Source organism: Erpetoichthys calabaricus, chromosome 4 (assembly GCF_900747795.2).
Source record: "Erpetoichthys calabaricus chromosome 4, fErpCal1.3, whole genome shotgun sequence".
NCBI classification, from domain to species: Eukaryota; Metazoa; Chordata; class Cladistia; order Polypteriformes; family Polypteridae; genus Erpetoichthys; species Erpetoichthys calabaricus.
In genome coordinates this window covers 191,162,440-191,234,528 of record NC_041397.2, presented here as the reverse complement: position 1 = coordinate 191,234,528, position 72,089 = coordinate 191,162,440, and the positions used below count along the sequence as shown (strand labels likewise).

Below are 72,089 nucleotides of genomic sequence, written 5' to 3'. Positions count from 1 at the left end.
GTGCAATCGCTGTACAAAGTTTTACAAATAAAGATTATTTATCCATCATTGTACTGAACCTGGTTAATCCAGTTTAAGGGCTGGGTTGGACTTGTGCAGGGAACTTTACTTAGGAAGCCAGGTCATCAGAGGACTCACTCACTTATACTGGGCCAAACGGTTGATTTACAAGAGGCACCTTTAAAAAATCCATGCTGTACATGTAAAGAATATGCAAACTAAATAAGAAAGAGTTACCAGGCCAGAATTTAATTGTAAGAAGGAGATAGGGCATGTTGTGATGTGAGATTTTACATATAACTTGATAAATATTTTGTATGTCTATATTTGTAATTTAGGCAAAGCAATGTAATTTAGTGTTTCCCCCCCCCCCCCTTAAGAATGGGTCTGTTTGAATTTTACGACAGGATTTGGGGGATGTGTCGTAAACCAGTTTGCCGAGTGTTTCTTTGCTAAAGTCATTTCTACCCCCCCCCCCCAACAAACAACTCTAGGGGTGGCCTACAGGGGGAATGATGAGAGTTGCATAGCTTTGATGTCTCATGGTGGTGATGCCAGCCTATACTGGTAAAGGCTGATGGCAGTCAAGAGTTGCACCATGGGTAGAAAAGGGGCCACAAAGGTTGGTTTGTGAACAGTTTATGCAGTGGCACATGTGCTCTCACTTGGGCAGAAGTGGTTGTACTGGCACCTGTGGCATGTTACCTTTCAAATTGTAATATTAATTGTACAGCTGCATATGCTTAAACAGATAGTTTGTGACAAGGGTCTAATTAGCAGTTAGACACAAAAGCAGGTCAGTTTTAGGAATTCACACAACAGACTAAATTTCAGTGGGCTAGTTTAGTGGAAGGTGTGGACTTGTCTCATTTTGAACCACCAGATCTGATGACATATGAAGACTGCAGAAAGCTAAAGGAACAGTTGAAGCAAGCCGGAGCAGATACAGGTCATCAGAAGCGCATTCAAGTTCTTCAGATTGTCTTTGAAATAAAGAAGATATGTAATGGACAAATGGTCACGGACAACTTTTAACACTGGGAGAGCAAATACTGCAAATCAAAGCACAAGTTATGAAATGGACTCTTTAAACAATTAAGACTGTTTATAAAGACATTGTACAAAACATTCATCGGGGTGGAGTGTTGTGATGTGAGATTTTACATATAACTTGATAAATATTTTGTATGTCTTTATTTGTAATTTAGTGTTTACCCCTCCCCCTGAGGAATGGGTCTGTTTGAATTTTACGACAGGATTTGGGGAATGTGTCTTAAACCAGTTTGCCGAGTGTTTCTTTGCTAAAGTCATTTCTACCCCCAACCCCGCAAGTAGGCTAAGGTGTCCTTTAACATATGGTTTGGGGGCAGGTGTTAAGATGTTCTATTCCCCCATTGGTCTGAGGTATGGCTGTTTGGAATTGGCTTGTCTCAAAGGCCTTTAAGTACCATGATGTCCTATTGGCTCTAGGGGTTGGACAGAGCATCTATAAATGTATGTGTTTAACCTCACAATCTCTCTCTTACTAACCAACATCTGAAAGAAGCATCTCTCTTGCTAACCTGTGATGATGAAGACAACACAATGAAGAGCACAGCTCAGCGGCCATTTTGAACAGACATGTGGCTGAAAGCTGAGCACCAATGATGCCTTAACTAGAGACATTTAAGTAAGTACAAGTCTGTGTGCCGCCTGAACTACAGTACATATCACCATTTAATCAGGTTGTATGGTTGCCAATATTCAAATGTACTTTGCATTTTGTTATTATTTATGAATATTATCAATAATACATTATTTTATGTGTAACTTAACTTCTGCTTGTCTTTTTACTACATCTATTTGCCTGAGGTTATAGATATAGAAGGGAAGGTGGGGATAAGTTATATACAATAATACCTTATAAACAGTGGTAAGTCTGTGAGATTAGGCATTCTAAGGCTACATATTAATAATACAATAGGGGAAAGTAGAGCAATATATCTATAACTCTACCAAGACAAAACAGGGCAGTACAAATGAAGTTGCCACCCTTGTGCTTTAAGGGCGACTTCAAAAAATATGACATACTTTTAACCTTATATGCAAAGTGTATAGTAATATCACTTTCAAATTATTAGGACAAAGAACAATGCTTTTCTATCTGATGATTCTCCTTCATCAAAATCCCAATAAATTTGCATGCCCTGTCCTTCCTGCCAGACTGTTACTTGAACTGAGGTTGCTTTCTAGTGACTAGTCATTCACCTTGCAAATGGAACTTAACCTCATACATTGTCAAAAGACAATTAACTTAAGCATAGGAAAGGATGCCATCTGCTGGTTAATTTATGTCAATGTCAATGAATTTATAGAGCACATTTAAATCGAATGTCAGCAATGCTATAGCCAAAGTACTTTACATTAAAACATACAATGACCATAAATAAAATAAATAAAAATAAGGTATAATAAAACAAAATACAGCCAGCAGTGAGTTAAAGAAAAAGAAAGAAGATGACTGAGAGTAGGGCAACCATCAGCATCAGTGAAAGCTAGAGAATAGAAATGAGTCTTCAGTCTAGTTTTAAATAGTTCAATTGAAGGTGACTTCTTAATGAAATGAGGTAAAATTCGACAGATGAGGTGCAGCAGCTGCAAAAGCCCTGTCCCCCTTAGTTTTACACTTAGTGCAAGGGACCATAAGAGACAACTGACCAGTAGATAGATCTAAGTTCTCTGGATGGATGGTGTAAAACACACAATTCAGATAAATAGGTAGGAGCAAATCCATGTAATGATTTAAAAACTAGCAACAATATTTTAAAGTCAATTTTGAAACTAACGGGCAGCCAGTGTAAAGAAGCTAATATTGGAGAAACAGAATCAAACTTTCTTGCCCCGACCAAAGGATGGGCAGCAGCATTCTGCACCAACTGCAGCCTGCATATCAGGGATTTGCTGATCCCAGAATACAATGAGTTGCCATAATCAAGCCGAGAAAAGATAAAAGCATGAGTAGGTTTCTCAAGATCCCTAAGAGATAAAAATTTAGAAAACTAATGTAGCAGATCTGTGTCATTTTTACAAAAACTGTTATTTATCCTTTCCTAACTCATGATGAGCGCATAATGTATATGTATGTATATGGAACACCTCACTTTATATTCATCCAACAGCAATTATTGTTTTTTTAAAGACTAGGGGGCTTCGCCCCTTGTTCTCTTCGCTCACCAAACCCTATTTTTGTTGTTGTGGACACACTTTTAAGATTTTTTTTTCTTTGAATTGTTGCTATTTCATTAGTTTCAGTAAAAACAATATTTGGAATCTTTCAAGTCCAAATATGCTGAGTCTTTTAAATGAGGTCAGTGAGACATGTGTTTAATGACTTTGTCAGGTTAGAGATAATGAAAACTGGAATTCAAAAGACTCAAAAAAAAAACGTAGGCGCGAAACACATGCAGAGCAAGATACAGAATATGAAAGCAGAAAAAAACGACAGTGTCAAAAAAAAAAGTAAACATCGCATTAGCGCAAAAAAAGAGAAATTATTACTCGGAGAAATAACTAAAAGGTGAATAGAGATTGAATATATGGACACAGGTGATATGTCAGAAGTATTTAAATATTGTAAGGTTTTGAAGTTTAAGTCAGAGAATTTCAAAAATGTATTTTACCTCACATGCATTTATTGTTTACTTTGCAAAAAAAAAATTATTAACTGATGATGATATAGATCGCTTTGTCTGTGCTGAAATTCCAAACAGAGAAACCTATCCTGAATTATCTCTAACCTGCTCTGCATGTGTTTGGCCCTTTTGTTTTGTAACCTCTTTATGACGTTTTACTTTGCTTTCTACTCTGTCTTTTATTTCTGACCTCGCTTTGTCCTGCTTTTTTTCAATGACACCCGGTCCGTGATGATTATTTTCCCTTTTTCAAATATTAATTTCCATTTGTTTGCGCTACTGCGATCTTTACTTTCTTTTTTTTATACTTTCTAATTTTCCTACTTTCATATTCTGTAACTTTCTCCAGATTTGAATCGCGCATACTTTTTTTTTTTTGTAGCCTTTCGAATTGCACTTCTTTCATAATCTGCTCTGCATGTGTATAGCTCCAACGTTTGTGAACGTCTTTATGAAGTTCTACTTTGTCTTTTGCTCTGTCTTTTAATTCTGAGCCCGATTTGACGTGCTTTATTTCAATTCCACTTGTTATGGGCTGTTAATTACTTGCCTTATTTTCTGAATTTGCACCTAGATTATTTTTTCTTTTTTCTTTCCAACGCTTTTGAGTCTCTTTTCTCCACGCTGCTTTCTTCTTCGCTTATTCGTCGTCGTTTCATTTATAACGTATTGTCCTTATATGCTTTATATGTACTGAGACCCTGGATCTGTATGTGCTCAAATCCTTCACAAGACTGAATGTTTTGCTGCCCTGTTGTCTTATTTGATAGATTGTAAGCAGGGCGTGTCTTGCAAGAATCTCATATTCTACGTCATCGCGAGACGGTCTCTTGGGACAATGTCTTATGTTTATGGTCCCCGCGAGACGCACCGTGGCAAGTCTCTTTGGTCTCGCGTGTCTTTTAAATGTCTTTCGAGAAGATCACGTATCGTAGCCTTGCTTTTGCTTTCAAGGCAAGGTTTTTTTTTATAATAGATGATTTTTCAACAAGTTTACCCTCAATTTATGTTTTACATATGATCCACCTATCAATCTTTTGTAACTGCTGGAAACCAAAGTTGGGCGTAACGTAGACTGGAATGTAAAATCTGGAGATTTCTATCAGAATGACTGTGTACTCATTATTTGTAGTTTCTGTATCATGCATTTTTTCCAGAATGTCATTATTGGACTTCAGAATGATCCTAAAGAGAATATGACTGATGGACCTAAAATGGTTGGTATTTGGCTTTAAGGCTTTAAGATCATACTCTGAGAAAGCAGGAATAATACATCTGAACCCAACAGGTCTGCACTCCGGGACTCCAATTCCCAGCTTGCCTTGTTGGTAACCTGCAAGATACTAAAGCCCAGTGACGCTGCCTCCTAGTGTATTGGGTAAAAAATACTTGTGTGCTGTTGTTTCTTCAGGTCCTTCCACTGTATTGGCCTCCCATCTGGGTAAGGATCCCTGTTCCATCTTAGCTGGAATGCCAGCCCAAGCGTGCCATCCATTACAATGTATATACGACTTGTCAGACACATGTGAATAGGGGACAGGCAAAGGGCTTGATAGGGCATGAAAGAACAGAAGTTAGGGGATTGGAACAGAGTATTAACGCCTTTTATCCCTTCCTCAACAGAAAGACGTAAGACTAAAATGGTCCTACCTTACGTAGCGCCCACGTCCATTCCAGTTACCACAGATTACTTCAGTTCCAGCTCCCATGGATTAACTTGCTTCCGGTCTCCTATTGATGACTTCATTTCTGTCCCTCCGATTATGATGTCATCTCCAGCTCCTTCAATCAACATTACATCCTTCCATCCATTATTCAACCCGCTATATCCTAACTACAGGGTCACGGGGTCAATCCCAGAGGTAATCCCAGCCAACACAGGGCACAAGGCAGGAAACAAACCCCGGGCAGGGCGCCAGCCCACTGCAGGACACGCACACACACACACCTACACACCAAGTACATACTAGGGACAATTTAGAATCGTCAATGCACCTAACCTGCATGTCTTTGGATTGTGGGAGGAAACCGGAGTACCCGGAGGAAACTTACGGAGACACGGGGAGAACATGCAAACTCCACGCAGGGAGTTTGCAAGTCAGCAGCGCTACCCACTGTACCACCGTGCCCCATCAACATTACATCCACCTTTGATTTAATTTCATCCTTGTCATTTGAATTTTCTGCCATGTATCCATAAAAACACCAAGAAACTACTTTGTTTTGTCATATGTTTAATTTTCATTACTTTGACTATGATTTAAGAGCATTGAATCCACCAAACATTACACGGGGCATTCCCCCAACTCCTGACCTTCTCTTTGTGTTCTTATTTTGTCACAGACTATATATTGTAGTCTACCAAGGGAACACACATGTCCACCAAAGAAATATTGGAGCACCAGCTGGGTCTTCCCTTTTAATAACTAGTAAGTCCCACTAAAAATAAACAGATGACATAAATAACAGAAAGTAAAGGTAAAATTGTCTGATAGAGCTTGTAACTGAATCAAGGCTCTGCAGATCGATCACAATGTCAGGTTGGAGCTCTGTCCGGCATTCAGCTCTTCCTAGAATGAGACAACCCTCTACACTGGGAGTATCTCTCTCTTTTGTAGTTACTGGACCGGAAGGGCCAGAGTCATTTGCCCTCATTGGGTGGTTTATATACAGTGTATATATATATATATTGTGAAAAGATCAGACTCAACACATTTAAAAAGGTTTGGGGCAGCCACCTTACATTACCGTACATTATCCCTGGCTGCAATGGGTTTGTTTTGTAGATTGATGTATCTCTGTTGGAGTCCAGACATGAACTGAATACCGGTTGTAAAAATGGCAGCCTTAAATGCCAAGACCGGAAGTGACCTTCTTCTGAAGCCATAACCATAAATAACTTCTCCTGGGCATCAGAACCGGAAGTGACATCTTTGGGGATGGGTCAGACAGGTTTTCCTGTGACTGGTCTGTAGAGACAACTAGAGAAGGTTTAGTGCACCCCGCCACCCCCTGGCCTGGCATGGAATTACCTTTGCTTGGTCCATACAACGTCCTGCTACTCGAACGTGCCTGACAATATATAAGATTGTCAGTCAGTCATTGTCCAACCAGCTATATCCTAAGACAATGTCACGGGGGTCTGCTGGAGCCAATTCCAGCCAGCACAGGTCGCAAGGCAGGAACAAACCTCAGGCAGGGCGCCAGCCCACCGCAGTATATAAGATTGTTTAAAGTATTTTTTGTGTATTAATGGTACATTTTTACACTGCTTTTAAATGGTTTTCAAGGCGAGGAATCACAGATTAAGACCAGTTTATTGAATCATCACTTACTTATTGTTTTGTGAATTATTTTCCGCTGTTGTCACTGCCATTCGTTTCTCATGTCATTAAGACAACAACCTGTCTTGTCAAGGACATTCCCTCAAAGGTTGTGACCTCCCAATTACGATATGACGAGTTAAAAGGTTGTCTTTTTGAGCATTTCCTCATTTGAGTTTGCAGATACAAAACCCCTTCTGTTGAACAAATTTATTCTCACAATGAATTACTCAATTATCTTTTTTACTTCCTATTTCGTGACTCTCATATCTAATTCGATGCTTAATTTCTCAGTCTCTCGGTTTCAGCCCTGTTTGCCTTCTGAGTACATACAGAGTAAAAGAATATCATTGAAATCAATATGTAGTCTGACCACCCTTTGCCTTAAAAACAGCTGCCCTTGTACAAATGAAGTTTCTGAAGGTACAATACTTACGTGGTCGGTTGTTCCAAGTCTCTTGTAGAACTTGCCACAGTCCTACTGTAGACTTTGGGTGTTTTACTTGCTTCCATTTCTGAAAGTAATCTTAAACTGTACCAATGACGTTGAGATTAGGGCTGTGTCGGGGCTGTACCATCTATTACAGCTTGCAGGATTCCCTGTTTATATTTTTGCTACAGATACATGTTTTATGAGTTTGGGATCATTGTTCTACTTCAAAAGACCAATCAGTTGCCTCATTAATGGGGTTGCCTGATGGATAACAATCTGCCTTTAGTGGGCCATTAATTTTGGTCAAATCTCCAACTCCATTTTTGGAATTGTGGCCCTAACCCTGATCCATCGTTGCTCACTGTTGCCTGCAGACATTCATCAATGTACCATTCTGCAGCCCCAAGTAACAGACAAACTGTCATCTGGTAGAGCCAAAAAATTCAAATTTTAACTCATCATTCTGGAATATCTGCTGCCATTTTTCTTCACCCCAGTCCTTGTACTTTCATGTGTTGGCGAGTCATTTGGCTTAATTTCCACCTCAGACAAACTGCTTTTTGGTCACAACTTTTCCATGAAAGTCACTTCTGATAAGACTTTTCCAGACTGTAGACGTACTAGAATCCCAGTGGTTTCTGCCTGTATGGAGCGGATGGCAATGCTGGATGTCTTCTGATTTGTAAGTGAAATAAACTTCTTGTTTACTGCACTCTGTTTTCATGGCAGACCACTTGGTTTCTTGTTGTTAACCTTGCCTGTTTGATGATACAGGATGACCACCATTGCTTCATTAGTCCAGGCATAAGATACCTAGGCTTGTTTCTTCCCTTTGGAGACTGTAGTTGCCATTGTTCAAAACGAGGACAAGAGCTGTGCCAATGAAAGACAAAGAAGCCATTATTGGGCTGAAAAACATAAACAAAACTATCAGTGATACTGGTAAAACTTTAGGATTACCTAAATCAACTGTCTGGAATATCATTTTGTGCAAAGAACGCACAAGTGTGCTCAGTAATCACAAAGGGACTGGTAGGCCAAGGAAGACCTCTATTAATGATGTGAAAAGAATCCTCAGTATGGTAAAGAAAACTCCCAAACACCTGTCCGACAGATCAGTAACAGTCTTCAGGAAGCAGATGTGTATGTGTACAAGACTACTCTATGCAGAAGAATTTATGAGTAAAAATATAGGGGCCACACTGCAAGATGCAAACAACTAGTTAGCCACAAAAACAGGATGGCCGGAGTACAGTTTGAGAAAAAATAATTAAAAGAGCCTGCAGGATTCTGGAAGAAGGTCTTCTCTACAGACAACAAAAAGATGAACCTCTATCAGAGTGATGGCAAGAGCAAAGTGTGGAGATGAAAAGGAACTGCCCAAGATCCAAAGCATACCACCTCATCTGTTAAAACGTGGTGGTTGGGGTGTTCTGGCTTGGGCATGTGTGGCTGCCAACGGAAACATCTTATCTGTTCAAGTTCCAGTAAATACCTCCAAACTCATTGGATGGCACTTCATCCTACAACAAGATAATAATCCCAAACATACTGTTAAGGCAACACAGGATTTTTTCAAAGCTAAAAAATGGAAAATTCTTGAATGGCTAAGCCAGTCACCAAATATTAATCCAATTGAGCATGCCTTACATATGCTGAAAAGAAAACCTAAGGAACTGAAGATGGCTGCATCAGAGGCTTCGCAGAGCATCTCCAGAGAAGAAACTTAGCACCTAGTGATGTTTATGAATTGCAGACTTAAAACAGTCATTGCATGCAGTGAATATGCAACAAAGTACTAAATATGACTGCTTTAATATACCTGCTATTGCTATGTCCCAAACATTATGGTGCTCTGAAATGGGAAGACCATATATAAAAAGTGCTGCCATTTCTACTTGGTGTGACCAAAATGTATACAAATACTCTTAAGAGTCTTGAATGTACGCTTTAGTCACGTCTGAATTGATTTATTTTTTAAACTAAGGAGCAGAGGGGTAAATCAAGGAAAAATTAGGTGTTTGTTCCAAACTTTGAGGTCAATTTACTGCATTGATATTGCATTATATATCTTATTTAGAAATGTCTACATGTGGAGGTGTGTGCGTCTGTCTGTCTGGCCCCGGAAGTGTGACACTACAACATGAAGCAAAAAAAAAAGAAAAAGAAAAAAAAAAAAAAAAAAAAAAAGAGAGAGAGAGAACTTCGCTTAGCCACTAATGCACAACCGATGCGATTGATTGATTGAAGTGCCAGAATCCATTGTTTCTAGGACCCTAGGCTTTTTATAGCAACACACACACCCTGGTGGATGACCTGGGTCCTTAAATTGCCGGGACACCCTCGTAAAGGAAGGTCTTGTGGAGAGAACATGCAAAGGGCATTATCTTACTGCAGCACTAAATGGCAGACCCCCTTGGTTGCAGCAGTGCCTTGGATTCCCACAGGGCGTCATGAGCGTTGAAGTTTGGCATAGCACCTGTTGGGTGGTTAACAACCACTATTTTTTTCCAGGGCCTCTTACATGTCAGGACACCCCTCTGAGGGAAGGACTAAGGGAGACAGTATTTGCGAGGCACTACTTCCCCAGGGACGGTAGAGGGCAGCCCTCCTGGGTGGCTGTGGCACCAGGTATTCCCACAGGGCACACGGACAGTTGGAGTTTGGTGCAGCCCTGCTGGGATCTGTGGGGACCGCCAGAGGGAGCTGCAGAGCCTTACCTTGAACTTCCATTACATCTGGGAGCGATTCCAGGTAACACCTGGAGCACTCCCAGAAGCAACATAAAAGGGGCCGTCTCCCTCCATCCGGAGGGCCTGAATTGGGAGGAAGTGGATGAAGCTCTGGAAGGAGGAGTGGCGGCGGAAGAACCGGCTGTAGAATGAGAAGGGACTGTGTTGTGCTCTGTGCTTTACCTTGTGTGTTGTGGAGTCTACAACTGTAAAAAAATCATATGCTGTGTGGCAATTAGTGTCCTGCCCGTCTGTGTCGGGGTTTGGGCAGCTGTATGCGACGCTGGGTTTCACAATGTGTACCAGCTATCATCTTGGTTATCTGTTTTGCTTCCTCGACCTCCAACCCCCAGTTGCAGTGCTGATAATGGAGTCACCTCTCACCCCTGCTTTTCAATCATGGCACTTAATATATTAAGAGAGAACTTCAAACCTGCTGTTTGATTGCAGTGCTGATTTCCAAACTATAGATATTTTTACCTTTGCTTTATCCCATTTATTTGCTAAAGAAAAAGGCTTCAATTTCAAATTGCACCATATCATAAATAAGACAGCACCCCTAGTGAGTATAAAAGAAGTAGATATACTCGTATTTTTGAATAGCATAGAATGGAAGACTGAAACAAACAGGTGGACTATAATTTTTTGAAAATGGCAACAAATTCAGTCATACGTACATCCATACATTGCCACAGCAGCTTAATCCATATCAAGGTCATAGTGGGCCTGAGCCTATCTTGGCAGCAGTGAAAGAGAGACAAACAATGAAGTGCTTGATTCAAATGCAAGATTGATCTGTAAGGCAGCAGTGCTAACCTCCGTGCCAATGTGTCCCACAATAAATTCTTGTCTTTGCTTTACAATTCACAGATAGGAGTATATTAAACAAAACAGACACTAGTCATTCATTTATTGTGTATATGGACAATAGAAATAACGTCCATCTGTTTTTTGTATTTAAAATTACATGCATATTACTTCATACTCACATATTTGAGTATGGTTTTGTTTTTTGTGCGTATGAAGGATTTTTAAAATATCATTAAAGAAAGAGTATAGGTAAGGAGGAAATGTCAAGATTTATATTAGGTTAAATCATATAATAAAGTCAATTATGAAGAAAGTCATTGCTATGGAAATAGCTGAAACAGTATGGATTAAAACAAAAGTACAACATTATCCACTCTCAGAGTCTCCATGCTTTAAATAAGTACTGTAAGCACAGTGAAGAACACATTTCCAGTGGGCTCAACTACAACCTGACAAGCAGTCACATCATGCATCTGAAATAACCCAGTTTCTTAGCAAATATCACTGCAACTGAAAATTAACCATCACTGGAATGGCAGAATAAGAAATAGTCATGAAAAAGAAGCAAACAACACAAGGAGAAATGACTGCCCTACATCGAAGTGAAGGAAAAAGTAAAAAATTGAAGATGAAGATGGAAATGGCTTGAGAAATAATTTCAAAAATAAACATCAGATATAAAAACAAAAAAACAGGCAGCTGTTATTTATTTAATAATTTCTGTATTTATTTTTTATAAAACCAATTACAAAACAATGTATTTTTACAAAAATAAGACAAAAGTCTTCACTGTTTCAACATCACTCTCAACAGATCTTTTAACATAAATGTTTAACTTCAGTGTGAATTTCAGTTTTTCAGTTTTAAATATGAATTTTTGTGCCAATTAAAAATTAGCATTTATAGGTGTAGGCTCATACAGTATACAGTACCCTTTTCATATCAAAACAACACAAGCAAAGATTACATATTATACAAAAAAAGCAACCTCTAGAAGATGTTCATTGTTCACAACCATTTGAAATGTTACTTTAATGAAGTGTGCTTGATTAATGTAGATAGGCAGAGGTTATATATGTTTGTACTGATCAGTCAAAAATAACAGCTGCCTAATCAAAGCTTGCTGTAATTGATAATGCATCACAACATTATTTAAGGATTTTGAATAATATGACAGTGATAAATATTTTAAACAGTGCAGATGTACAGGCAATCACTTGTAATGTTATTAATGTGAGGCAGTTAAGAGGTTCTTTTAAAAGCATTATGTCTCTCAAATCAGGAGGCAGAGGTAATTTTTTGTTAACTGAAGTTTCATATATGCAACTTGTTAAAAAAGAGAAAAAAAAACAGTAAATGATCTATCTTGTTTGAGCACTTAAACAGCTATAACGTGCTTTATTTTTTTGAAGTTGGTAAAAGACAAATTTTACAAACTTTTCCAGTTTAAAAAGCCATGCAGAAAATTTTAAAAATATATTTCAATAAAAACTAATGCAAAATTAAATGTAATGTAACATTTTTCTCAATAGTTACTAACAATTTGAAAGAACTATTGGATAATATTAGTATTTGTGAAACAAAAATGAAAAATTAAAGACTTCAAACAAAATCTAAAGGTGAAATTTGACATCCTTTCACAGAAAAAGTGCAAAATTGCGTTTCTTGCATGGCAAAAATGTATTGAGGTTTTAGATTTGTAATTTCTAAAACTGTATTATTAGAAACATTAGCACTTAATCTGCAAGATGGGAAATTTAATGATTAAATGAAGAGAAAAAAAAAGTTTTTTTTTTTTTTTTTTTTTTTTTTTTTTTTTTTTTGAGTACTTCAACAAGATCAGAAATTCCTAATAAACTGTGCCCTTGGGTTTATTTGGAGGCAACATAGGTGGTTGAGAACGGTCATGTTCTTCATCGGGTTGATCATCATAGGCTGTTTCACCATGTTCTGTTCTGAGCTTCTCTTCAGCATTTTCATCTGGGTATCTACAAAGGCAAAAAACATTATTAAAGACAACAATACAAAAATTACAGATAACACACAGAAATCACTCTCTTATGCTGGAAACAGAGAACATGGTGCCTTAGTACCAATGTCAGTCAAAACAGTTACAAAGTCACAAACTAAAGTCAGTATAAATTTATGATATTCTCTAAGTCCACTGGCACTTGAAATGCATCAGACAGACAAAAGTAGTAACATTTTACCTTTATGGCCAGTACTGTAATTTGAAACTCTGTATTTTATGTACAACTTTTTTTGAAACATTAGAATTGCTCCATTAAAATACTTGCATTGCACAGCACTGGGAGAATGTGTGTAAAAGGATATAAGCACAATTGCTGTAGAATTCCATTACTTACATCCTAGTTACAAAGCCCTGCACATTTTACAGAAAAAAATCACTTCAAAGTAAATAATAAACATGAATTTAATTGATACTTGTTACTTGTATAGAATATTTCAAGAAAGGATAATATTAAAAAAAGGTTATGAAACAATGTTTGTTCATACTCCATTTCATATTCTTCACCCTGGCCTTTGTCACGGCAACAGCAGCAGTAAGCTACAATTCCAATGATAATGATTGCACCCACTGCTAAGGCAATCATTCCTGCAGTAAATGCAATGTTCATGGAAGCTGGAAGACAAAATTTGTACAGAAACCGTTAAACATTTTTGTAAATAATGCTGACTATGATATAAAAAATAGATTTATTCTTTTATTTCTTAAACTGATATGGGACATCTTTATGTTTCAAGTCGTGCTATTTAATTTCTTATGGAAAAATAAAGGCTACATTTTAATGTTAATTTATCTTTTTACATTGGACAACCTAATATGAACAACAAATGGGCATTAGAGTTATTGCCATGAATCACACAAGGCATTACGTTGAAAATAAATAAAGGACAGAGGGATTTAAATCATTCATTTATAATACAGAATTAACAATGGAAGATGGGCATAAATCTGCCTTGAATAACTCCAAAAGAGGGTGTGAATGCTGAATGAAGAAGAAAAATAAAAATGTAAATAATTTATGTACCAGTTTTTTTTAATGGCAATAAAACCTTAAATTCTAGACTAAGTCCATTCACAGCCAAGTTTACATTTTTTGGATTAATCATAATGTTTCAGTGTTAAAGCCATTTTAAAATGTGAATTACTGTACTCATCCTCTCACCTTTAAAAAAATCTATTTGCACTAACAAATTAAATAGGATGACCAGAACTATTAAGTCTTGATTTCATCACTCACTTATAACTTTTCAAGCTAGTATATTATATTTCTTTACTTTAACTCCTGCTTTCTCCTTTAGAACCTGTGGAATGCTAATGCAGAAGGTGCAGGAGTAGAACTGTAGAATTTATTCATTCTATGGGACAGGTGCTTTAAATTGCCAATCCAAATATGCAGAGCCTATGGAAATCTGAGTGTATTTTTTATACTAACGGCACTACACTCTTTCACCTATTAAAGCAAGTACCACAAGATCAGCTAGCAGCAATGAGAAATCTGAATTCACAATAACTATTTTCAAAAAGTAAAGACATTTATTTACATACAACATTTCAAATCATTATCAAACCATAGCATACAGTACCTGCACCTATAGAATATGATAAATTTATTTTTAAAAAAAATTGTGCGAGACAGATGGAGAAACAGACAAAAGGACAACAGAAAACTTTTTGACTACAAAGACTACAGCTACTTTTGATAGATTCGGAGACTGAAAAGAAAAGCATGGCATACAACAGCAGCAAAAACCAAAACAATAATTTTATTATATAACTTAATATGCTGTTATTACACTGTAAACATATTGTATTAGACTTCCTTAGTACGGACTGCATTTGGTGCCGATGACAATACTAATTTTGTTTAAAAGCCTTGCAATAGTGTGCCCTGTGAAGTTTGTGATATACCATACAAACTGATTGATATTAGAAATCTACAAACTTCCACTCACATGGTAAAAGTTAATGAAATATTCTTGTCTTTTCTCAGTAGCAAAATTATACCAGTTATTATAACATGACCTTAAACTGGTTGAAATTTTTTTATCATTCTTTAATATCTGCAACTTACTTGGTACATTAATAATCTTAAAATATCTTGTAACTCCTACAAGAAATTAAATTAATTTGACAGGATGCAAGAGGAAGAAATATTTTGGTAAAGTTTTTACATTAATAATACTTTCACCAAAATATGTGTCGCTTTAAATATGTGTAACAAAACATTACTCAGTAAAAAACTAGAACAGGACAAGTAAGGAAAGGTTTGGGAAAATTGAGAATGTTACTCACGTGGGTATATCGCAACTGTCATATTACACATAGCAGATCGAATTTTATTTGCTGATGTGCACACAAAAAATCCAGATGTATCCATGGAAACATTCACAAGGGTCAATGTTCCTTTATCTGCAAATGAACAAGTCTTACATTTTAATTATTCTTTATTAATAACAAAATGTAAAATGTATCCAGCATAAAACAAACTAACAACATTCTTTTAAGTAGAAAAAGGAAGATAAAAAGCTTAGAGAATTATTAGCCATCTCCCCAACATCATCATAGGTAAAACTGTAATATTGTTAGATGTCTTGTATATCATACTTCTGTTTAAACCTCACATTAACAGCTCTGTCTTGCATATGAAAGTTGTTTTTTTTTGTTTTTTTTGAAAACTGAGTAGATGTATAGATACAATGTTGATGTACCAGCAGCTGCTTAGGATTATGCCGTAAGATACTTTTTACTTGTGCCCAAACACATATTTGTTCTGCTTGTTATTTATATGCATTTCCTCTTCTTAGAAATATGTAGCACCTCCCATTTAACAATTTATCTGTCAACATCAAGTCACCCCCATCTGTCCTTGAATTTGCTCAAGGGATTTATTTGACAAGATTCATATTGCTTTATTTTTTTGGGCTAACATATTACTAAAATGATAAAATACAAATGGAGCAATACAACCTTAAGTAAAAACAAGAAGCTGTTTTATTTAGTATTATTTCAAAGTCAGGGTTCTGTGTTGCAGGGCCTAACGTTTTATACTGTACTTCTTACAATAAAATACAAAACATATTTTTATAATTAATTGATGCATACATAACTTAATTATACAACTTGATTATTGTCTGGACTCGGCACTGCCTTGTTTCCATCAGTGATAACCACATTGAACATGAGTGGAAATGCAAATGTTTTTTCTATTCACATATGTTCTAGTGTGCAAAATCTGCAATTTTTTGTCAGTATTTCCATTATATTGTGCTCAAGCCAAATGATGAATTTTAATACAGGACACTTGCATGGGCAGTTTTAACATCAAAGCATCTTGTTTTCCTGAATTGTACTAGTAATCAAAGCACAGTAACATCTGTTGCACCTAGGACTAAATTGGTTTACAGCTTGGGAAAGGAAAACATGTCAACGCTTCAAGCTGTATCTGATTACTTTATAACCTGTGAACGGATGGGTAACTGGAAGAAAAAAATTGGCAAATTGATTTTACAATTTGGGAAAGGAAGACATGCCACATGGAATCTTAAGATAAATATGCCTTGTCTGACAGGCAACGTCAAAAGAAGGAAGAAGAAGAATCAGCGAAGAGATCGTCACACTCTTCTGATACTGTGATATCAAAAGGAGAAGACAGAGCAAAGTCAGGAGAGAGCACCAGCAATGTGTGACACTTTTCATCTGATCATCAGCTAAAGCATTCCATGAATACCAACTGCTAAATCAACGCTGCCCTAGGACATTCATCTTTGACATCTTTATATTTTTCGCAGGCTTTTTCTAAAGACTATAACTAATCCAGACTTTGCTTTTATGCTTTTCTCTACTGGTATTATTGTTCTTTAATAAATACCATGGCTTTTAACTTTCTTTACTTTGTCTTCATATCTAGATTGATTGAAGTAATAAGGTCAATTTTTTTTTTTTTTAAAGTACCTCGAGAAATGAGGAAGTGCCATATGATCCAAGCTGCAAAATTATCGAGCAGAGGACGAAGCACTCTCTGTGCAATAGTGCATTAAAGTAAGACATTCATCGGTAGATAAATGGCCTACAGTCAAGGATTTTGAGCTTTGTATGTTCAAATATATTCTTGGAGACCAAAAGTTATTTAGGTCTGAGATATATCTAAAACATTGTACGTTGTTTGTGCTTATGATAAGTAATTCTCTTGGATTACTAGGGAAAGCGGACTGTGCATGTGCTATTCATACTGTACTTGTCTGGTTCAAAGTGCTAGGGAATAATGCGCATGTGTATACATCTTTCATACGGTACTTTTCTGGTTAGGGTTTGTGTGTATGTGTATATCTATGTATGTGTGTGTTAATCTTATGGTGCAACAGTAGACCAACCTGGTAATAGACTTGAGTGCACTTATCCCTGAAGAAAATTGGTAAAGGGTAAGGAGAGGGAAATATCACGATAATACAACATAAAAGAATCAAGTCAGAGGAAACGACAAAAGAATCATGGAGGGTGGTGTCAGCAGTCAGGAAAGCCACAGAAGAGCAGCCAGTTCAGAGATCTGTGCAGCTTTAAAAAATGAGCAGAGCATAGTTGCAATAAGAGTTGACCAACATCTCCATATTGAGACAATCACATCTTTAATAGGCATCATGCTAAACACTAAAGTTCTTAATGCAGTATGGATGTCATCTTCTTTTCACGTTTTCTTATCAGGACATTACGAACTACAGATTTCTATTCTAACTTTCTGCAAAGCACTTCCTTGTTTTGCTGTACCTTCTTCCTAAACCAAGTACTAGGTTGCTAGAATATGTAACATAAAGTGTGCAATGACTGTCAGTTTTCTTAAAGACCATATTTAACATTTGTTTCATATATAGATTGTATCCAAGTATAATTTATCAAGATTACACTTACAACTACCATTAAAATTCTTCTCCAGTGTCTGTTACCTATAAATCCTCACTGTTCAAGCCGTGAGGGAGCTGTGACCCACTGAACTACTATCCAGAACTTTCTACTGGAGGTACAGCTGTACCTCCTCTTCTAGGCAGGCACTGGGATGTAGTGGTTAAAGCTTTGAAATTCAAATCCTGAGGTTGTGGGTACAAATCCTGCTACTGACACTGTGTGACCATGAGCAAGTCCCTTGACCTGCCTGTGCTTCAATTGGAAAACCAAACAAAATGTAACCAACTGTATCATAAATGTTGTAAGTTACCTTCGATAAAGGCATCAGCCAAATAAGTAAATGTAATGCAATATCCTCTACTTTTGGTCTTCTGCCTGGTGTCTGGCTCTAGATCACATCACCACCATCATCATTGTTCGCTGTCCACTTTTATACTCACCGTGGAATCCACAGAGTGTAATGAAAATCTTGCCTCTCTTTTCTCCAAAGACAAAACTCATCTAGACTGCACGCTGTTTCAACCTGCCTACCTTTCCAAAAGAAAAACTCCCACTCCAAACCTACTCTTCATGTTTACCTCACTTGGTTAACATGACACAACCTATTTTCCCGACTTCCCTGATTTATATGACAAGCAGCTCTCCATTGTACTCTCCGCCTTGCCAGATCCAACTATTGCACAAGCTTCCTCTATGCAGCCAGTGAAGAGGCTATATTATTTTGGATATTGATGGGGCAGACTGCTTTAAAAAGGTAAGTTTGACACCTCTGCTGTAGCTTGATCTTTGGTGATTTAAGTATTTTACAGCTATTTAATACTTATTTTCATTCATCTTGCAGCTACCGTGAAAGTTTACTGCACCCCGTTTGAGAATCTCGAATTTAAACAATGGGTCTGCAGAGTCAGTCCTGGAGGGCTGTGTGGGCTAATTGGAAGTCAATTACTGCTGTATAAATACATATACACACACACACACACACACACACACACACACACACACACATATATATATATATATATATATATATATATATATATATATACATATATATATATATTATATATATATATATATATATATACATACACACACACACACACAGTAATCCCTCGCTACATCGCGCTTTGACTTTCGCGGCTTCACTCTATCGCGGATTTTGTATGTAAGCATATCTAAATATATAACGCGGATTTTTCGCTGCTTCGCGGGTTTCTGCGGACAATGGGTCTTTTTACTTCTGGTACATGCTTCTTCAGTTGGTCTGCCCAGTTGATTTCATACGAGGGACGCTATTGGCGGATGACTGAAAAGCTACCTAATCAGAGCACACAGTTAAAGTTCCTGTGTGCTGATTGGCTCAGCGACGGAGTGCTGCATTAACCAGGAAGTCTCATCTCACTCATTCAGCATTAACATGCTCCTGCTACTGCTTCAGGGGCCGTGTCCAAGCGCCAACAGAAGATGCAAATGATTGCAGAAAAGGTAAAAGTTTTGGATATGTTGAAGGAAGGGAACAGCTACACCGCTGCAGGACACCATTACGGCATGAGTCCACGATTCATTTTATTTAAAAAGGAGGAAAAGCATATGAGATCTACAGCCGCAGTGTACTTTAACCAGGGCGCAAAACGAGTTGCAAGTGGACGTGATAAGGCAGTAGACTGGATGGAATCTGCTTTAGGGATTTGGATTGAAGACTGCCAGAAGAAGAACAACGGCGATGCTACACAATCGCCTGAAGAGGCTCCTTTAGAAGAGCTGTAACGCTCTCCTTTGTTGTGCAGTAAAATTAAACTCATCGTTATCGGACAAGTCGTCATGTCATTGTTGGTGAGTAACCATAATTAATTATCTACGTTCAGTACTTATTACATGTACATAGTTTAGTGTCACTGTACACACATTTTACTGTATACAATTTTTCTTGCATTGTACGTATTTATTGCTGGTGGCCTGTCTGTCGTAATGGCTGTAGCATATGTGATATCGGAGACGCTCGATATCTTTAAAATAATATTTAGGTTTTACTGTATATAAACTGTGTTTACATACATAATTTCAACAAATCTTACCTAATATCTAAGAGAATACAAAGGGTTTATGCTGTATAATTGTGCGGGAAATGTTTATAATAGTGTGGGAGAGTTTATAAGGGCTTAAAATATATAAAAAGAACCATATGAACATATGGTTTCTACTTCACAGATTTTCACCTTTCGCGGGGGGTTCTGGAACGCAACCCCCGCGATGGAGGAGGGATTACTGTATAAAATATACACACACACACACACAGGTCCATAAATATTTGGACAGAGACAACATTTTTCTAATTTTGGTTCTGTACATTAACACAATGAATTTTAAATTAAACAACTCAGATGCAGTTGAAGAGCAGACTTTCAGCTTTAATTCAGTGGGGTGAACAAAATAGGGATGCACCGATACCACTTTTTTGGAAAACGAGTACGAGTACGAGTACTTGCATTTCAGTACTCGCCGATACCGAGTACTTAATAAAAACATGATTTAAATTTACAGGTAACAGCTTTAGTCATATAACTTAACAAAAAAAAAAAAAGAAACTCTCGTCTATCCACTGGGAGGTTAGGCTAATTAGCGACACGGGGCTAACACTGCTTGTCCAAATATCCGTGGTGAAACTAAACGCAGAGGAGGCTTGCAGTAGGCTGTGGATATGTTTTTTCACGGAGTCGTGTAGTTTAGGCAGCTCCGTGTCAGTCATGTAGCGGCGGCTTGGGACATCATATCTGGGCTCCAGAACATGGAGGAGACGCAGGAATCCCACATTTTCTACCTCCGAGAGTGGCTGGTCACTCAATGCAATGTACTCGATAATTGCCTGTGTTATTTTCACAGCACGTGGATTGTCTCTGGACATTTTCTCTCGTCTTGCAAGAGTTTGCTGCAGCGTGGGTTGTGTTGGTTTAGAAGCGTGGGTAAACTCTTTGTACTCGTTGTTGTGTTGGGATTTTGGGTGCTTGATTAAATTACTTGTGTTAAATGCGCTACCTTTTGAGCCTCCTCTGGACAATTTCGCTGAGCACAATTTGCAGTCCGCCTTTGTTTTGTCGTCTTCATTCACTTTGAAATAGTTCCACACGGCTGACATCTCTCGCCTCGCCTTCTACCAGCTCTGAGCTGCAGCCGGGGCCTGGGGGCGGGCACTCGGCGCCTGTGATTAACCCCTTACACGCCGCTCAAACATAGACATTTCTCAGACCGTGGTATCGGTCCCCGGTATCGGGGGACTTTTAACGAGTACGAGTACTTTAGAAAATGTGGTATCGAGGCCGATACCAGATACCCGTTTCGGTATCGGTGCATCCCTAGAACAAAACGATTGCACAAAAATGTGAGGCAACTAAAGCATTTTTTGAACACAATCCCTTCATTTCAGGGGCTCAAAAGTAATTGGACAAATTAAATAACTGGAAATAAAATGTTCATTTCTAATACTTGGTTGAAAACCCTTTGCTGGCAATGACAGCCTGAAGTCTTGAACTCATGGACATCACCAGATGCTGGGTTTCCTCCTTTTTAATGCTCTGCCAGGCCTTTACTGCAGCGGCTTTCAGTTTCAGATTCCCCAGGACACCATCCATCATTTCATTAGGAGCACGTGGTCAGGCATGCATACAAGCCGGTGGGGGCCATACAAACTACTGAGAACGATTTGGAGTTGCTGCAATGAAATTTCAGCAAAATGGACCACCCTTCCAAATCATTTTTTCACTTTGATTTTCGGGGTGTCTTTGAATTCAGCCTTCTGTAGGTTGATCATTTTCATTTCCACCAAATGATGTGGATTCGTTCCTAACACTTTATCCAGTCCACATCAGCATAGATATCCAGCAGGATTTTTTCCCCATTGAGATCTGATGTGTTTTCAAAGTGTGCCTTTCTGTCCTAAGTTTAGTCTTCAACAAGTGAAATGCATGCTCAGTTGGGTTAAGATCAGGTGACTGACTTGGCCATTCAAGAATTTTCCACTTCTTTGCTTTAATAAACTCCTGGGTTGCTTTGGCTGTATGTTTTGGGTCATTGTCCATCTGTATCATGAAACGCTGCCCAATCAATTTGACTGCATTTAGCTGGATTTGAGAAGACAGTATGTCTCTGAACACCTCAGAATTCATTCAGCTGCTTCTGTCCTGTGTCTCATCATCAATAAACACTAGTGTCCCAGTGCCACTGGCAGCCATGCACGCCCAAGCCATCACACTGCCTCCACCGTGTTTTACAGATGATGTGGTATGCTTTGGATAATGAGCTGTTCCACACCTTCTCCATACTTTTTTCTTGCCATCTTTCTGGTAGAGTTTGATCTTGGTTTCATCTGTCCAAAGAATGTTTTTCCAGAACTGTGCTGGCTTTTTTAGATGTTCTTTAGCAAAGTCCAATCTAGCCTTTCTATTCTTGAGGCTTATGAGTGGCTTGCACCTTGCAGTGCACCCCCTGTTTTTACTTTCATGCAGTCTTCTCTTTATGGTAGACTTGGATATCGATATGCCTACCCCCTGGAGAGTGTTGTTCACTTGGATGGCTGTTGTGAAGGGGTTTCTCTTCACCATGGAAATGATTCTGCGATCATCCACCACTGTTGTCTTCCGTGGACGTCCAGGTCTTTTTGTGTTGCTGAGTTCACCAGTGCTTGCTTTTTTTCTCAGGATGTACCAAACTGTAGATTTTGCCACTCGTAATATTATAGCAATTTCTCGGATGGGTTTTTTCTGTTTTTGCAGCTTAAGGATGGCTTCTTTCACCTGCATTGAGAGCTCCTTTGACCACATGTTGTCTGTTCACAGCAAAATCTTCCACATGCAAGCACCACACCTCAAATCAACTCCAGACCTTTTATCTGCTTAAGTGATAATGACATAACGACAGACTTGCCCACTCCTGCCCATGAAATAGCCTTTGAGTTAATTGTCCAATTACTTTTGAGCCCCTGAAATGAAGGGATTGTGTTAAAAAAATGCTTTAGTTGCCTCACATTTTTATGCAATTGTTTTGTTCACCCCACTGAATTAAAGCTGAAAGTCTGCACTTCAACTGCATCTGAGTTGTTTCATTTAAAATTCATTGTGGTAATGTACAGAACCAAAATTAGAAAAAAGTTGTCTCTGTCCAAATATTTATGGACCTAACTGTATGTGTGTGTGTATATATATATATATATATATATATATACACACACATACATACATACATACATAAACACACACACACACGTTTTAATCATTTTAAATCATTAATAGTATTACAGGTTTTTGCTGTTAAAATATACATTTACTGTATTTATACAGGTGTTTTTTTCTTCAGTGTATCAACTAGACGTGTGATAATTAAAATGGTAATCTGTATTTTATGTAGTATTTGTTTCTTACCAAAACGTATGCTGTATAACACACAGCAACAAATAATAAACACAGTACAAATCTTTAAAAAAGCCTACTGTTTACTTAGCAGCAATTTCAAATTGATCTTTTTCTTTTTTTCCCCCCAATTAAAAGTGTAAGCTGCTGCATTTTAAACAAGCTTGCTGTCCAGACTCAGGTGGTGTCTGTTCTAAAGGACAAAATAAAGTTCTGAATTCCTTAAAGTAGCTTTTCTTGCCGTTTGCCTAGTTCCACAGGACAACTTCACCGACCACTTTCTTTAACGTAAAGGCTAATATACCAGTCACCTCTCCTTCACTGATAAACAAGCTTACACTCACTCACACTGCAGGAACTTTGCTGCAATAGACAAAAAAAGAAAAAAAAAAAAAAAAGATCCTTGTTGGCTCAACTGCCATAATACCATGCATACAGCAGTACAAGTAAATTACCATAAAGCTTAATAAAGTAGGGGCTTTCTGATTAACTTTTTTACCAATCACAGATTAAGCCTTTTTTCAATTAGAGCATCTCTACTTCTATAAAAATAAATCTGTTTGAACTGAGGAAAATACTACAATCAAAAAGTGTCCTGCTAATGAAACAATATGAATAGACCCCCTCAAAAGCCATTCATTCTTGCTTCAGGCCACAGAAATGGATCCACATCACACCTTATACAGTAGTTTGTCTTTCAAGGCACAAAAATCTTTTAGCATGTTGCACCCACCCCATGACATGCTTCAGGTATTATGTCTTCACACCCAGCTCTCATTACCTCTAGCAGTGACATTTGGTTATGGGGCTGCTGCTAATACACCTTCTACCTCCATGCAGAAAAACACTTCTTAATTAGGTTAAGTAAGGGTAAATATGGTGGCAGAAACAATCTGAACATCCTTGGATGAGCATCAAATCAAGCTTTTATTCTTTTTATGCTTTTATTCTTTATGGTTTTAGATGCCTGGTGCAACTATTCCTCACTCAAATCCAGGAATGAGAGGACTGAATAACCCATAATGACCAACAATTGTGGCACTCATTTCTGGACCTACTCTAGGGTTCCTCTGATTGATCCTCCCCTTTCTCTTCCCTATCTCGCACGCCCTCCATGTGTTCTTGGACCCGTTGCACTCAACATACCTTGTCAAACCATGAAGCACTACACACTGCAGTAACTCACAAAGAGGCAGCTTATACTGTATGTATGAGAGTAAATTAGTCAGAGGACATGTACCTGTGAGAGAGTTTGGCAGCATGTGTTTTCACTGAGGAAATAACATTTACGTTTCTTTGTCTATGTTTCTTCTCAACGGCTTTGTCCGGTGTTGAATGGATTATGCAAAAGCTGCAGGTATGAATTGTTTTATATGATGTAATTTACAGCAATGAGCTGCTATTTCAGTGTGAACAAGTTGGCTTTTGAATTGACTGATGAATGTTCTAATCATTATGACGAGTTTCTCACAGTCAAATGAAAAATGCACTACACAAGGAAGAACATGTTTAGAGTTATCCGATATGTGCCTCAGCACTTACAATTTGTATAAAAAAGGTGAAATAGTATGCAGTATTTTTCAATATAATCCCACTGAACGCTAATACACTTGATACAATGTTCACAAAATGTCTCTGTAGCGCACGACCAAAATATGTTTCATGCCTTATGCAACCACTGTTCCATAGCACACTTGCCACCTTTGTCATTGGCATAGCACATCCCACGAAGGTTGCTCTTCAGAAAGGCAAACACATCTGGAAAACATGCTGGGTATGGCATCTCCATGATTTCGCTTTAGCTGAGCAGCCTTTGTAACTAATGTCGTGTGAGAAGGGGTGCTATCATGAAGCAGGGGGGGAATTAGTTGACAGCTTTCTTTAATGCTATCTCCACACTGACTTTGCAAAAACAAATTAAGACAATATTTTCAGGTTATGTGGTCTTTTTGGGCATGTAAACAGTCTAGAATACATCCTCAAGATGCCTTTTATGTTACATTTTTTGGGTTGATGAATTGCCATACTCCCATTGTTATGGTCATTGTTTGTCTTCAAGACATAGTGATCAATCCATATTTTATCTCCAGTTAAGCCATCAAATTACTTTCAGTTCAGATTTATGCTACATATAAAGGAAACTAGTCCTAGGTCATGTTGAAAAGGTGAGAATTAATCTCCAAAGCTGGAGATTTCTAGCTTAAGAAATTCAGTAAGAGCACAATATTTTACTTTACTGTTTTCATCATCCATGTTAACTTGGATTTCAAACAAAAGGTGTGCTATAAAGCATAAATGGAAGAAACTTGTAATTCACATATTTTAGTAAACAGAACAAAAAACCTGGCCACTTACAAAATTAGCACTGTACAATACATTTTTTGGTTTCAGGCTTAAAATTATTTGATCACTCCTTGTAATTTTACCACAGCCTTTAGACACGTTCCTTTTCTTACTTCACAGCAACTTGCAAGGGTGTGAGATAGACTTTAAAAAATAGCTATGTGAGAGATGCCAGGGAGACATTGGTAAGGCAAAAGTGTAGGTGTTAAACAAGAAATAGCCTTGTAGCCAAAATGACACAGGATAAGCATAAAAAGAACGTGGGGGGAAAAAAAACTTACATGTCTATACCTTTGTACAGCCTCCTTCAGTACTAGCAAGCTATGGCTGTGACTTGTGGATATGTGTAAACACCCTAACTGAAAAACTTCAAGTAGATGAACTACGAGTATGTGTCTCTCACAATAATGATTAGTTGGTTCCTAACTGTTAAGATGTTCAAGACCACTTTTATCTGATGCAGCTTCTAAATTTGTTCAATGAATCACTGGCAGGCATGCATGCATGGATGGATGGATGGATGGATGGATGGACGGACGGACGGACAGACAGACAGACAGACAGACAGACAGACAGACAGACAGACAGACAGACAGACAGACAGACAGACAGATACTTTATTAATCCCAATGGGAAATTCACAAGTAGTACTGGAATCTAGTAGGAGATGTTGTAATAACAACATTAGATGATTCTTACTTTGTTAGAGAAGCTGTTCCTTTATATATCTAGTACTGGGCACACATTACAGGATAACTGACCCAATTTTGGGCCAGAATTAACCCTTTCAACAAACAGGGGTCTGGATTTTAGGAAGGTCTTAAACAATTATCCTCTCAGATCATCCTGTACAATTTACTCACAAGCCAGTTAAAATCACCTTTATTTCAAATTTTAAAAATTAAACATATATTTTAGCATTTGAATTGAATTAACCTTAGTACAAGAAAATATTTTTTTTACTTTTTAGTGCATTTTTGAATAAAACCGTGTCACTTAAATTTTTTTTTTTTAATATGCATTTAATATCTTCAATGAAACATCTTACAGCCAATTAGAGGTAAGTGAAGGAACTTCGATGAACATGGCAAAAAATGGAACCTCTTTCTTCCTTTTCAATTTTTCACTACAAAGTTATGCAAAAACAAATCACAGCAAGTTGTACTTGACTGTCATCTTGTAGCAGCACCACATTATGCTAGAATGTTAATCTTTGTAAATTATGCCTTTGTCTTAAAGTTTCACTTAGCTTGTGTATAGTGACAATGGCTTACCAGTTAACCAGCTTGTGTAGCTTTTAGGTATGGTTTACCTGAAAGGAAGAGTTACATTACCCATTCACCTTAATTTTTAACACTAGAATCCCTGAAGCCTACGAAAAAAGTTGTAATCTTGGGCCATCTTAAATTCCTTCACACCGCATCATCAGTGTTTTTGTTTTGCAAATCAGCACAAGCAGCAAGAAGCCTGCTATCCCATCCTCCACCATCGCAGCTGAAGTTCTCCCAGCTCAAGCTTGTTTATCTGGGTGTGAGGTGCCTGGAGTTGTATAGGGTAAATAATATATTGTTATTTGGAATACATACATTTCATGTGTGTTCCATGTTTACAATGATCTGGGTAAATGTAGGATGACAGGAAATGCGAAGCAAGAAATGTTGAACACGTAACTAAAACAAACTTTTTCTATGTTATAGTAAAAATTAAAAAAATGTTGACGTGAAATGTATAATGTGTGAAGACTGAAGTTCAAATATTAAATAGTTTCACAAAAGGTGTAACAAGACAAGTGCACCTTTATTCAAGGATATAACCAAAGAAAAAGAAATTATTCAATTTACATGTCGCTGTCAATATGTAAAAACCAAAGCCCATTTATTTATTGCATGGGTGGAATAGAGTTAAGAGCGGCAGCCTCTATATCAAGAGATTGCGAGTTTGAGCGCGAGTCTTTCCCATATTTTCCATCTTGAGTAGTGAGCTGCTATTATTATTACTATTATATAATAAAAACATATATTTGATTTGAGTCGAGTTACACCAGTTGTAAATTTTTGCTACTTGTAAAAGTTTTTTTTTTTTTATTATTTTTTTTTATTCAGTTTTATTCTCTCAGTTACGTTCACGTTGCACAACGAACTTGCCTCTCCCTGTCTGAGTTAATGGCGTTTATCTCCATTGTTTTCACAAGAGCAGCGATGACCACAGTTGGTGCTGCAGGTGATGCCTGGTCAGAACTATTTGTTGTACCAGCAATCAAAGATACGATGCCTTGTGACCGCTATCAGACTATCATGCTGCATCTGCACTCTGACAACAAAGACACCCGTGCAGAACGTGTGAAAAACGACAGACTTGCATGTGCATGTGCAATACTATTACTTATTTACGAAAGATCCCAGTTGTCCCACGGGAGAAAGACTTTCCGAGACTGTTGTCATAAAACCATTTCTGGACAAAGGCAGAACTGTAACAACTGATAAACTGCTGCACTGCAACACAACTCTGCTTGGCACTATAAAGTGGGATGGGAAGTTGCACCTACAGCTAAACTCACTGCCATGCAGACAACAACAACAACAACATTTATTTATATAGCACATTTTCATACAAAAAGTAGCTCAAAGTGCTTTACATAATGAAGAAAAGAAAAATAAAAGACGAAATTAAAATAAGGCAACATTAGTTAATATAGAAAAGGAGTAAGGTCCGATGGCAAGGGTGGACAGAAAAAACAAAAAAAAAAACTGCAGAAAGCTGGAGAAAAAAATAAAATCTGTAGGGGTTCCAGGCCACGAGACCGCCCAGTCCCCTCTGGGCATTCTACCTAACATAAATGAAATAGTCCTCTTTGTAGTTAGGGTTCTCACGGAGTCACTTGATGCTGATAGTCATACAGATTTCTGGCTTTAAATCCATCCATCATTTTTGGAACATCATGGTACTTAGAGTAGATGGTGGTGGCGCAAGCCACCATCAAAAGGACACCGGAAAAGGAAACAGAAGAGAGAGTAGGGGTTAGTACAGATTTTAGAGCCACCATGAATAGTTATTATAATGAATTCGATATACAGAGTATCAGGATTAAATTGCAGTGAAGTTATGAGAAGGCCATGTTAAAGTACAGTAATCCCTCCTCCATCGCGGGGGTTGCGTTCCAGAGCCACCCGCGAAATAAGAAAATCCGCGAAGTAGAAACCATATGTTTATATGGTTATTTTTATATTGTGATGCTTGGGTCACAGATTTGCGCAGAAACACAGGAGGTTGTAGAGAGACAGGAACGTTATTCAAACACTGCAAACAAACATTTGTCTCTTTTTCAAAAGTTTAAACTGTGCTCCATGACAAGACAGAGATGACAGTTCTGTCTCACAATTAAAAGAATGCAAACATATCTTCCTCTTCAAAGGAAACAGAGAGGAATGCAAACAAATCAATAGGGCTGTTTGTTTTTAAGTATGCGAAGCACCGCCGGTACAAAGCTGTTGAAGGCGGCAGCTCACACCCCCTCCGTCAGGAGCAGGGAGAGAGAGAGAGAGAGAGAGAGAGAGAGAAACAAAGTCAAAAATCAATACGTGCCCTTTGAGCTTTTAAGTATGCGAAGCACCGTGCAGCATACTTAAAAGCTGCACACAGAAGGTAGCAACGTGAAGATAATCTTTCAGCATTTTCAGACGAGCGTCCGTATCGTCTAGGTGTGCGAACAGCCCCCCTGCTCACACCCCCTACGTCAGGATCACAGATAGTCAGCGCAAGAGAGAGAGAAAGAAAAGTAAGCTGGGTAGCTTCTCAGCCATCTGCCAATAGCGTCCCTTGTATGAAATCAACTGGGCAAACCAACTGAGGAAGCATGTACCAGAAATTAAAAGACCCATTGTCCGCAGAAATCCGCGAACCAGCAAAAAATCCGCGATATATATTTAAATATGCTTACATATAAAATCCGCGATGGAGTGAAGCCGCAAAAGGTGAAGCGCGATATAGCGAGGGATCACTATAATGTGTTTTTAGCAGTTTTTTTTAAAGTGCTCCACTGTATTAGCCTGGCGAATTCCTATTGGCAGGCTATTCCAGATTTTAGGTGCATAACAGCAGAAGGCCGCCTCACCACTTCTTTTAAGTTTTGCTCTTGGAATTCTAAGGAGACACTCAGTTGAGGATCTGAGGTTGCGATTTGGAATATATGACGTCAGACATTCCGATATATAGGATGGGGCGAGATTATTTAAGGCTTTATAAACCATAAGCAAAATTTTAAAGTCAATCCTGAATGACACAGGTAACCAGTGTAGTGACATCAAAACTGGAGAGATGTGCTCAGATTTTCTTTTACCTCCATTTGGACTTTTAATCCTAATGCTACCACAACTAACAAAGAATTTTCTCCCTGCCAGGTAGGATTCAAACCAATTTAAGACACTGCCAGAGAGGCCCACCCACTGACTAAGGCGATTTTTAAGAATATTATGATCAATGGTGTCAAATGCGGCACTCGGATCTAAGAGGATGAGAACAGATAAATGGCCTCTGTCTGCATTTACCCGCAAATCATTTACTACTTTAACGAGTGCAGTTTCTGTGCTGTGATTTGTTCTAAAACCTGACTGAAATTTATCAAGAATAGCATGTTGTTTATTAAGGTGCTCATTTAACTGCATAATGACTGCCTTCTCTAGAATTTTCCTTAAGAAAGGCAGGTTAGAGATGGGTCTAAAATTTTCAAGAGCAGAGGGGTTGAGGTTATGTTTCTTAAGTAGGGGTTTAACTACAGCAGTCTTAAGACAGTCTGGGAAGACCTCCGTATCTAATGACGAATTTACTATGTCAAGAACATTATCAATTAGCACGCCCGATACTTCTTTGAAAAAATTTGTTGGTATTGGGTCAAGGACTCAGGTGGAGGGTTTCATTTGAGAAATTATTTTATGTAAATCAGGTAAATCTATCCTAGTGAAAGAGTTCAATTTGTTTATAATGGAATACTGGGGTTTAGGAGGATCCTTAGTATGTTATTTCGAATATCATTAATTTTTTGATTGAAAAATACAGCGATAGCCTCACAGGTTTTACTTGAAGTACTTAGGATGCATTCCTTTGAGTTACTTGGGTTTAACAGACGATCAATCGTTGAGAATAAGACTCTGGGATTACTAGCATTGTTATTTATAATCTTAGAGAAATAGCAGCGCCTCTCAAGACGGACTGTGTTATTGTATTCTGTTATTTTAACTTTTAATATTTCATAGTGGATAGTTAGTTTAGTCTTCCTCCATTTACGCTCAGCTCTACGGCATGCTCTCTTTAAATCAGACACTCTTTGGGTCTTCCATGGTATAACAATGCTAGAAGATTTTTTTAACTGTCTTTTCAGGTGCAACTATGTCAACAGCAGCTCTCACCTTAGTATTAAATCTTTCCACCTTATTATTTACATTATCCACGCTATTATAGTTGGCACTATAAACGGACTGATTGCTTAGAATGTTTGTAAGTTTTAAAGCTGCTGATGAGTCAAAGAAGCTTTTTTTTAACAGTATGCTTCAACAATATGCTTTTTAACAATATGACGGTGTATACGCCCAAAAAGAAGAAGTCTGTCTGCATTCCCAGCACCTGGCACCATAATGTGAAGATTGGGCAAGACCAAAAAAAAAGAACCATGTTCAAATGACAACTCATGTTCAAATGATATCACGTTTAAAAAAAAAAAAATGCATTTTTATGCATGGTTGTGTGTGCGTGCATGAGACAAGCTGAGACAGATTTGATATCATTCAAGTAGTTACTGGAATTTAAAATAAACACTTTCACAAAGGTATAACGAAATAAGTGTGTTTTTATTTAAGAATAAAACTGAATAAAAAAAATTCAAGTAATGAGATATCAAGAAGACATGATTAACCATCATTTGTGCTTCTGCTTATATCCCTTCAGCAATATCTTTTATAAGTATCAAAACTTTACACCGGCTGTTACAGACTCAAAGCAAATCTATGTTTTTATTATCTAATAGTAATAACAAGAGAAGCTCACTACTCAAAATAGAAAATGCGGGGAAGACCCAGGTATCGAATCCACAACCTCTTGATTCAGAAACAGCCATTCTTACGTCTACACTAGCCATGCAATTGGTATTTAGGCTTCGGTTTTTATATATTGGTAGCAACATGTAAATTGAATAATTTCTTTTTCTTTAGTAACATTTTTGAATAAAGGCACACTTGTTTTGTTATACCTTTTGTGAAAGTGTTTATTTGATATTTGGACTTCAGTCTTCATAAATTATACATTTCACGTCTGCATTTTGTCATTATTATAACATGAGAAAAATTTGTTTTAGTTACTGTATGTGTTCAGCATTTCTTGCCTTGCATTTCCTGTCATCCTACAATTACCTAGAACGTTTTAGACACAGAACACACATGAAATTCATGTATTCCAAATAACAATATATTATTTACTCTCTACAACTCCAGGCACCTCACGCCCAGATAAACAGACTGGAGCTGGGAGAACTTCAGCTGCCTCAGTTGGGGATGAAATAGCAGGCTGCTTACTGCTTGTGCTGATTGACACATTTGCAAAACAAAAACGCTGATGAGGAGGTGCGAGGGAATTTAAGGTGGCCCATGATTACAACTTTTTTGTAAGCTTCGGGGATTCTAGTGTCAAAACCCAGATGTTCTGCCTCAATACCATTCTTTTTGAAACATGAACTGTGAAGGAGAAATTGAGAGAGAGGTAAGCCAGCCCAAGAGCACTAACTGACTGAATTGAAGGTATACTGTATATCTCAGTGGTTGGATTTGGGGAAAATAACCCTGTGCTCAGATCATTGGTAATACTGCAAGGTCTGGAAACTAACAGCAGCATGTTTCTGAGGTCTGTGGGGACAATTCTGAATCCAATATGCACTGAAACACCAGCACTTCAGAAACTAGTGTAATTCTTGATGTTACACTTGTCTTCAGAAGCTGATCATCAGTATATCTGGATGCAACACCAACATATTTTCAGAAGTTAGCATGAAACTGATAAAACATGTCCAAGATATGAACTCTGTGCATATGTGGTAAATGCTTGTGTGTCTTGGTGTCTTTATAGTTACTATTATTATGTTTTTGTCTGATTTAAAACTCTTGTTTTATCCTTAATAGACATTTTTTTTTCATTTCTTACACTATTTTGGAGTTACAGTGGAACCTCGGTTCACAACCATAATTCGTTCCAAACCTCTGTTCGTAAACCGATTTGGTCATGAACCGAAGCAATTTCCCCCATAGGATTGTATGTAAATACAATTAATCTGTTCCAGACCATACGAACTGTATGTAAATATATTTTTTTTTAAAGATTTTTAAGCACAAATATAGTTAATTACACCATAGAATGCACAGTGTAATAGTAAACTAATGTAAAAACATTGAATAACACTGACACAAACACCCAGGCTCCCTGCTCAGCTGCACGCGCAGGCTCTCTCTCTCTCTCTCTCTCTCAGAAGCACGGGAGCCCTCTCTCTCTCTCTGTAACATTGCAGCAGTTTGCTCTATAGCCTTACAATCCGATCGTTGTATAAACACTTTTTTTTTTTTTTTTTTTAATGAGTTTTAAGCACAGGGGGAAAAAAAAGGAACATTTGAACAAATCCGAACTTTATTTAAAAGCCAACCAAGACAGTAACATTGCAGGAGTTCACGCTAATAGCATTACAGCCCGATCGCTGTAAACACTCTTTTTAAATGAGTTTTAAGCACAGGGGGAAAAAAGGAACATTTGAACAAATCCAAACTTTATTTAAAAGTCAACCAAGACAGTAACATTGCAGGAGTTCACGCTAATAGCATTACAACCCGATCGCTGTAAACACTCTTTTTAAATGAGTTTTAAGCACATGGAAAAAAAAAATAAACATTTTAAAAAAAGAGAAAAGTAGCATTGCAACACTTTCTTCTCGCCACTCTTCACTTGCTTAGAAGCCATGGTTAACTGCAAAAGCACACGAAATACTGTAGAGCACAAAGAGTTCACAGGTAAAGCACGCACATCTGACTGAGAACAATGAACAGGGAGAGGCTGAACACGTGCTTAAATACAGTAATCGGCGCGCACGAACCGGAAGGGAAATGAAATAGAGCACAAAGAGTTCACAGCGAAAGCACGCACGTCTGACCGAGAACAATGCAACAGGTGCGGAAATCATTGGCGCGCACAAACCGAAAGGGAAACTGGCTTGTTCGTATACCGAGTGTGTGGTCGTGAACCGAGGCAAAAGTTTGGCGAACGTTTTGGTCGTAAACCGAGTTGTACTTGTACCGAGACGTTCGTGAACCGAGGTTCCACTGTATGTGCTTTATATTGGGTGTAGTTTGTTGTCAGGGCAACCCAAGAAAGGAAATTAGCATTGAGGTTAGACTATATCTGTTAACTATTTGCTGACCTTTTAAAAATTGTCATTATACCAGTCGTGTGGGAAACCTTGTTTGTATTGAGGGGTCTGCTACAGTCTGCCAGGTTTGTTCTGAAGTCATGTTTTATTCTAGAGGAAATTCTCCAAGATCCCAAGTTGAAAGACTTGAATGTGAACCTCCTAATGTACAGTGGTCATTTTTTTGGAAATATTCTTCCAATGTGTATGCCCTAATAACTGAAGACAGACTAGTGGACACAAAAACTGGTGACAGACATCGAAACATGAAGGGTCTCTCACATTGTCAACATCAAAATTATTTTACAACTCTTCATCTGTGCTAGACATAAAGCAAGATTTTCAGACCTCCTAAAGCAGTTGAATCATTCAGAACTGTGTGATATGTGGATGAAAATTTTCGAACTTGCAAAGTCTTCACAATTTGGAACTGAAGTTCCTGTAAGTCTGCCACTGTGGGGGGCACCACAGCTAAAAAATGTGCCACTTCGACAAAGAATGAAAACCATCTTAAAACTGCTGCAGCTACAAGACTCCAGGTTTTTGTACTTTATGTAATGCTTCTGATTATTGTATTGCATTTGCTTATACCGAAAAGAAAAATTTCTCTTCTGGTAATTAAGAATTAATTATTAATTCTAGGTCAGTATAGATGAGAGAAGACATACTCAATAGGGTCTGTGCAGTCTTAGGGGAAACAGCACCATATACAGTAAGCAAGAGTACACCTTAGTGGCTGAAGCCCCAAATGCTGTGATCGACAATCATCGAATATGGTTAGCTGAAACATAAACATACAGGTTTAATAGTCATTCTGTGATAGTGTAATCCTGGGTCAAACAGTACTATATGTAAAGACATATGAAGTCCCCTCTGCTTAGTGGGCACACTGTGGCTTGACATGACGATCCTTACAATTTGAAGGTGCTATACAAGTTTGGAGTATATGCTTCCATATAGCAAAAAAAAAAACAGAGTGAAGAACCTAAAGTTTATGGTTATTGTGAAAAACAAATGCATTTTCCCACAACATTATATAGTGTATGTTTGCTTTTCTGTACTTTAGTCAGAAGTTGGTGAAAGTACAGGAGAGTGTTTTCAAATCTTTTTAAAGAGTTTGCATGTGTACCACAGTGTATTCCAACCAAAAACCAAAACAGAATACTTGGAGTGCATCACTTTTGTAGTCTGACTTATGAAAGGTATGTAACAGCTTATTTTACTGAAGTGTATTCCTGCTATTCAAAACAAAAATGGTATTTTCAACACAGGTTTTTTTTTTTTTTTTTGCAAATGTATTATTTCTTCCATGCAGCAGGTAGTACCATGTGCTTTCACATTTTGTATAACTTTCATTTTAATCTTTTCAGTACAGAAATGGCGAGACATGAATGCAATGGATAGCACTGCTGTCTCACAGTATCCAGCACTCAGGTTAAAGTCCTATTTGGTTATTTTCTAGATGGACATTGCATTTTCATTCTATGTTTGGTGGATGTGTGTTAGAATGCCATATAATGGGATCCCATGATGTCCGGAGCTGGTTACTGCCTTGAGCCCCAGATGCAGGAGGGATGGGCTAGCAATTTTAAATTGTGGCAATGCCAGTGAGTGTTGACATGGATGACTGATTCCTCTAATATTTGTACACTGGCCTCCCCATTCAGAAATAGTTCTGGCCTTGTGCCAGTGGAGTCAGAAAATGTTTTGACTACATGATTTCCTGTAAATAAATGTCATTGTGTACTAAAATGTGTACTGTTTCAATTGATTACATGTAGACTATAATTACAAAAAATAAGAATCTGAGAAATATATCTGTTACCATGCATTGTTTCTAGGATCCATCAGTAAAATGAAACTGCAAAAAAACTTTCAAAAAGGTAATTTTTTTAAACACACGTAATAAGATTATATGGAGCAGTTGTGTTAACTGGAATGATAATAAATAATGTACATGTACAAGTACTGTTTCCGAGATTTTGTCATAATACTTAGATACACTTATGCTATGCCAGATTTTTACTTTGCATGTCTTGCTAGACTATTTCCCAGGACAGAGGTTCTCAGTACAGAAGGACACAGATAGAAAACTATACTTGGACATACACATATTGTACCTCAACATGCCAAAATGAAGCTCGACAACATGTCACTATTTCAAAATGTTTCTTACACTAAGATGCTTAAGACTCATACATTAATATTTTTATCCTCTGTCTTCTTCTATACTACCCTGTAGAGGCTCAGAAGAGGTCTCTCTTACAATCTATATATATAATTCACTAAGCCAGGAAACAAGTAGCCGACCATGGAAAGCACGCCGGAAGGGGCGTGGATTCACTAAACCGCCGACAAGACAGACGCCAATGGCGCACGCAGGAAGGAGCCACGCCCACCAACTCTTAGACCATTGGATACGACGGAAAAATCACAGTCACGCCCACCAACTCGGACGCGACGCCTTGAAAAACATGCCGTCATTTCTGTTTGTCTGTGCCACATTCCACTTGCAGCTCTGAGCTACGTTGACTTTTCATTAGTCAACCTCAGTGGAATCTTGGTTCACACAGAGGCAGCGCGAGAGAGAGCCGCGCGCGCACACACACACAAACACACACACACACACACACACACACACACACACACACACACACACACACACACACACACACACAGAGGCAACGCCAGAGAGAAACAGAGGCATACACAGACGCACACACACACAGAGGCAACGCCACAGAGGCAGCGCGAGAGAGAGAGCCGCGCGCGCAGACACACACACACACACATACCACAGGATCACCTGTGACATTGCCTTCATATTGTTTTCCTTTTATTTATAATCCTGTTGAGCACATCAGACACCCAGGCAAACAACACTGAATAATCAATAGCTCCAACTACTTTGCCCGCCCCCACTCCTCACCTGAGTCGGTTTCGTCTCTGTTCAGCAGTGTTTGCCAAACTCGGTCCTGGTGAACCCCTGTGGCTGCAGGGTTTTGTTCCAACCAGATTCCTAATCATTAATGCCGGTGAAACTCATCCTGGATAAGTCGGTTTTTCAAACGCAGCCGTGTAGCAGATTAGTCTAGCAAGATGTAATAATCCCAGATGAATGCACGGCCTCGCGCCGAGTGAAAAGCCAATATATATTGAGTCTACAAAACATGATCACCAAGTCTTCGATAAAAGAACGGGCGCATTTTTTTCACACAAGCTGAGTGGGTGGGTGTTAGTTAGTTAATTAGCAACTAGAAGGATTAAAAAACATTGAAAAAGCGGCGCGGATTGGTTTGCAGCATGTAAAACAGTTTGTCGCGGATAATTTCCTATCCACACAGGGACAAACCGGGAAGTGAACCCACAATGTTCCACAATGCACCGGGCCACATGTTCATTTTTTCCCCTGTGCTTAAAAGACATTAAAAAACTGTTTCTTAACTGTGACTCCCGAACAACTCAGTACGCGAAAAGCGGCCAGAATCGCAAACAATAATGAAAACTCTACGTGACTCACAGGTAGTGATGTGCCGTTCTATACTAAGGTTTCGACACTGTGTCGAGCTTTCAAAGCACTGCAGATTTTAATACTTGATCGAATAATGACATCTGTGATTTAAGGATTTCACATTTTCTTTCTCAAATGTGCTTACCTATATCATGTCAAAGTACAGGGATAAACCTTTATTTTCTGTCTACTCCGTTTTAATTAAGACAGACCAAACAAAACATTTAAGGCTATTAAATGTGATCTCAACAAAAGATCAGGGTTAATTATAATACTGATATTGAATGTGAGCTATGGACCCGCTATACCACAGGAACACATTGCCTTCAAGCCTGCTCTCGCTCACTGTAACGTACTGGCTTTCTCTCTTTCTCCTCACTCGCTCACACACTGCACAGGGGAGAAATGCCCAAACCACGAGTCTACACTGTGAGTGCGATGATTATTTATTTAAAAATGGGCTTTTGAAGGGGAGCTGTGGACCCGCTATACCACAGGATCACCTGTGACATTGCCTTCACATTGTTTTCCTTTTATTTATAATCCTGTTGAGCAGATCAGACACCCAGGCAAACACCACTGAATAATCAATAGCTCCAACTACTTTGCCCGCCCCCACTCCTCACCTGAGTCGGTTTCGTCTCTGTTCAGCAGTGTTTGCTAAACTCGGTCATGGTGAACCCCTGTGGCTGCAGGGTTTTGTTCCAACCAGATTCCTAATCATTAATGCCGGTGAAACTCATCCGGGATAAGTTGGTTTTTCAAACGCAGCCGTGTAGCAGATTAGTCTAGCAAGATGTAATAATCCCAGATGAATGTGCGCCCTCACGCTGAGTGAAAAGCCAATATATATTGAGTCTACAAAACATGATCACCAAGTCTTTGATAAAAGAACGGGCGCATTTTTTTCACACAAGCTGAGTAGGTGGGTGTTAGTTAGTTAATTAGCAACTCGAAGGATTAAAAAACATTGAAAAAGCGGCGCGGATTGGTTTGCAGCGTGTAAAACAGTTTGTTTGTCGCGTATAATTTGCTATCCACACAGGGACAAACCGGGAAGTGAACCCACAATCTTCCACAATGCACCAGGCCACATGTTCATTTTTTCCCCTGTGCTTAAAAGACATTAAAAAACTGTTTCTCAACTGTGACTCCCAAACAACTCAGTACGCGAAAAGCGGCCAGAATCGCAAACAGTGATGGGCCGTTCTATACTAACGTTTCGACACTGTGTTTTTAATACTTGATCGAATAATGACATCTGTGATTTAAGGATTTCACATTTTCTTTCTCAAAATGTCCTTACCTATATCATGGCAAAGTACAGGGATAAACCTTTATTTGCTGTCTACTCCGTTTTAATTAAGACAGACCAAACAAAACATTTAAGGCTATTAAATGTGATCTCAAGAAAAGATCAGGGTTAATTATAATACTAATAACAAGAGCGATTATAATGATACAGTACAAAAGTAAATACTAATTGAAAGAGCCGGGAATGCATGAGGTGAGGCGTCTTATTTTGTTTAACTCTTGCTATCGTATAGTGCATTCTGCCTGTCGGCATTAGTTATATTTATATTTTTTAGACATCAGACACTAGAAGCTGCTGACGAACCCTTCTCTTCGTTGTCAGTCTGTAGCTACGAAAAAATAAAAGCAATACGACTTTTAACAGACGTCATTGAAGTGTATCATAACTTTCTGTAACGTTAATGAAAATGGCCAGGAGGAGTCACGAGACAGGCGAGTGTCAAATGCTTCGAAGCTTCTATACGATTTCCGACACAATTGCTTCAAACGTGTTGATGCTTCGCGAAGCTTCACCCCGCCCATCAACGTCCTTCCCCTCTCCTCCGGATTTTTCAAATGTTCATTTTTCCCTGTGCTTAAAAATCATTAAAAAAGCGGCCTGATTATGCGCCGTATGGTACGCCGCGGGTTGGCTAGTTATTTTTATAAAACTTCACTTGTAAGAACCGAAGACTATCTGTAACAGAGTTGGATGTGTCATATTCAATCTAGCCTTGCTAATGGGACGTAAGGTGTACAAGCAAGAGGGACACTGTATGTAAAGCAATGTGTTCACCCTGCTGAAGAAGGGAGTCAACTGATCACTATTAGCCCAACATAATTGTTTTTGCTAGAAAATGATGACCACTATGTGTGAAACCTCAAACTGTAAACTGCATTTCAGTCCACAGTAACAAGATAAGAGAAGCTAAGAGAGTGAAACGCATCTGGGATGAGAAAGAAAGACAAAGCACTCTGAACATACTACCATATCTGCCCAAGAAATTCTCTGTTGATCTTAAAGGAAAAGGCATCATTCCACCTGTCGACAACAACCAAACCATAATGATACAGACTTTGATTTAGAAAACCGTAGCCTGTGATTTTATAGATCCGATAAAGCAAGCTCATTTTTTGTGGTTTTTAGTATTAGTGCAACTAAACATAATAACCTGTGTGAAGGATAAGTCTTTAGCTGGCATAAGTTTCTCTTCCTAAACTCAGTATGAATTTCAGAGCAGCGACTCAAACACACACTCGCAGAAGAGCCTTATTAAGTGAGTGGAGACAATCTTTGAATAAATCATCACCATTTAAGTGCATGCACTAGAAGCTTTATATCTACCTTAGAACTTATCTGTTCAACTGGATAAAAGACCACAATTGTGTCAAAACCTTTATAAGCCAGTCCTGAACAGTGTTTCTTGAGTTAATGTTTATATCTCTCTATTTATAAAAAAAAAAAATCTTCTGGGAAGCAAAATCAAGGCTACGATACGTGATCTTCTCGAAAGACATTTAAAAGACCCGCGAGACGTACCGTGGGGACCGTAAACATGAGACTTTGTGCCAAGAGATTGTCCCACGGCCGTAGCAAAAATGACAGCGGCTGTACAGGCTTTAAAAAGATCGAAGGGCAGCGCGACAGCAGCCCCCCCGCCGACAACGCAAGCAGCGTTATACGTCCTGCAAGAAAGAATTTAACCACGCCCGGGGCCAGAAATAAAGGAAAAGGATTGTTTTTACAACGTCACGCGAGACCAGGCAGTGAGCCATCATTTAAAAGGAGTCCACAGACCTCTAACCAAGCAGTTGTTGGATTGCTTTTGGCAGAGAAGTATCATGTGCTCCCAGCTCTTAAAACAACAACATGCGATAAGCAGAAGAGACAGCTAGCAAGCAGCAGAAAGACAGCAAATGATCCAAAGACATATCCTTAGCGTGTATTCAGATGCCCCCCCCACCCCCTTCCACAACACGAGCAGTATTATACGTCTGGCAAGAAAAAGATGTAACCAAAAATAAAGGACAAGTATTGTTTTTAAAGTAAAAGTGAAAATAATGCATATGTAACAATTCACAAGAAAATGATCTCTTTAAATTGTAGATTGCCTGCCTAAGGTAAAGTCATCCCTGATGACTGGGGACGTGGGAATGAGGGGTCCTTTCATCGGATTAGCGCTATTTCAGATGTGAAATGGCAAAATGGGGGAGGCAGCTTGATGAATGAGGTCTCCAGGCCTTAAAACAAATCCAAATCATATTATGTGATATCATCTAATGTGAAATTCTACTCCGTACTTCTAATACTGTATTGAGGATTTACTCTGTTCTGTGTATTGTACTGTATTGACCCCCTTCTTTTTGACACCCACTGCACGCCCAACCTACCTGGAAAGGGGTCTCTCTTTGAACTGCCTTTCCCAAGGTTTCTTCCATTTTTTCCCTCCAAGGGTTTTTTTTTTTTTGGTCTTCTTAGAGGGTCATGGCTGGGGGGCTGTCAAGAGGCAGGGCCTATTAAAGCCCATTGCGGCACTTCTTGTGTGATTTTGTGCTATACAAAAATAAATTGTATATCTGGTAAACTGAACACAGGGGTGGGCGAGCGAAGCGAGCAGGGGGCGGAGCCCCCTAGTAAAAATTAAGGAAATAGAATTCACAAATGTTATACCTTTTTCTATAGGACAGAAAAAAGATCAGACTAATCCAACTTACAGTACATTCATGTTGTTTTTTGTTGTCTTTTTGTTTGTGTGTACATGCATATAGAATATCCATTTTCTACTATACTTATGTTACAGATAAACTAGGGGAGGGCAAGGTAATGCGTTATTATTGCATTAACGCAGACAATTATTTTATTGCACGTTAACGCAGTTTTTGTTATTAGTATTATTTTGAAAGCCTCCGTCTCACTAGCGAGCAATAGAGATCAGTGATCTTCTTGTTACAGCACTTTTCGATATGCATTTGCTAGAAGGAAAGTTAGCTTTGTTGATCTGACTGATTCCCTGTGTGTGCATGAGTAGCGAACAGCAAATAGCTTCTAAAATGGCACGTGGAGAGATACCAAAGTGAATGGTCAAAGCAAAATTTTTTTCGTCTTCTCGCTGAATTGGACTCTGATTTGTCGGACTCCGACTTTGATGCAAGTGATCTCAACATGTAGGTCAAAAACGAAAGTGAGATACCAGCATCAGCTGATCGTGGTGCTGAACACGTTCGTGTACCTGATGCACCTATGGCAATGTTCGCCTGGGAGGACAGATATGATGACAGGAGGTAAAAACCATATTGCGTCTCACTGCAACTGCCACCCGGCACGCACCTGTCTCACAAAGACAGCCAGGCAGCTAGTCCACCGTGCATTCCTCCTGGCTGTCGAGCTGCTGCTGTAGCAAACAGGCGCTGACAGCAGGAACAAGCAGCAACAGTTGTTTTATGTTGATTTACGTGTGAAACCATTGCTTTGTTCACTTTTCAGAAACTTGAGTTTTTTGGAAAAAATATTAGCCCTTAAAGAGTTGCTACTGAACATACACTGTTTATGCTATTCCCTGATAAAAGAAAATGTTTCTGCTGGTATCTGTTCAGATAAAAAAGAAAACAGATTTAGAAATGCTAACTTGCTCAGAAGGTGCCTTTTATAATGTTTTGATCGTGGCTCTGGACTCTGAGGGTAATTTGTTTTTCAACAAACAAACTAGATAAAAGTTAATGCCCCGACAGTAGGAAATAGCTTTGGTTTTATATTTGATTTGATTACATTAATGTTTAAGTTGAGATTTACAAGAAATATTTTAACTGCTACTATATAAAGGGAATATTGCTGTTAAAAAGCACCTTATTTGTTTGAAGTGTTTGCAAACCAAATACATCCAATACACTACTTTTGCACATAGCAATGTGATTGATGCGATTGCAGACAATCGTGATTAATTGCGATTAAAAATTTTAATTGTTGCCCAGCACTAAAATAAATCTTATTATTTTGTATACTGCAGCAAACATGGTTGGGTTATTTGTTGATAAACGGTCTTATCACAATGTCCAAACCACAAACAGAAAAGTGAAAATTAATTTCTGTTAAACAGATCTCTTCATAGTTCTAATGTCCTGGCCAAAAGATTAAACACAGATCTCCTGCATGCGATATCTGCATTCACAGGATGATACTTACAAGGGGCTGTGTACAATACCATGCACGATACAACCTCTGCATAATTTACTTAACTGACAAATTGGTCACTTCTAATATATAGGACAATTAAGTTATTTTTAAGAATAACTTTTGACAAATTGAGATTGATAAATGTTACTTTCTTGGGAACAGATCATCACCCTACACATATGGAATTTGTAACATTTTTGACAAGTTATATAATCGGGTCTAACAGATATGTCAATATTATTTTGCTGACTCAGCATCATCTTATAGGTATTGTTACACTTAGAAGAAATATTATGAAATAATATTCCTCTTAACTTAAAAATGGGTTATAGTTATGTGTTTTCGAGATATACATTTTGGAATTCCCACACTGCTTACTGTAACATACTAACATTAACCTGCCAAAGGAGTCTCATGGAAGAATCAATAAGACATTTCATCTAACCACAAACCAGTCTTAATTCTCGCTTCTTTGTTCATCAGAACATCTCTCAATTATTATGTATTACTTATGTTTTATGCAATTTGAAAAATGATCCAACACCAGTGTCAAAAAAAAAAAAAAAAAAAATCACAAGGAAACAATAGGATGAAGAGCTATGAAGAAATATATATCACACCTATGGTTTACTTGCAGGCTGACATAAAAACGAGATAAACAAATTTATTTCTGATATAAGTACATTCAAAACGATCTACTAAGATATAGCACATCTAAACAATAAAGCAAAACAACATTCCAAAACCTGATGAATCCAGTTTAGAGTTTTGGGGACCAGAGTCTGACCCAACAGCATAGGGATAGCACATGTCCAACACTGGTCTCATTCTCTCTCTCTCTCTCTCTCTCTCTCATTTACTCACACCCTTCAAAACCACAAGTTGGAATTTTCAAATAAACCCAACTGAATTTGCTCATCATACTGTGTAAAAATTGATTTTATTTTAGATGCAACATATGCCACCTTCACTGGACAAGGAAAACTACTTGCTATCATGGTAAAACATCAAGGTAGACCATTTATTACAGCTTACTTTGGAGATGTGTTGTTTTTGTTCACTTTGATTGCCAACCACTCCTTTACTTTGTTGGAAAAAAACAGTGAATAGAAAAGAAATCATTGCATGTGTTCAGTGATTTTCGCATGTTAGAAAACATTCACTGCATCTGTGATGGTAGCCTGATTTATTAACCACACAATGCATTTTTTTTAAAGACTAAACATCATATCTACAAAGACCCTAACTCAGCCCTGCACTTTTACAATATGTTCACACATATACACTCGAACTCAAACTCATTGAAAGGTATTTATGAATATGAAATGGTTCTTTATCTGACATGAAAGCTCAAGGGAAACATGACCACTGTATTCAATTCAGGTCAGGACTGCTTTTTCAACTTGTTTTAGCTTGTTTGTTTCTTAATAAATACATAGAAAACAAAATTACAATGATCCAGAAGGTAATAAAGACACAACAGAATTTTTATCAAAGCGTATAATGAAATCTTGAATTCACTAGACTTGTGAAACATAAAAATCACAATTAAGCACAAAATAAAGAACTGAACAAGGTTCCAATCCATTAAATGGCACATACCACCCCTCACTTATATTGGGTCACATGAGAACAATCTCGGTGTCTGGGGCAGGATTCAAACCCATTCTTCTTGAGCTATTAATCAGCAGTGTTATTACTGTGTTACAGTGACCATGACATTTTCTGTTCAAAGGTGAATAGAAGTTAAATAAAAGATTCTGTCACTGCAGCAAAAAATTCATTCATTCACTCTCTTTCAACCCACTCCATCTTGTTACAGCATGCCAAGCTGAAAATACCAGGCTACTGTATCCCTTGCAAGAGCTTTAGCCTGCATTGGCAAATCACTAGGTGTTCCCAGACTAGCCAAGAGACTAAATCCCTCCAGCATGCCTTATGCCTGCCCCAGGGTCTGCTCTCACTGGGCTGTATAAGATGTATATGTAGAAACTCTGAAAACTAATTTCCACCTTAACATTCGGCTTGAAAATTAGGTACACTAGGCTTACAACCAAAATGTGTACTTTGCAGAACATGAATTTTCTTGTTAGGTTTACTGAAGCAGTTAAGCAAACAGAGGAATTTACACAATCTGCATTTCTGAGTTCACAAACTTACTTGCCCTCAGTAGTTCTTAGTGAATAACTCTTTCTCTGCCTTTCTTCTTGCTTTAAATGCCATAATAGACTGCTGTTAAAAATGTTACCTACCTTGTGTACTTTTAGGGGGCAAATCTCTCATCTTGTTTGCAGCACTATAAGACTGCCAGCTATAAGTTGGTTCTGGAGATCCCTCGGCAGATTTGCACAACAAACGGATATTTTCCCCATACTCAGGCTTTCCTTCCAGTGAGCAGACTGGGGTTGAAGGAGCAACTGTGAACAACCAAAAAAGCAACACTTTTATATCATGTGTGTTTGAAATAGCTTTCCGAAAGATTCCATTAAATCTGTAAAGGCTAAGGTACTCCTATTAATAGTCTAATTATATAATAAATCTAAAAGCAAATCTAAATATTAAACTATATCTGCAAAAATAGACATCAGTTCTGCTTGTTCTTCACCTTCAGTGACACATGAAATGAGAGAATTCTAGCCAATTCTTTTAATTAAAATTAGTTCAGATGTGTTAGGGGAAAGTATGTTTTATTAAAACTTACACAATTTAACAAAAAGTTATCACTTTGCATTTCACTGCAAGTGTGGTACCTGTGGCAGGAATAAGAGATTCACTTAAGTGACATTCAGAAAGTTAGTACATTTGTACATGCATGCACTAACAAATAAATATGAATACACATTCATACAGTACATATATAAACAGGGTCTAATAAAGTATACATTTATAATAAAGCACATACTCTGAATAAAAATTCAGTCAAAGCTAATTAAAAAAATAAATAAAGAACAATCATCTTAACTTGCATGTCTTGGGAATGTTGAGAGTAAAATAAAGTAACCAAGGAAAGCCCATGCAAACACAGAAGGCACAAGAAAGAACATGCAAACTCCATACTGGTTAAGAATTCTGCAAGACTTAATTTTAAACAAAATAAAAGCTTGTTGCGAATTATTTGAGTTCAAATGGTGACACACTTCAAAGTGTGTATCCCAAAAACTGTAATTCTGTATGAAAAAAGAGAGTATATTGAAAATTTTATGAAACACTCCCCACAAAGCTCCAAATGTTTTAAAAATAGAGGGAAAAAAACACACACACAAACTTAGACAGACCAAAAAAAAAAAAAAACGCTGCCCTTGTAACATTCTAGTTGTTTTTTTTATGATAAATGGTGCTTCACAATACTCCATATACTTCCCTCGAACAAATAGTATGTGGTATCTTTAAGGTAAATATTTTGCAATCTAATTAAATTAGAACACTTAATATTTAATGCTCTTGCATTTCTACTCTTATCATATGCGTTTCTAGACAATTAATGGAAGTCAGCACTAATGTAAATAATATCTTCATGAATATGTGCAAAATGAGGGTACACTCAACTAAAAATTGTATACTACACATATTTCTTTTGAATCCGACTATCCAAAGTATTGTATAATGTAGTCAAAACCCTACTTTTGACACCTGTCAGCTGATACGTGGCTCACTTGATCATATTTGTCTTCAATCCTTTATTATCTCTATTTGGAATAACAGCCTACTGGAATCAGACATAGTCCATATTTTAGGAGGAAAAAAAAAGTTAATTATGGAATATTAATTTAAACCCAAGATAGCAAACATAATGGTACACTAGTTTTATTACTGATGACTTGATCATGGACATTATATATTTACTGAATCCTTTCAGTATGGCAGGAAAAAGACAAAAAAAATAGACATTATATCTGAAATGTAACTTCGGCATGTCAGGAAAAGATAAAGAGAAAGGTGAAACCTGCTTGTGGCTCTTTCATATTTGTTTGGCAGTTTCAAAGAGACATGTGAATAGGTTGCACGTATGAAAGTGTGAGCCTGGGACTTGAAAGTGGAAAATCTGTTGCTTATGCTTGAGGGGGAGCAAAGTTTATTGAAGTACAAAATATTAACAATTGTTAATAGCAAATGTATTTTTGTCTAGGTCAGGATTAAGTTTTGAAGGGGAATTTTGCTAAATATGTTTTTCTGAATGAAGTCCAGTTGCCATGACTCAACTACCAGATAATTTCACCTGGATGACTGAGAATCTTCACAGACATGTTTTTCTGAAGTAACACTGTTGTTTTTTGCTATAAGTAAACAAATGGGGAAGAGTAAAACATAAAATGTACGACTTGGTGAAACAGTTGAGAACAACATTATTCCGAAAAGGTGCTCTAATCGCTGTTATATTTGTCTCTTTGGCTCTAAAAGGTTCTCTGCCTTCACTGTCAACATCAACAATAATTGTCTCAAAACCTTCTAACTAAACTCAATGGCGCAGATTCACATCAAAATGAAAAAGGGTGTTTAAAAAAAATTATACATACCTAATACAACTAAACTTGTAACGTCCTGGATTTTCCCAGTCACATCTTTTTTTACATTAACATTGCACTCAATAGTGCCATTGTCAACCATTGATATCCCACTGATGTTAACTGATGCAGTATTCCTAGGAATGTCTCCTGCAAATGCAGCTCGATTTTGATACTCGTCTCCTATGTCAGTATCTTTGTCTGGCCAGTAGTACATTAAAATGAGTGCCTAAAAATAAAAAATTAAAAAAGTAAATCTCTATGCGTTTTACCTTTATCATTTATATACAGTGGTTCTGACAAATTGAAATCGTGCAAAAACAAATTGAATCGTGCAAAAACAAATCGGAAAACATAAAAAAAAAATTGAAAACAAACACAAATCAGAAAATGCAAAAACAAATTGAATTCGCAAAAGCAAATTCGAAGATGCAACAACAAATCAGAATACGCAAATGCAAATCTGAAACACAAAAACAAATCAAAAACTGCAACAACAGATTGAATGCACAAAAACAAATGAGAAAACACAAAAACAAATCCAAAAACGGAAAAATTGAATGTGCAAAAGCAAATCAGAAAGAACAAATGCAAATGGAGCAGCACCCTAACAAAACGAAGATTGTGCAAACAAATTGAGAAGCACGAAAACAAAAAGAACAGTGTATAACCCAAATTTAGGCTGAAAAAACAGTGAAAACTAAAGTTCATCACAATTTAATCCCATCATTTCAATGAGTGGTGTGGTGGAAGCAAAAATGGCGTAAAAGGGATGTTATCTTTTGTAGGTATTTTTTATATACTATACTTTGGAAGAAATTGAAAAGTTTGCATAACTTCAAGCACTCTCCGCCAAAGCAGTGTTTAAAAGTATTACAAACATATTTCAGTACTTTTAATTGGCAATGAAGCTATAACTTAACACTAGAATTACCAGAGTCTACGAAAAAACTTGTAGATCCGGCCCACCACCGTTCTCAGCTCTCTTTTGTCTTCTAAATGTGCCGATTAAGATGAGCCAGCAAGCAGCCGGCTATTCCATCCCCCACCGTCACAGAACGTTCACTAAGTTTTCCCAGCTCATGCCTTGTTTGATTAGCTGGGAGTGACTGAACTGCTAGAGTTTTAGAGTGGAAATAATAGATCATTATTTGGAACACACGCATTTCATGTGTGTTCCGTTTCTACAGTAATCTGTGTAAACACATTTTTAAGACAGAAACATTTTTCATATTTTAGTAGTAAATGACAAAATGTAGGCATAAACTCCGTAGAGTAGTGGTAAGATTTGCTGACTTGTAATCAAACGTCCCCAGTGTAATCAAGAGTCCCCGGTTCGATCCCGACTTCCTCCTATATTTGCTGTTTTCAGTAATGAGCTGCTCTTATTGTTAATATTATACAGTACACACATACACTTAGTTTGTGTCTGTAACACACAGTGTACATTTATAGGACTTGTAAAAGTTTCCGGGTTTTTTTTTCCACTTTTATTCTCTCTAAATCATGATCACAATACATACTAAGTTGCGGATAGTTGATACAGACTGATCAGCCAATCGGTGCACAGCAGGCCTGTTGCGCCTTAGAGGCCCAAGTTCGATTCCCAGCTGGAAAGAAAGTGTTATTTTTTTTCTTTTTAACTATATAAAGTGGTATGCACTGTCAGTCAGTCAGATCGTTGTATTTTCATTATGGATGCTCCTTTTAAAATATTATTTTTAACAATTGAGACTGCAATTAACATGAACAAGTGTCTTTATAACTGTTATTATATAACATATATAAAAACAGCTAAGGGGATAGATAAATAGCTATAGTGCGTCTTTATTTGATCCAAATAAATAACATGTGAGCTGATTTATTTACTTATCTTCCTACAGCATAAAGTCACAAGTGAACTGTTGAGCTTCCTCTGTTTGATCGTCAAGGGCATGCTCACAAATTACACGTGTAATGCCACGAAAAATACCTGCTGACACTTTAGTACGCGAGCAATGGTACGAGAATGCAGTTAGACTTTTTTTGGGCACATACACCACGCTAGTGTTTATATCTGGACGATGTAGCGTTGGCGAGCTCTGTAAGCCGTGCTGTTTCTTTGAAGGACAGGTGATTGGCAGGATGACGTAAAACTAAAAAAAAGACGCTAACTTTGACAAGTACTATACATTTACAGCGGCTGTTACAATCGCAAATCAAATGTATGCTTTTATTGTATATTAACAATAAGAACAGCTTACTACTCAAAACGTTTTTTTTGGAAGATGTCAAGACTCGAACCCAGAACCTTGTGAGATGGAGTCGGCAGCTCTAACCAGTATATTACCCAAGAAGGCAGGACAGAAAGCAGCACTAACCTGGTTTCTTTTTCTTCGATTATAGCCTTAGAAAAAAGCGCATTTGTTCTGTTATACTTTTATCTTTTGTGAAAGTGTATAAAGATATTTGGAATTCAGGCTTCAAACATTATACACTTCCTGCCTACATTTTGTCAATTATTACTAAAGCATGAAAAATGTTCCTGTTTTAACGATGTGTTTACTGTGCATAGATCGTTGTAGACACTAAACACACATGAAATGCAAGTGTTCCAAATAACGATATAGTATTTATAAAAGGTGTCATTTTGCATGACTTTTCTCAGCTCAAGTCTGCTTACCTACTTGTCAGTTGCTTAGAGCTGTATAGAGTGAGAGAACTGTGTGCCGGTGGGGGGATGTGATAGCCGACTGCTTGCTGTTTGCTGCTTATCAACAAATTTAAAGGACAAAAGACGCTGATGGAGAAGTGCGAAGCGTTTTAAGGTGGGACAGATCTACAAGTTTTTTTGTAGGCTCTGGTAATTCTAGTGTTAATGCAGACGGCACTCTAATGAAAAATGTTTGATATTGGCCTTTTTTATTGCATTACTATACACGCTACTAACATGTTCTATGTAACATGAGCAATGTAGTGTTTGCATGACAAGTTGTATTCCTAGTACTGTATTATTAACTTTTCACGTCAACACCACTGTATTATTGGTCAGAGGCCCGGTTCCGTGAGCTGATCCAAGGTCAGGGTCAATATATGATGCCCACCGGATACCAAGCTTCACAGTCAATGAGCTTTTGTTGCTGGGGGAAGTGTGGTTGAAAGTGAAGTGTCTGCACCCCCTTGTACCCGCTTCTCATGGGGCTGCTTTTATTGACAGCTTCTCCAGGTATTTCCGCTCCTTCAGACAGTATGCAACCTCTGGTAGAGCATGTCACTCTCACATTCAGACCCGGGGCGCTATAGCATTTTGATTACTGTGTATTTGTGGATGAAATATAAAACTATTTTACTTTGTAGAATCTCTCATAGCAGTTTGTTGCAAGAGCACTTTTGATCATTTCAGTCCCAGGTCTAGTGCAACTCAGGTACTCTGCGCTGTACTTCGTTATATTTCACTTTCAGCATTTGATATCACCATATTTAGAAAGTGAGTATGAAACGAGACAGTCATTCCATTTAGTGTAAAAAAAATTAATTACTGGGTCTTAACAGGTGGTGTGGTGGAAACAGTCATGCCAAATGTCTACAGTCTATTTAGCTATTTTTAATAATTGGACATTAAACTTTTGCATTCCTGCCAGAGTTCCATTTAAAGTATTACACATACAAGTTTGTCTGTCCTGTACTGACTGGTAGTAATGCTAAGAGCATAACGGCAAGCACACATAACCAACCAAAAGCAATTACCTGTGACACATGCGACAACTGATCTTTTTAGCACAATTTGTTAGTTGGCCGATTTTAGACAAAACTGTTATATCCGATACCGATGCATCAACTTCATTCTGCTATGCTTGCAGTAGACATGACAGATTTCTACTGGATATAGACCCATTTACTGATGAAACCCCAGTCAGCTCTGCCACTGCTTTGGCTGAAAGTGCTTGAAGTTATAGAAATGTTATGTTTTCCTCTAAAGTATATAAAATACCTAAAAAAAAGATACGAGGTCTCTTTTACCTTTTAATGTTCTCACTTCTACCACACCACTCGTTGAAAAGCTGGGATTGAATCGTGATGTATGTTTAGCTCTCATTGTTTTTTCTGCTTCGATTTGTGTTATGTGCTGCTATTTTTGTTTTCATGCTTTTCAACTTGTTTGCAAAGTCTTTGTTTTGTTTGTATGCTGCTCCAATTCCATTTGTTGTTCCTGATTTGTTGTTGCGTATTCAGTTTGCTTTTGCGCATTTAATGTTTTTCAGTTTTCTGATTTGTTTTTGCTTTTCTAATTTGTTTTTGCACATTCTGATTTGCTTTTGCATTTTCCGATTTGTTTTTGCATGTTGCACTTTAGGGCCTCTGTATTTATATAATATGAAAAATACAAAAAAAAGGATACAATAAATAAGACTATTACCTCTTGAATGACTCATACATTTATTATGCATGTACTAGATTTTAAGAGGAAAAATAGATTTTTTTTATACTAAACTAATACAAAACTACACTATTATAAAAATGTACAACATATGTTTATTTTACATTATCAAAGACTTTTCTTAGACAGGACCATAAAGTAACATACAGATTGTGAAGCAAGTAAATAGCAAACAATACAAAAGAAAATAAAACAACAAGTTTAGATATAAATGGCTACATAAGATAAGAGAAAGGATATTTAAACCTTAGAAAGACCATCTTTTGAAAGACGTGACCACTCAACAGTGGCTGTAGTCACTGAAGTTAAAGTTGATTTGAAAGTACAAGGTATTGTTATATTGTCTCCTCTAGCCACATCATAGGAAGCTGCAGGGATGTCCACTTGAATACACCAAGAAAAATATAATACTGGGGAAAGAAAAAAAAAAACAGTTGCTTTACATCATGACTGTATGCTCCCAGAACAAAAACACATTCATACACATATAATTATGGTAAATTGAACAATTATTTTGGTATATTCAGCATTATTACTTTGCCTTGTGTTCATTATATCTGGGGATAGTTAGCTTACCTCTTAAACATCAAAACAAGAAACATAAGAAATAAATGGAAAGATTGACTTTGAAATAAGTACAGCATAAAATAAACTACACCAGGCCCTAATAGTAAATGAATAAAGTGAAAACAAAAAACTACAAAACCACTCCTTTTGCATTCCCAATAGAAAAGCTTGATCATTAAGGCTATGCTTTAGTTCAATTTGGACAGTAACAGACTAGGATGAAAAGGCCATTAAGTGCCATATCGATGCAATACCTTTTACTTTAGTGCTGTTTTTGCTAATCAGAGACTTTAGGTAATATAAGGTAAGAGCGCAGAGCTCCAATGGTATTGTAAGAAATTGACTGGACTGATTCAACTGAACCATAAAAATACATAATAGATTTTAGTCAAGAATATGGCCTTGGAATAATTCTGTGTGATGATCTGCAAAAACCCTTATACAAATGTAAACAACTTTACATCTTTGAGGCACTCATCGTCGTCTTCTTTCGGCTGCTCCTGTTAGGGGTTGCCATAGCGAATGATCTTCTTCCATATTGTCCTGTCTTCTGCATCTTGCTCTGTTACACCCAACAACTGCATGTCCTCTCTCCCCACATCCAGAAACCTTCTCTTAGGCCTTCCTCTTTTCTTCTTGCCTGGCAGCTCTATCATTAACATCCTTTTCCCAATATACTCAGCATCTCTCCTCTGCACATGTCAAAACCAACGCAATTTCGCCTCTCTGACTTTGTCTCGTCTGTCAACCTGTCCATCACCACTGCAAATAAGAAAGGGCTCAGGGCCGATCCCTGATGTAATCCTACCTCCACGTTGAATGCATCCGTCACTTCTACTGCAGTTCTCACCACTGTCACACTTCCCTCGTACATATCCTGTACAACTCTTACATACTGTACTTCTCTGTCACTCCTGACATTCTCATACAATACCACAACTCCTCTCAAGGCATCCTGTCATACGCTTTCCCCAGGTCCACAAAGACGCAATGCAACTCCTTCTGGGCTTCTCTATACTTCTCTATCAACACCCTCAGAGCAAACATTGCATCTGTGGTGCTCTTTCCTGGCATGAAACCATACTGCTGCTCACTAATCATCACCTCACTTCTTAACCTAGCTTCCACTACTCTTTCCCATAACTTCATGCTGTGGCTCATCAATTTTATCCCCCTATAGTTACTACAGTTCTGCACATCCCACTTATTCTTTAAAAAAAAAAAAAAAAAAAAAAAAAAAAAAAAAAAATCGGTACCAGTACACTTCTCCGCTCCTCAGGCATCCTCTCACTTTCCAAGATTCCATTAAACAATCTGCTTAAAAACTCCACTGCCACCTCTTCTAAACACCTCCATGCTTCCACAGGTATATCATCTGGACCAACGGCTTTTCCATTCTTCATCCTCTTTATAGCTGTCCTTACTTCCTCCTTGCTAATCCGTTGCACTTCCTGATTTACTATCTCCACATCATCTAACCTTCTCTCTCTCTCTCTCTCTCTCCATTCATCAGCCTCTCAAAGTAGTCTTTCCATCTGCTCAATACACCCTCCCCACTTGTAATTATGTTTCTATCTTTATCACCCTAATGTGCTGCACATTTTTCCCAGTTTGGTCCCTTTGTCTAGCCAATCGGTACAGGTCCCTTTCTCCCTCCTTAGTGTCCAACCTCTCATACAACTCATCATATGCCTTTTCTTTAGCCTTCGACACCTCTCTCTTCACCTTGCGCCTTATCTCCTTGTACTCTTGTCTACTTTCTGCATCTCTCTGACTATCCCACTTCTTTTTCGCCATCGTCATCCTCATCCTTTGAGACACTCATATTTGATATTAAAACAGGATTCTAGCACAATTGTGATACTACTCCCACAAACCACTAGGGCCATATTCATTGTTCATGGCTGAATTTGGCAGCATTGTATCTAATTATGATCAAATCGTGTTGATGGGAAATTTTAATAGACATGAAACTGAAACTCTTATAAAATGATCTGTTAAGCACAGTAGGAGTTTTTCCTGATTACCAATGACCGGACTCACTGTTAAAAATCACACATTAGATTTAATAATTGTTTTTATCATTCAAGATTTAAATATTACTTTATTACAAGAAGTTCTCTCTTTATTATTGCTAAATTACATTTGGTTTGGTTTTGCCTTTAACAATATAATTAGATTAAAACGAGAACAGTATAACACAAGTGTAACTCTGCATCAAAATATGTACATATTTTGAGAAAAATCAAAAATAATTTTGGATAAAATCTAGATCAGCTGACATCTTATTATAATATAACAGCTCTCCTTAAAATAAAAGTGATTAAACTACTTAGAAACTCACTCTGGTTTAATGAGTACTCACACTCTTAAATTACTATGTACAGTGACAAAAATTCCAGTTTAAGTGGAGAGCACAACAGTTCACTATGACTACTAATGTAGATTATTGGATGACAACCTGGAATAATTCTCATGTTTAGAACAGTTTTTAGTTTAACAAATGGAATATGGAATATTGAAAAACAATTGAAAATGCCTACAACAATGAACAGTGCAGGGTTTACCTTCTTCTTCAACATAAAATTGACAATATAAAGATCCCATCACATCACTTTCCATGGCAAATAGGCTACTTGCATAAAAGACAAACCTGTTTCATACCCATCTGTAAATGAACAGATGGGAGCTGCAACCCTACTGTGAAAGGCAACATGAAAGATGGTCAAAGAGACAAATACCAACAAAGTTCAGAAGAGATGAGAGAATGCACACACAACAAAAGTACCACAATATAGTGTGCAGGAGCCACTCACAGACTGCAACACAATAATGCAGATTGCTGATGTAGACAGTATTACAGTATAATCAGTTCATCGTGCTGCTTGTTCTTTTCCTACATATTCCACATGTAAGTAATGATGTAGTTTTTACAAATGATTTACATTAAAAAAATATTAACTTTTTCTTAATTTACTATGATTATATTTTGAGCTGATTAAAAAGGTGCTATTTTGTTTTTTAATGATTAAATATTAAAGTGATTTTATGGCTAGCAGCATCACTACTATGGAAACCACTCATGTCACAGCAATCCTTTGGGTCTCTCTTGCTCCTACTAGAACAAAAGAGTGCAATGTGTGAAAATGTATGCACAATAAAAGAAAACTTTGTAAAGTACATTGTAAAGATGTACTTTAACTTAGATTTTACAGTTTTCACTCTCCATTTTTTACTATTGAGCAAAAAGCTGACATTGAAGTACTTGTAGCCTTTCAGCATTTAATGTTGTGAAACTGGTGGGAACAAAAACATTTAAACCAAATTGAGTTGAGAGTACAGAGTTTGAGAACTACTGTTATATTAAAGAAATTTACCCTAATTTAACAGCTAATTGACTGGAATTCATATCATGCAAGCATCAAAAAACCACCTTTCTCCACCCTCTAATAGAACCACCTTTTTCCACGCTCTCAAACATACACAGTTTTTAACATGTGAAAAACAATCGGGATTAAATCACTTAGAGATCTGTACATATACAAAGTCTTTGCATTCTACAAACAATTACACTCTAAATTTAACTTTCCAGCAACACGTTTCTTTCACTATCTTCAAATCAGAAACAAACCTATTAAACAAAACCTACCCAATTTCTCTCACCTCCCACCTGCCTCTATTACGTAAGAAATATTGATCAGACTTGAGGACTCAGACAGCATTTCCGTAATATATAAAAACTTTTTAAAGTCCCTCCCTTTCAAAGATCCTCGAGTACAATGAGAAAAGGATCTCACACTCAACATCTCAGAAAAGGAGTGGAGGGTAGCAATGCACAGAAGTCACTCGAGCTCCATATGCACAAAGCATACAATTATTCAACTTAAAATTATATATCGAGCTAGTGCTGGGCGGTATACCGGTTCATACCGAAAACCGTTTATTTTTTTTATGATATGGATTTTTCTTAAACCGCAACACCGGTTTAAATTGCCTAAACGACGTTCGGAATGTGGCACAGTGGGAAACTGTTCAAGTGGGGACCTTTTTCTCTGCTACACCGCTAAACACAGATTTATTGCGCAGGGGCTCTTTTTCACTGCTACACCACTAAACAGGTAGTGGTAGTGTAGGTATTGCGCAGTGAAAATGGACAGAGAACACTCTGAAACTGAAGCTGTAGCTGACGATAAAGTTGACATGATGACACAGAAGAACTTTTGCCGAAAAAAAGGAGTCACGTCCATTGCCTGGAGATACAGTGGAACCTCGGTTCACGAACGTCTCGGTACACGTACAACTCGGTTTACGACCAAAAAGTTCGCCTAACTTTTGCCTCGGTTCACGACCACACACTCGGTATACGAATAAGCCAGGTTCCCTTTCGGTTTGTTCATGTTCAGTCTCTCCCTGTGCATTTCCTGTGCAGCGAGCAAGAGAGAGAGCGCGACACACACGCATGCACACACACACACACACACACACACACACACACAGAGGCAGCGCAAGAGACAGAGGCGCACACACACAGGCAGTGTGAGGCAGAGAGCCACGCGCGCACACACAGGAGCGCTCTAGAGAGACACACTGTGAACTGCGAAGCTGATCGCACCCCCAGAGAATACAGACGCCCCTGGGAAAACCCCTAAGAAACATGGACAGACTACCTTCACATTCCTCCTTTCCCTTCTGGCCGGCTCTGTCATGTAATATGCCTCTCGCGCGGTGCTCCGCCTTCTTAAAAAGCCTGCACGGGCTTCTTTCAGTTTGTTAAATTGGTTGCTTGCTACTCCTTGCTACTACTCCTTTCTCTCTCAGACATACATACAATTAATCCGTTCCAGACCGTACGAAGTGTATTTACAATCCTATGGGAGAAATTGCTTCGGTTCACGACCAGAACGAATTATGGTCGTGAACCGAGGTTCCACTGTGCTTTGGTTTTAAAAGGTTGGATGTGGACCATTATGTTCAAATGTGTAAATACTGTTTCTATACTACTGGATAATACTGCAAGCCAAGTTGTACTTGTTTTATTTGTTTTCAATACAGTGTAATGTACCTGGGTACTGTGTAATAGTGTGATGACATATTGACTTTATTCTCGCAAAAATTGATTTTTTTTTTTTTTTATTGTCAACGCATCATAAACAGAAACTTCAATAGAGGCTCCAGTCAAAAAGAACCACATTGGTTTTTGTAACTGCAATGCACTACATGAACGTCTGGGGGCAGCATAGTTTGTTATTGTTTGTCAAGACTGCACACATTCCTACCAACGAAGAACGTCTGAGGAGAAGTAGAATGTACAGGAAAATAAACGTGGTTGCAATGGCGAATCGGATAGAGGAGGGGGAAGAAGATGGAAAAAATTTGAGACAGAAACTTTCTAAAGTGTGGGAGCACTTCACCGAAAAAGAAAAAAAAAGTTGAATGCACATCTGAAACGCAAGCTTCCTGGAGCTGTTTTAACGAGTAAAGTTAGTGTCACGTGTTAACGTTGCTGTTTGTACTATAATGTGTATATCAAGGTTTCGACAATGATAGTTAACCCTTAAACCGATACATACTTGGGGGTTAATGCACCCCTGGACGCCAAATACTTTAAGTAAACGTCACAATTCACAAAGAAAATGTGAAATTTTAATGGAACACATTTTTTTCATACAAAGAGCATCACAATTACTGCAACACTGATCACTTTACACACTGCTAATGAACTGTAAAAACTATTAAAAAAAAAAAAAAAACTACTGCAACAATCTATTATATGTTCAAGGTGCAACTGAAGTCATTGATGAAATTCAGTAAATCACTGAGCCAGCTGCACTTGAACTGGCTGGCCTGCACGCAAACACACAGAGGTAAATGCTGATGATTGTAGGCTCATCAAGTGCAGCGGCTGAATCCCAGAGATAGTGCTGCTGCAGTTCTGCCGGGGCTGGCAGTGCTCATGAGCCGGTTGCTCAACGAATGTACAGCACTGACTGATCAGCTCCGGCATGCTGCCAAATTGCTCTGTGAAGCAAATATAGCCGGTTACGGGGTTCAATGAATGTACGTCGCCGAATATACTTGCCCCCTGCGTGCTGTCAAATTGCACTGAGACACGACTACAGCTGGTTGCAGCATTCAATTAATATACATCGCCGAATATACTCAGCTCCGGCGTGCTGGCAAACTGCACTGAGAAACAACTTTAGCTGGTTGCGGAGTTCAATGAATGTATGTCGCCGCATATATTCGACTTCGGCGTGCTTCCAAATTGCACTGGAAACCGATTCTAGCAAGTTGCGGCAGTTTAAGGGTTAAGTGAATATAATTTCAGTTATGTTTGCTAACGTGTTTGGAGCCATAGTAAAACAAGTGAATAGGAGTAGCTGAGCCATCCAATTTTTTTTTTCTTCTTTTTCGTATAATATTGGAGTTCATATGAATAGTAAACCATTTCTAACTAATGTTAGGTAACTTGTGTTTTGGAGTACAGTAATCCCTCGCTACTTCGCGGTTCACTTTTCGCGGATTCACGACTTCGCGGATTTTATATGTAAGCATATCTAAATACATAACGCGGATTTTTCGCTGCTTCGCGGGTTTCTGCGGACAATGGGTCTGTTTACTTGCTTCCTCACTTGGTTTGCCCAGTTGATTTCATACAAGAGATGCTATTGGCGGATTGCTGAGAAGCTACCCAATCAGAGCACGCAGTTAAGTTCCTGTGTGCTGCTGATTGGTTCAGCGACGAGTGTTGCATTAACCAGGAAGTCTCATCTCACTCGTTCATCATTAACGTGCTAATGCTTCAGGGGCCGTGTCCAAGCACCAACAGAAGATGCAAATGATTGCAGAAAAGGTAAAAGTTTTGGATATGTTGAAGGAAGGGAACAGCTACACCGCTGCAGGACATCGATTCTCTTTATTTAAAAAGGAGGAAAAGCATATAAGATCTACAGCCGCAGTGTCCTTTAACCAGGGTGCAAAACGAGTTGCAAGTGGACGTGATAAGGCAGTAGTCTGGATGGAATCTGCTTTAGGAATCTTTGCAACAAGGTCGACGACGTCATGACCGCCTAAAAGCTGCTACGTGTACTTCGCTATACAGTAAGTGTAAACTTATCTACCGATTTCATATTGCTTAGCAGTTGTTCCTGTTTTTAATAGAGTAAATGGTGGGTTGTAAACAATACAGGGAGGGTTTAAAAACGTCCAAATACACGTTAAATAATTAAATAAATATAGTGTCCCTACTTCGCGGAAATTCAATTATCGCGGTCGGCCTTGGAACCTATCTCCCGCGATAAGTGAGGGATTACTGTATATCAGTAATTAGCTTGTTACATATTTTAGTCCGTTATTTTTTATTTTGGCATAATATAGTACATGATGTGATAAACTCCAACACTTTTTCTTCAGAGTGTGATGATTAAAACATCTTTGTCTGCAAAATCATTCTTGTGTATTCCTGCTACCTCTACTCCTTCTGAGCATCTCTTCTTAGCAGCTGGGAACATAGCCTCAAAGAAGAGAGCCAGCCTCACACCAGAGCAAGTTGAAATGCTCACGTTCCTGCACTGCAATCAGGAATATATGAACTGAATCTTTTATAAACTGTACATTGTTTTATTTTACTTGTATTGAAGCTTTATTTCAACTTTTGGACTTTAACTCTTTTAGGGCGGATGTTGACTTTTGTCGACAGGAGGGGTTGAAGGCGAATGTCGACAAAAGTCGACATCCAGGGATAGGGGGCGACAATCAGCTGTTAATGGCGACAAATCTCACTGTCACATCACAGGCATTCCCTCTGTGCTTGGAGGAATGCTAGACTCGTTGACTTGGCAACTAAACATTGCGTGTGCGTGAGTTGCGAAATGTAAACAATGGCAAGATGGCACCGACATGTGAAAAGGCAGCGAAGCAAGTGCAGAAAAGAAAACACTCGGCAGACGATGTTTTGCGCATTATCGCGGAGTCGGACTCTTGATTTTTCAGAATCGGATTTTATTGGCAGTGATCAGGAGATCAAGCAAGAGAGTGAGAAGCAGGCATCAGCTGATCAGACACCAGCCGACGCCGCGCCAGCGGATCTGCTGCCAGTTGAGTGCCTTCGCGCAGCCGATGCATCTACGGCAAGGTTCGCATGGGATAAATACACAGACATTGATCCGTTGACAGCCGATCTAGCTACTGGAGTTTACAAGACGGCATGGCTTGCTGTTGGACACGACAGATCACCAGCTGCTGTACTTCAGGCTGCTCTCTCCTGATGCTGCTTTTCAGCTACTGTCAGACGAGACAAACAGGTAGGCAGAGATTTTTTTTTAATCGCGGGCTGCGTTTGCATCGCATTCTCGTTTTTCAAAGTGGAAACCCACAACGAAAGACGAGATGAAGTGCACTGTGGCATTACAAATAGAGATGGGACAGAACTGGTGATATAACTTCAGGGAGCATTGGTCCAAACGTGTTTTGCCCCCTGGTGGCTTAGGTACGTGCTGCTGCAAAGTTTTATTCACTTCTGTAATAAACAGAAGCAAATCCCATGGGGTGAGCCAGGCTATAATGCCATACATAAAGTTCATAAAGTTTCAGAAGATGAAAAGAGGTGACAATACGGTTTTCATGCAGGCAGAAAACTTGGTGGCAGTGGCATGGCACGATGACAAATGGGTGACTTGTCTCTCTACAGTACACACTAACAATATATGTGAGAAAATGCAGCAACAGACAATTGAAAAATAGGCACCAAAGCAACACATATTGTAAGGAGTGCAATGTGGCAATGACTGAAATTGGCTGCTTTGAGCGAGATCAGACTTTGCTGTGTAAAATGTATGTGATATGTATGTGAAATCATAGAGTATGCAGGCTCATACAACATGCAAGACAGTAACATTTGTCAAAAGTAAATATTTTTTGTTGATTTGATATGCTTTGTGTTCTTTTTTAAAAAATGTTAGTTTTTGGAAAAATATTCAGCCCTGGGAGAAAAGAAACAAAAAATAAAATTAGCCCTAAAAGAGTTAAAACACACCAAGTTAAATGCACTTTTTTTGTTTAAAGACTATGTGCACTTTAGTTTGTATTGTTTAATGTATTTCTTTTTTATTGTGATGGTCACACTAATATAAAACATCTGATTATTTTCAAATTCATAATTTTCACTGGTTGTTATTTTAATTTGATTATTATTAATTTTAATCGTGTTATTGCAGAGACATCAGGGTGACATTCACAGGTGGACAGACTTGAGCAGATGAGGTAAGACATGAACTGGAGCCCAGAACAGGATGTGCAACCACAGGTCACAGGCATCAAAATAGTCAGGCATGAAATAATCTTGACTAATTGACTAATCATTAAAAAAATTGAACAATTAATCGACTATCAAAATAATCATTAGTTGCAGCCCTACTCTTTTACACTTCAAATCATCTGAATAGTATCCTTGGAAGGGAAAAAAAAAATCTACAATACAAGAACAACCTAACCTTGCAGAGATAAAACACTAACAATCCGTAAAAGTAAATAATATCAGTTATTGTCAAGGATTAGTTTCTAATTAAGCAACTGGGCTGGAACAAAAACCTGCAGTCGTTGCTCCTCCCTGCTCTAATAAGATTTGTTTTGAGATAGTAGTTGGGCATATGGCCAATTATGCATGCAGATTAGACATGCAGAGCTGCTGCTAGGATTAGTGTTCTATATCCAGTGGCAGAACTGAAATATTCTAATTAGGATCAGATAATGCAGGGGTTTTGCTGAACTTTTATGGTCCTGAAACCCAGTTTCGCCTTGTTGAATTCATAAACAACCTACTAACAGCAATTCAAACTACCCCTTGGTGAAATGGGCATGGTTGGAAGAGCCAGGGTATGGGTCCCCCTTCATGAAATGAACCCACTGAGAAATGAGGAAACATATTGCACAATACTGTTAATCAATTAGGGGACCCACCGCAACCCACTCCCAAACCGAGAGCAGCAGCCTGCAACCCCAGTGTTTGAGGTAAAACTGAGCTAATGTACCCTTCAATGTTTTATTTTTTAATATAAACACAAACCAGATGTACTAATCTGGTTGTGATGCCTGTGATCTCACAATAAGCCTGTGTAAAACACGGCTGCTAAGCATCATTGGCCACTGGTTAAAAAATAAATAAATAAATAATTCAGGACTCAAGGCGAATTTCCAGGAAAATATTTGACAAATAAGGTTACTGATGAGCACAGCATACTTGTTGCGAAAAATGCTTTGGCAAATTTCACCAATCAACACTACTTTTTAGATCTACCTTTAATTTATTGTACAGGTTCTTTTACACTGTACTAATAAGTAATTTCTAATCCTTGAGGTATAATTATAAATATGGATTTTAGTGAAGCAGTAGTTGTTTCTTAATCTTATTCTGCAGGACACAGAAATAATAAACATGGTACAAACCCTTTTTATATTTCTTTTGCACAATACTGTTAACTACTTTAATAAAATGTCTATTTGTAGAGCAGAGTGTTCAATCAGTAGAATTCCAAAATGTGTGTTAGTGCACTGCACAACCATTCACAAGATGCATTTGATAACAGGAAAAGACTGTCATTTTGTATGTCATCACTACTACAAGTAACAGGCGTAGCTTTTTTTTTTTTGTATGCACTTTTGATATATCGCTCAGATACTAACAGTTGAAAAACACAAAAACATAGCTATTCTCTGTATTCAATATTGCCTCTCTTTTCTGTTTTGTTTATCATTATCTGATACAATTGACATTATCTGTGCAGCCTTAAAAATGAGCACAGTGACATCTTGCTATTTATCTACAGTATATTCTTCATGAGACCACCATATCTTTCTCATTGTGTTAAAACACCAATGTTCTTAATGGCAGTGTGGCATGTCATCTTACTTTCACATTTTCTTCTGTTGGGTCATTAGGAACCATAAAAAAAAATTGAATGCAACGCGATCTACCTGCACTACCTTTCCGATCTACCGGTCGATCGCGATCAACGCATTGGGCACCCCTGTTCTAGATTATCACTATCCTTACTGTGAAGGCGTGATTCTCTTTAATTCTCAATGGAGTCTTCAATTATGTGATTTACTGAATCATAAACTGAAATACAGGTAAAATTCCTTTACAATGAACTCCCAGGGACCCAAAAAAATATTTTGTTGTAACAAAAATTGTTGTAATGAGATTCTATATTTGTTACTATAGTGTTTTCTTTAACTTGTATCCAGGCGTTTGTGATCATTTCCATAGCTTCTTTCACGTCAATTTAAATCTCCTCCTGCCTACAAGTTATGCTGACGAGAATTTTTCTCAGCATTTCCTTGCAATACACCACTTTCTGGGTGCGAATGATACCCAAACCCAATGGCTGAAGCACTGTTGTGCAATTGGGTGGGAGGAATTCAACGCAAACATTATCTAAATGCGGAAGCATGTTGTGGGCAGCACAGTTATCAATCAGAAGCTGAATCATCCTTTTTTTCTTCATATTGTTAGGTTTCTGAACTCTTTTGAGGGTAGGAACTGTGAATGTTGGCAGTATGACTGGTAAGGGAAGAGAGTTAGCAGATATGATGGAGAGAAGGAAGGTTGATATATCATGCGTGCAAGAGGCTAAATGGAAGGGGAGTAAGGCCAGGTGGATTGGAGGTGGATTCAAATTGTTCTTTCATGGTGTGAATAGAAGGAGAAATGGAGTAGGGGTTATTCTGAAGGAACGGTATGTAAAGAGTGTCAGGCAGAGTAATGATTATGAAGCTGGAAATTGGAGGTGTGATGATGAATGTTGTTAATGCATATGCCTCACAAGTTGGGTGTGCAATTGATGAGAAAGAAGAAGTGCTGAACAGTGTACCCAAGGGACAGAAACTGGTGATTGCAGCAGATTTCAATGGACATGTTGGTGAAGGGAACAGAGGAGACGAGGAGGTGATGGGTAGGTATGGTGTCAAGGAGAGGAATGAAGAAGGTCAGAAGATAGTGGATTTTGCCAAAAGGATGGACATGGCTGTGGTGAATACGTATTTTAAGAAGAGGGAGAAACATAGGATTACGTATAATCGGGGCGGAGTGGTGGCTCTGAGGCTAAGGATCTGCACTGGTATCCCGAAGGTTGCCGGTTCGAATCCCCATCACTGCCGAAAGAGACCCTACTCTGCTGGGCCCTTGAACAAGACCCTTAACCTGTAATTGCTCCAGGGGCGCTGTACAATGGCTGACCCTGCACTCTGACCCCAAGGGGTATGCGAAAACTAACAAATTCCTAATACAAGAAATTGTATAAGGCAAAATAAAGAACAAAAAAAAAAAAAGAGTGCAGAAGATATGCAGAAGAGTCTGAAGGAGATTGAAGACTGCAAAGTGGTGGCAGGGGAAAGTGTAGTTAAGCAGCATAGGATGGCGCTGGAGATCAAGAAGAGGAAGAGAGTGAGGGCAGAGACAAGGATCAAATGGTGGAAGTTGAAAAAGGAAGACTGCAAGGTTGAGTTTAGGGAGAAGATTAAACAGGCATTGGGTGGTAGTGAAGAATTACCAGACAGTTGGGAAACTACAGCAGATGTAGTAAGGGTGACAGCAAGAAGGGTGCTTGGCGTGACATCTGGACAGAGGAAGGAGGAAAAGGAAACCTGGTGGTGGAATGGGGAAGTAAAGGAGAGTATACAGAGGAAGAAGATAGCAAAGAAGAAGTGGGATAGTCAGAGAAATGCAGAAAGTAAACAATAGTACAAGGAGAGAAGGTGAGAGAGGTGAATAGAGAGGTGGCAAAGGCTAAAAAAAAAGGTGAATGATGAGTTGTATGAGAGGTTGGACACTAAGGAGGGAGAAAAGGACTTGTACCGATTGGCTAGACAGAGGGACCGACCAGAGAAAGATGTGCAGCAGGTTTAGGTAATAAAGGATAAAGATGGAAACATACTCACAAGTGAGGAGAGTTTGTTGAGCAGATGGAAAGAGTACTTTGAGAGGCTGATGAATGAAGAGAACAAGAGAGAGAAGAGGTTGGATGATGTGGAGACAGTGAATCAGGAAGTGCAATGGATTAGCAATGAGGAAGTAAGGATAGTTATGAAGAGGATGAAGAATGGAAAAGCCGTTGGTCCAGATGATATACCTGTGGAAGCATGGAGATGTTTAGGAGAGATGGCAGTGGAGTTTTTAACCAGAATGTTTAATGGAATCTTGGAAAGTGAGAGGATGCCCGAGGAGTGGAGAAGTAGTGTACTGGTGCCAATATTTAAGAATAAGGGGGATGTGCAGGACTGTATTAACTGCAGGGGGATAAAATTGATGAGCCACAGCATGAAGTTATGGGAAAGAGTAGTGGAAGCTAGGTTAAGAAGTGAGGTGATGATTAGTGAGCAGCAGTATGGTTTCATGCCAAGAAAGAGCACCACAGAGGCGATGTTTGCTCTGAGGGTGTTGATGGAGAAGTATAGAGAAGGCCAGAAGGAGTTGCATTGCATCTTTGTGGACCTGGAGAAAGCATATGACAGGGTGCCTCGAGAGGAGTTGTGGTATTGTATGAGGAAGTTGGGAGTGGCAAAGAAATATGTAAGAGTTGAACAGGATATGTACAAGGGAAGTGTGACCTTGGTGAGTTTTGCGGTAGGAGTGACGGATACATTCAAGGTGGAGGTGGGATTACATCAGGAATCGGCTCTGAGCACTTTCTTATTTGCAATGGTGATGGACAGGTTGACGGACGAGATTAGACAGGAGTCTCCGTGGACTATGATGTTTGCTGATGACATTGTTATCTGCAGTGATAGTAGGGAGCAGGTTGAGGAAACCCTGGAGAGGTGGAGATATACTCTAGAGAGGAGAGGAGAGGAATGAAGGTCAGTAGGAACAAGACAGAATACATGTTTGTAAATAAGAGGGAGGTCAGTGGAATGGTGAGGATGCAAGCAGGCAGGCTGGAATGGGTGGAGAAGAGTGTCAGGCAGATATCAGCAAGAGTGAAAGGGAAGGTCTACAGGACGGTAGTGAGACCAGCTATGTTACATGGGTTGGAGACGATGGCACTGATCAGAATGCAGGAGAAAGAGCTGGAGGTAGTAGAGGTAGTTAAAAATGCTAAGATTTGCATTGGGTGTGACAAGGATGGACAGGATTAGAAATGAGTACATTAGAGGATCAGCTCAAATTGGACAGAGGCAAAGTCAGAGAGGCAAGATTGCACTGGTTTGGACATGTGCAGGGGAGAAATGCTGAATATATTGGGAGAAGGATGCTAAGGATAGAGCCGAGGTTTATAGATGTGGTGAGAGAGGACATGCAGTTGATGGGTGTAACAGAACAAGATACAGAGGACAGAAAGATATAGAAGATGACCCGCTGTGGCGACTCCTAACGGGAGCAGCCGAAAGAAGAAGAAGTGATTCAAATTCAAATATAACCATGATAAAAGAATTATCTATTCTAATCTAATTACATGAGCTAGTAGAGTCACATCAATGTTATTTGTGTAAAACTTTTAGAAGTGTACCAAAGTGCTCTAAAACAATAAAATCAACAGGTTAAAAAAATTAAGTAAAAAACATAATACATTAGAATTAAAGGATAAAATCCATGGCAAAAACAACACACAGCTAAGACCAATGCCTGACAATTAACAGACAAAAATATATATACATTTAGAGAATAAAAGAGTTAAAACTATATAGTTAAACCAGACTGTCAATGTGGCTTTAAAAACAAGCTTTTTATTAATAAGTTACAGCTGAATTGAGTAAAGATGTTTTTAATAGAACTTGACAATATCATATACAGTACTGTAGTCAAAAACTGAACCAGGACATGGATAGCAAATTCTAATTTAAGTGATGTATAAATTGTATAACTTAATGTACTGCTGTTAGTTCCAGAGAGTCCATAGCTAATTGTAGTTCATATTTCAGGATGTACCCAATGGAGATTTCAAGTCTTTGTTGAAGTCTCAAGCTGACTATGATGGATAGTAGGGCATAATGCAGCAGTGATTTTGCTTTCAGTGTAGCAAATCCTGAGTACATGTATGCATCATTCTGAACCATAATTAGAGAGCCTATTTCCCTTTTATGTTAGCTTGCTTCAAAGTGCCATTGCACACAAGTCTCACAGAGGAAATTTGAAAAAGAAAACTACACTCTTAAAAATAAAGGTGCCAAAGAATTTCTTCAGAGTAATGACATAGGGCAGGGGCGTCCAACTTCAATCCTGAAGGTCTACTGTGGCTATAGGTTTTCATTTTAACTACTTTCTTAATTAGTGACCAGTTTTTGCAGTTAACTTCTTTTGCCTCAATTGTAACTGACTAGCTATTTCAGACTAGAACCTCATTTGTTTCTTTATTCCTTAATTAACAGCCAAACAATAATGAAACCAAAACAAGCCAACACATGACCAGCTAACCTGTGTCCATCATGCAATATCTGAAAATAAAGAAAGGTGAAGCTCTTAGTAATGTTGATCTGCTTAAGTACACAAAAACCTTTGACAATGCTCTTGAAAAAAGAAAATCAGCTGTTTTTGAAATATCTGTTGTGGCAGAATGAAAGCACCAACAAGCCATGAAATTAAATAATGGGTTCAGTTAATAAGAATTGGCTTCTAATTAAGAAACTGGTTGGATTTTTACGCTCCAATTTAGCTGGTCGTCTGTTGGCTCACGACACATCATTTAAGTGAAGAAGAAAAAAAAAAAGTTGCACCAAATGTTTCACTGTTTTAAAATTGACAAGGTTGAAAACTCGTCAATGCTTTTCAGTGTGAGTTTTTACAATTTAAAACCTATATAAAGCATGCTGTATTCAACATACTGTATCTCAACAAAAATGGAGCCTTCTTAATAAATTTCCTTGAAGAATAAGCCAAATTTTAACAAAATTGGTCCACTAGGAACCAAGCTGTTACATGTGACCAGACAGACATCATTAGGACTATAGTAAGTGCTTTTGACATTATATGTGAAAGTACCTACAGTACAACATGGAAATCTTAAACTTGGGGTAATTAGATTTTTCATAAAATGTTGTAGTACTAGGGTGTTGTACTGTGTTAGCCATTATGAATGTAGAGAAAAGCCAAGCAAAATGACACCTTTTATTGGCTAACTAGAAAGATTACAATATGCAAGCTTTCGAGGCAACTCAGGCCCCTTCTTCAGGCAAGATGTAATCATTGCCTACATCTACAATTATATTTTTCTAAATAAAAATGTGAAATAGAAAAACTGATTCCATTTGATACCCACTTAAAAAACACAAACTTTGTTAAATTTAAAGAACAAAAATATGAATTTTGAGTTAAAAGTGACCATGAAATGGGGATTAATATTATACGACCATTTCTGTATCTTTGGAATAAAGACTGCATTTTAAATAAACTAAACATTAGTTTAACAATGCAAAAATGTTTGTTGCAATGCAAAATAATGACTTCTTAAACATTCCCATTAATCAAAACCATTTTTATTTTTCATTTAAATTACAATCGAAAGTACACATTAAAAGGTTTTTCAAATGTAATCTTCCATTATTCTGTGGTTAATAAACAGGATAACTATTTATTTTAATCATTGTTTCATTGTAGACATTTCTAAATTTCATTGTAGACATTTGGGCCTAAATAACGTATTGGATGTATTAAGACAAAGTCTTGACCTTATCTTAGATTAGCAAGGAACACAAAAAAACTTTCATAACATGGAAGGACCTGTAAATCTAGGCAACAGGAGTGAGAAACCCTTAGTATAGGCAGCAGTGTCCCATTTGCTTGAATCTCTAGGTCTGTTGACAATGTCAAACTTATTTATGCCCAAAATAATATTTAAAAATGTATCTGCAGAGTATGTTTAATGATAATAATTTCTTACAGTTTTCAGTGAGAATATTCTTTACCATTTCAACAATTATATGAATGGATCAACATCTTAAAGGCAAAATGAAGCAAAATTACCTACTGTATGACTTTTAAAAGTGTAAAATAACATTAGCACTTTATAACGGAGAAGGAAATTACATATTTTGCCAAGTTACTTTTAAGTATATTTAAAAAAAAAAAAAAAACTATAAAAAGTATGTACCTGATATTTTTCAACATGCTCAAAATGATCAATTATCAAAGTTTTCAAAACTAACTTTTCCCCCGAACATTTATTAGTGAATAGTTAGCAAGTATGCTTACCTACCAAGTAGAATTTTTATCTGTAAAAACCACAGTTGATTGTATTTATTTACATCAACTGCAGTCTTCTGTCGATTTTAAAAAAAAGACGTTTTTAAACGTTTACATAAAAACAATTACCAGCCTATGATTTAATATAAATGAATTATGTTTACTGAAAGATAGGTTCTCAAACTTGGTTCCTGCAGGTGTCACTCTTAAAAATAAAGGTGCCATTGTGGTGAATGATGCCATATTTGTTTCCCTAAAGAACCATCCATATCTAAGTTCCAAAAAGATCCTTTACTTATTAGGCCAGGAATAGATAATAGCAGAAATATAAAATACTGCTGGGTTCCCGACTTTAAAAGTACTCCTACTACATACAATCACACAGGCCAAGCTAACTTTTTCTTGATATGTTGTGTCCTGCTAGTAGGCCCACTATACATTACTTTTATTTTTTCACATATTAGGAACCCTTACAAAGCCCAACGAAACAATTTCATATGCAAAGAACCCTTCATAGGATGAAACGGTTCTTTATCTAACGATGGTTCAATAAAGAACCACACAAACCAATAAAGTGTAATTTTAGCACCTTTATTTTTAAGAGTGTATTACGGGTTTTCTTTTAATTCACGGTAATAAATAAGCTTGTCACTACTAATACAGTATGTTTATCCACGGAATTTCAACATTAGCTTGATTTTACAGACACATAAACAACTGCTTCCTTTTTCTTTAAGCAACTGCTACTTAGTGAGATGCAAAGAAGCCACCAGCTACCCATTTTCAACTTGTTATAATACTAAAAAGTTATTTAATTAAATAACACGTTTCATCAACACCAAGAATTACCCTTCTCTTAAGAAATGATTGGAACGAAATCCTGGACTGAAAGGCACCACGAGTATGGGGCTTCTGAACTGGGCCAACGCTTTGATTGAATTATGCGTCATCTCACTCTGTGCATCAAAGAAACCTTTAAAATGCAAGTGTCCATTTAGTTCAATCGTCTTGCAACATGTAATGACATGCTGCAGTGAATGGAAGGCATAACACGACAAGGTATAAAAGCAATAAAAATACAGCACTAAAATATATATCAGACAGCACCAAAATCTATATTATCCGATTCTAAAATGAATATACTGCAGCTCTCATTAAAACCCTGCATGGTCTGTCCGACAGTGCCTGATCAGTTTCACTATCTCTCTAAAAAGCAAGACGTCCGATTCTGTAATCCAGCTGCTCACTCGATTAAAATGAATAGACTAATGAAACTAGACTTTTACGGTGAAAAACTGATACAACAAAGACACTCGCTTTACAAGTCGTTTAAAACAATGAATTTCAATTAACTTGCTTGTAATATACTTAAAAAAAATCTATAAAGATGTCTTCTAGGTGTGTCGGCTTCCTGTTTTTTTACTCAGGTATGACCATCAGTACAAACAAAGTAAGCAAACATACCTGCGGAGAATACGAGCAAAAACCCAACAGCCATTCCACGGAGACAACTTCTTTAATTATGAACAGAAACTTTTTTTGGTAAATATTTACAAAATATAATTGAAGTACATCCAATTACTTTCAATTAGTACAATCTATCACCGCTCCTGCTTGGAGAAAACGCAGAAACTGGGCGCGGGCGCTACAGGTGAACTGAGGAACCTTCCTAAACCCTCCCCCTCCTGAGTGACAATCCTCTGAATCAATGACAGTGGCGCAATGTGACTCGTTTTCGACCAAACTCTCGTCATAGCGAAACATTTATTCGAGAGAGCAACAGGTATTTCGGTTAGTCCATACTTGTATACATTTTTAAATACATAAATTAATTGTATATTTATTTTTGTATACAATTTTAAATAGATAATGTATTTTTAATTCTAATGGTTGCAATTTTATCATTGATTTATGAGTACGTGTTAGAGAGTTGCTTACAGAAGTTCTAAGTTGCACTTAAAATGTTCACTAGAAGGATCTGAAGCACAGTTGCAGCGTGCTGCAAATGTGCAGCATATACCGAGCACACTGACTTTTCCTTCAGTTTGCAAAATATGCTTAAGCTGAGGATGCCTATACTGTATATACTCGTATATGATCCTTCTTGATCCCAGTTAGTATAGCAAGGGCCGAAGTATACAGTATCCTGGCAACATCAGACACAAAGCCGTACTTAACACAAAACTAAATAAATAAATAAAAAACGACGGAGAATCTGCAAACTCAACACAGAATGTGACCAGGGATGGGGTTTCTAACACCATCATTAAGTTTTGCAGATGACACAACAGTGGTGGGTCTTTTCAGCAATGGGGATGAGTCAGCTTACAGAATGGAGATTCAATGATTGGCGGACTGGGGCAAGTGCAACAATCCATCTCTTAATGT

At 37.9% G+C, this 72,089-nt stretch overlaps 1 protein-coding gene across 1 annotated transcript; it reads right to left on the bottom strand.

Annotated features, from left to right (window-relative positions):
• Window positions 1-11,671: 11,671 nt before the first annotated feature.
• On the bottom strand, window positions 11,672-71,356 carry gpa33a (glycoprotein A33 (transmembrane), paralog a). Its single transcript, XM_028800095.2, has 7 exons — window positions 71,166-71,356; window positions 52,208-52,371; window positions 47,557-47,773; window positions 45,295-45,459; window positions 15,291-15,407; window positions 13,487-13,613; window positions 11,672-12,957 (listed from the first exon to the last, which is right to left on the bottom strand). The coding sequence occupies exons 1-7, from the start codon at window positions 71,197-71,199 to the stop codon at window positions 12,819-12,821; spliced, it is 963 nt and encodes a 320-aa protein (XP_028655928.1). The 5' UTR covers window positions 71,200-71,356; the 3' UTR covers window positions 11,672-12,818.
• Window positions 71,357-72,089: the final 733 nt, after the last annotated feature.

Excerpts from the sequence above, each read along its gene's own strand:
- gpa33a (XM_028800095.2), bottom strand. The coding sequence starts at position 71,199 with ATGGCTGTTGGGTTTTTGCTCGTATTCTCCGCAG. Across the intron at positions 52,372-71,165 it reads TTTGCTCGTATTCTCCGCAG|TATTATATTTTTCTTGGTGT; the intron begins GTATGTTTGCTT and ends TTCTTTCCCCAG. Across the intron at positions 13,614-15,290 it reads GACAGTTGCGATATACCCAC|CTTCCATGAACATTGCATTT; the intron begins GTGAGTAACATT and ends TTTGTCTTCCAG.